General features: G+C 35.2%; 1 protein-coding gene and 1 long non-coding RNA gene across 2 annotated transcripts; both read right to left on the bottom strand.

Annotated features, from left to right (window-relative positions):
• Positions 1 to 22743: 22743 nt before the first annotated feature.
• Positions 22744 to 25421, bottom strand: LOC136232577 (expansin-A4). Its single transcript, XM_066021802.1, has 3 exons — positions 25214 to 25421; positions 24818 to 25136; positions 22744 to 23513 (listed from the first exon to the last, which is right to left on the bottom strand). Exons 1-3 carry the CDS (start codon positions 25362 to 25364, stop codon positions 23204 to 23206), a joined length of 780 nt encoding a protein of 259 aa, XP_065877874.1. The 5' UTR covers positions 25365 to 25421; the 3' UTR covers positions 22744 to 23203.
• A 22394-nt stretch (positions 25422 to 47815) lies between these two features.
• LOC136232164 (uncharacterized) lies at positions 47816 to 49559 on the bottom strand. The gene is made up of 2 exons (XR_010690355.1): positions 49177 to 49559; positions 47816 to 48897 (listed from the first exon to the last, which is right to left on the bottom strand). It is a non-coding gene; the product is annotated as an uncharacterized lncRNA (long non-coding RNA).
• Positions 49560 to 72089: the final 22530 nt, after the last annotated feature.

Below are 72089 nucleotides of genomic sequence, written 5' to 3' on the forward strand. Positions count from 1 at the left end.
TGGAAAAAAAATGTAAAATGATCCTTAAAACTGACCAGTAGACATGCTCTTATATTAGAAATAAGGTGTTTAAGTACAACAAGAATTTATAATGGTGTTCAATACACTATATATGACTGAGTCAATTACTACGAATTGAGCTACTAAATCGTAAATTATGTCTCTAAGAAATAATAATCACAATAAGCTCAATTTTAAAGCTCAGATGTCAATAATTAGCACAACATAGCAATAGAAAACAATAAATTAACAACAATTTTTCAAAACCGTAAAAAGGATAGTTGAAACTCGAATTACAACAATTTTTTTACATCATCTACCATATAAAGAAGGCCAAACATTTGTTTTGTAATAAGTTCCATTATTTATTTAATGCATTCTTGAACGAAAAATGGATAAGAAATGTGAAAACGCTAATGAAGAAACGTACAACATAAACTAATTCATAAAATATAAATTTGAAAAATGATTCTTATAATTTCCCAAAATAGCAACCATTTCTATTATATCAGCTTCACTACATCTCATCCACTGCCATCAGACTTTCAAGACAATGAATTGGATTTTCCCAATCACGATCTGTGTCTATTTCAACCTTCCTAAGAATTTTATTTTTAATATCATACCAAAAAATCTTATCTTTAATATCATACCAAAACACAAGTCCTTTCTCTGAATATCCCGAAAGATGAAACAAAATCTTATCTTCTTCCTTTGAATATCCCAAAAGCTTTACATCTCCAACCCAGTGCATGGGGTCTGTGACAAAACATAATTTTGTCTAAGTAAATTCATCAATTTCATCCTTCTTCCTCATGTAAAAATAAGCTTGAAGCTGCTCATATTGGATGAAGAAGCTAATGCAAAAAGAGCCTTCTAAAACATGCAATTCCATTAAAACTCTACTCATTGAGCTGATTGGGAAAACAGGTCCACGCACTAAGTAGAACCTTTCTTCTCTCACATCAAATGACACAATCTCATTTAATCCTTCAAAAGGTGACCAATGCAAACTAACATTTGCAAAGTAACCCATATTATAAACGGGATAACCACCACAATAACCAAAATCTATTTTGTAATTGAGGTAAGGGGAATCCGGACCCACTTCCATTTTGTAATTGAGGTAAGGGTAATCCCGACCTTTTCTCCAAATATTTGATTTCATACTGTAACTCCAAACTTGAACTTCTTTTTTAGGTTAAATTTTTCGCTCAACATGTATGATAAACAAAGCCTTGTAGTCATCAACAGAGTCATCATAACCCAAACCCAACCACTATTTTTAAATATTTTATGTCATTTTTAGATTAGTATGTTGACACCATGATTGTCAAAATCGGACTGGTCAAAAAATTGGAAAAGACAAAGTGTCAAGGATTGGAGGTTTAACCGGGGTCCAACAGGGGTTCAACCGGTATTCAAAAATCATGTGAAAATTATATTTTTATTCATATTTAATCTTATAAATAGTGTAATATTAACTATATTCATAAAATTATACTAATATAATATTTAATATCAAAACATAATATCAAATTAATAAATTTAATACGATAAATAAATATAAAATTTTTAAAAAAGATATACTTTAAAAGTGATTATTTTTATGGAAAAAGTAAAAAAATAAACCTTGTGGTTATATCTATTTTCCATCGGCACCCATGTGGTTTAAAAGTTTGCAAAATGGTACATTGAAGTTCATTCCGTTAGCAAACACAGACCAAATTGACTAACGGTGTTAAAAGTCAAAGGAAAAAGAGTTAGTTTTGTTCCTATATTTATATATTTTATAAATTAACCCCTTTATTATCTAATTATCATAAACAAACCTCAAAATAAAAAATAAAAATAAATTGCACCATCTTCTCCACCACTCTTTAATTTCTTATTTTTCTCATTCTTTCTCCTCTCTCTAACCTCTCTCTAAACACAAGAAAAACTCGACATGGTCAATAAATACTCCAACAAAGACTCAGTCTCCATCACTTTCACCGCCTGTACATCTCACAAAATCCACCTCACCGTAGAACCAGCATGTGGCTCATCGTGAGTAACCGAGTTCCTCCACGGCGGTGTACTGTTTTTCCGGTAATGTTTGGATAACTCTTTTCCCTGTCATACCTAACAGAAACGGTAAATCGGAGGCGGTAAGGTATTTTCCATCAAAGAATTTGAGGCATATACCGTCTGTTCTTCCATCTACAAGCTCCATAAACCATTTAGTTTTACGGGTAGAACCGTTTCGAGACTGACAAACGGGTTCTCTATCGTCTTGAGCGATCGAGTATTTATCGAGATCACTTCAGAGCTTAACTGCTTTGTTTTAGTGAATAAAACCATAACTAAATAAGATCAATGGAACGAGAGATGGATACAGTTTTTCATATGGAAGGAGATGAGAAAATAAGTGGAAAGAAGAAGAAATTAACAAACCCATTTTGTTGGGTTTAATTCAATTGGCTTTGTGGGTTTTGTTAATTCAATTGATTTTAGTTGTATAATTTAATTGTGATTAGAAAAGGGGATTTTTTTGGGTTTGTTAATTCAATTGATTTTAGAGAAAATTTAATAAAGAGGAGAGAGAGAAGAGAGAGAAAGAATAAAAAAAATAAGAAACTAAAGAGAGGTGGAAAAAATGGTGCAATTGATTTTTATTTTTTATTGTGCGGTTTGTTTTTTATAATTAGATAATAGGAGGGTTAATTTATAAAATATATAAATATAGGGACAAAACTAACTCTTTTCCCTTTGACTTTTAATATTGTTAGTCAATTTGGCCTGTGTTTGCTAACGGAATGAACCTCAAGGTACCATTTTGCAAACTTTTAAACCACATGGGTGCCGATCGAAAATAGGTGTAACCACAATGTTTATTTTTGTACTTTTTCCTATTTTTATTAATAGCTAACCTCTAAATATGCTAATAGGATATGTATTTTATAATTCAACTTAAATTTTAATTTATTAGATTTTTAAAATTTATTTATATATATTTAAAATTTAAATGCTAATTAAACTTTATTAATTTTAAGAGAATAAAGTAATTTTTAATGATATTTATCTAAACAGAAAAAATAATACTAAATCATATTTTAATTATTCAACTTATAAAATTATTACTTATTCTTAAATAGTTAATAATAATCATATGCGAAATGATAGTGTAATGGCGGTCATTAGAATTTGCAGACCAAAGGTCCAAGTTTTGAATCCTAGCTTTATTAAAATTTACATCTATTTTTTAAAGTAAATTCGGACCACCTCAGGGTCGAAATTGTGACCGGTTCCGATCGAACCGGGTTGAACTAGCCTGTCTGGTTTGGGTTTGATAACCTTGGTTAACACTAACCATGGAAAAGTCCTCTAATATCATTTTAGGCGGTCATGTAATATGTTTATACAATTTAGGAGGTTCGGATCATATTTGCAGGTTATAATTTTATTATCTTTATTAGTAAAGTGACATATAAAAACACGATTATAATATAACAATAATTTTAAATATTCGTGTCATTTTTAGATTAACATATTAACCCTAACACAATCCAAAAATTGTAAAAATATAGTTTACTTACTTTTTTTTATCTTCTTTGTACATGTTTGGATATTTGAGGTTTGGAAGGCAACAAAAACATGTTATGCGAAGAAACCAAATTGTCTCCCGCCACGCGTGGTTAGATGGAAAACGGCTAAAGTTCCGACATTTTCTTAAGTGCGCGATATGATTAAGGTGAGCAAATATGTATTTAAATTGTCATAATCGATTTGAAATCATATTTATTATTATAACCATTTGTGATTCGTAGAATGCTGCTCCTCCACAACCTAAACTTGTTGGAAGATGTCGAGACGAAAACTGTTTGGTATAAGTTGCTCCTTGACCACGTCAAGGGTCGTGAGTTTGATTATGACAAGTTATATGTGGGATTTGTTGTTGTTCGGGATGATTAGGCGAAGGAGTAAGATAGTAGGGATGATGAGAAAAAGGACCAAGCTGGCGAGAATGACAAGGCTAAGAAGCAAGATAGTGGGGATGATGAGAGAAAGAAGCAATATATCGGTGATAATGTCCTTGATGATCGTGATAATTCTCCTTAGGAATCCCCTAATGTGATTTATGAGATAGGGAGGTTGTTACTCGAGCACCAAGAGTGGTGCAAAAGGCAATTTGTGGTTATGGATACCAAATTGTCGGAGATGGATACCAAGTTGTCTACTCGATTTGACGAATTAAGTGCTCGAATTTTCGAATTAGAGGGAGACATGCGCACCTTAAAATTATGATTTAGGGCTTCATGTTTGGATATTAGATGATAAGATACACATCTTACATGAGGATATTAAGTTGCGAGCATAATAACGAACTCTTAACCAAAAACCATAATGCCTTAAATTGTGAGAAGAAGATTGTTTAGAGGTATAAAGTGTTTAAGGACACAAATAAAAGATTAGGATTTTCTATTCATTTTTTTCGCCACCATCTTGGTGAGAAGAGGGAAGAAGTTGTTTGTAAATTTGGATTTTGTGAGGGAAGAAGTGGGAAAAGAATTTTTTTTTTTTGTGTAAAATGGATCTTGATGTTTCGTTGAAAAGAATAAGGGTTTTAAATTTATGTAATAAAGAAAGAAAAAATAGATTATGTAAATGTATCTTTATTTTCGAGTTGGGAATGAGGGTTTAAAATAGCATTTTGAGACTTTAAGTCCCAAAATGTACCATTCGTACAACATGTAGAGATTCTCTGCATGTTGTTTAATTAGTTGTCTGTGATTTAAAGTCACGGACAGACAGACCGTTCCATGACTTTAAGTCACGGACAGGGCCATAGTCTGGGCCTCAAAGTCTCAGACTTCTCTTTTCTGTTGAGAGTATCGGCCGAAAAAACAGTCTAAGACTTAAGAGTCCAAACACTTTATCTAAATTATAATGTCTGGGACTCAAAGTCCCCGACTATTTTTGTCCAGGATTTTAACTCTTGGATTGTGTTTTGACTACCCAAATCTAGAAATTGTATTTTCTGTAACCATTTGTTAGAAATTATTTAAACAATTCCATTAAACCATTCTTTAACCGGTATTACTGGCCCAATGGAATTTGACGGCCATACAGAGGTTGGAGATAGTTCATTTGGAGTCAGGAAAGAAGCTATTTCTTTGGACACACTTCGGGCTATGACCTTTGAGTGAATTGGAGCATATTTTGTGGATGTGAATCGTCAAGTGCAGTGGCTAAATGTTGCAACATTTCCACCTTCATTTCTTACCAATGGCAAGGTTGTCTTTCATCCATCTGAAGCTTCTCGTAAATGTTGCATCCAATCTTGAAAATGAACTCAGGATCAAAAAGAAGATTGAGAAGGACCGACTATTTATTTTGGTCCAACACATGTCCTAAATATTAAAAGAATTGATATCCCAAATTGTCTGTCATCTTCCATGTTCTCTTACAAAAAATATCTCCATTTAATTAAAATAATATATTGTGTGGATTAGGATGATCCACACAAAAAAAGAAGTTTTTTTTAGAGATACATGGAAAGCCCTAAACTTTTGTATTTCCTTCGCCCTTTAGGCCTCCATCCCGGCGTATTTTTGGAATAGAAAATTTAGGGAAACTGATTTTATTCAGTATATATAAACCGTTACAATTACATGTGATTATAAGAAAATTTAGTTTTTAAAATAAATAAGATATATACAATCAATTAAATATTTGGCATTCAAATTCTCTAATTTCAAAACAATAAACAAGTAACCAATACTACCCTAGTGTTTATAATAATTTGACAGAAAACAATTTCACACTATGAAATTAAAACCGATTACAATGTCCAACCAATACCATGAAAACGTTTATAGCTCTTTCGAAACAAATAATTGTTCCACAACATATCATGTATATTAACTTCTGCAAATTAAAGAAAAACCAAATATAAAACAGTAAGTTTTTTTTTATGTATTACCTAGCAACTAATTTCCAAACTTAGTCTCGGGAAAAGACCGAAATACCCTTTACTCAAATTTTAAAATTCTCAAATCCTCTCAAACAACCTAAACTCTCTTTAATCTAATCCGGACTAATTTATTAATGAAAACATGGATCAGGGGAGGGGTGACAAAGGAAATGGACTTATGGTACGTAATTTCATTTGATTTGTCTGTTTTTTGAATTCGGAATCGCAGCACGGGACGCACGGCCATCACGTCGTCACCTCTGGTGCGACGTATGAACATCACACCGCACCACATGTGACGGCATGATGGTCGTGCGCCTCACCACAGGCGACAACATGATGTCCATACGCCGTCACCTGTGGTGAGGCGTGATAGCTTCACGCCCTCAAATAGGTGAGGACGTGATGCCCATACTCCCGTGTGGCGAAATCCTAATTATTATTTTTTTAGTTAATTTAATTTAGTTAAATTTGTGTTATTTTTATTTTATTAATCTGAGTATAATTTTTATTTTGTTAATTTTAGTTTGTTTTAATTTAGTTTATTTCTGTTGTAAAATTCATTTTGTTAATTATAGTTAAATTTAGTTGTTTTAAATTTTATTTTGTTTAATTTAGTTTAGTTAAATTTTTATGTTGTAAATTTTTATTTTGTTAATTTTAGTTAAATTTAGTTGTTGTAAATTTTATTTTGTTTAACTAAATTTTTATATTATTAATTTATTTTATTTTTTTGAACAGAAGGAAGGGCCTAGGCCCCGAAAACAAGCGAAACAAAACTACTCTAAATTCTGAGCTCTCCTGAGGATGCCTGAACCAGATCTGTCCGTATCAATGATGTCCACTAAGCCTGCAGGGGGATTCTCACACTCGTGATAACCTAAACTTCTATCTCCTGCGAAATTTGCCATAAAATCCGCTGCTCTATTCCCTTCGCGAAGGACATGAACAACTTTGACATCCTGATTCAAACCAATCTGTTTCTGACACTCTTCAAGCAGCCAATCATACCGATGAACCCGATTTCCTTTCCTCCTGAGAAGGTCCACCGTTAACTGAGAATCAATCTCAAAAATTACCTTCTTCCATCCCTTTCTCCCAGCAAGCTCCAAGCCGTAATAGATACCCCATATCTCCGACGGGTCCACAGAGCAGATTCCCAAACTACAGAAGAAACCCCCTAACCAGTCTCCGTTTCTGTCCCGAGCAATCCCTCCACAAGTCGCACGACCTGTGCTGTTGTTGCGCGCCCCATCACAATTGAACTTAATCCAGCCCTCCTCCGGTGGCAGCCACTGAACCAAACGATCCGTCGTATGAGGTGGAGCAATACTCGTATTCGGACCAGTCCTCACCGCCTCAACTTGCTCCGACGCCAAGCGGATAACTCCATCAATCTTTTCCATCAGCCCCCGACCAGTTCCTTCAAAAACTATTTCATTCCTCCATTTCCATAATAACCAGCAGCAGGTACTAAAGACAGTCGCCCAAGAGATTCCATTCCACTTCCCTTTATCCTGCAGGTTACACAGCATCCACGGTTTAACATCCCCGAAGAAGAATTCTTCATGTCGATTCATAGGGATAAAGAAAGTCCATACTCTTCTAGCTTCCCCACAATCCCGAAGAAGGTGAATTAAATCTTCCCTGGCTCCGCAATTTCCACATTTATCTTCGCTGCTGATATGTCTCCGAACCCGTTCAGCATTAGTCAGTACAGCTTCATGCCCCATGGTCCAGAGAAACATTCTAATTCTCGCAGTTACCTTAGTTTCCCAGATACACTTCCATTCCGCAGCAGACCAATTCGTTGCCGTATTGCCAGTTTGATTCAATTAAAGCGCATAAGCCATTCTCGTCGAGAAATTGCCAGATTTACTTAGTTCCCAACTCCAGCCATCCCTGATGTCGCCATTACTGAATAGGACCGTCGAAGCAAGTTTATAGAGATCATCTTGAGGCAGCACAGCATATAGACTGCCCCAATCCCACCCGTGACCTTCAATCCAGTACTCCGCAACTTTCTTACCCTGTTCTTCCTCAGTCAAAGGGATAAGGACTCTATCAATTAGCTGACCAGCTTGAAGCCAACTATCCAGCCAGAAGCAAGTATCCCTCCCATTTCTTACTATACGACTGATTCCTTTTTTCAGGATATCTGTCCCGAGAATAATTCCTTTCCAAACTGCACTCTGTGGGTTCCGCCTTCTGAACATATCAAACCCATCCTTCTTACCCCTGTATATACCTTTGAGCACTTGGGTCCACACACAGTCCTGTTCAGTAAGCATCCTCCAGCCTAACTTTGCTATATTCGCAAGGTTGGCTTCTCTAATCGGACGAATACCGAGACCCCCTTGGTCCTTGGCTTTGCACACCACCTCCCACTCTGCGGGTTCCGCCTTCTGAACATATCAAACCCATCCTTCTTACCCCCGTATATACCTTTGAGCACTTGGGTCCACACACAGTCCTGTTCAGTAAGCATCCTCTAGCGTAACTTTGCTATATTCGCAAGGTTGGCTTCTCTAATCCGACGAATACCGAGACCCCCTTGGTCCTTGGCTTTGCACACCACCTCCCACCTAACCAGATGAGTCTTTTTCCTACTAGTCTCATTTCCCCAGATAAAGCTTCTGTTGATACTATCCAGACGTTTACTCACACTTACTGGAAAAACCGAGGTTTGCATTGAATAAATAGGTAGCGCGGATAGCACAGCCTTGACCAACGTCGTTCTCCCTGCTAGTGACAGACTCTTCTCTTTCCAACCACTGAGACGATTCTGGACTCTATCAATCACATAATCAAAAGAATGCTTATTTATCCTCTCATGAGCCAGATAAATGCCTAAGTACTTCCCAAGATTCCTAGTGCTTCTGATCCCCAGAGCCGCTGTTACCTGCTTCTCAAGCTGGTCTTGAACGCCATTAGAGAAGAAGCAACACGATTTTTCAAGGCTTACCCTTTGACCCGATCCATCACAGAATAATCCCAGGATGTTTTTAATGACCTCCGCTTGCTTCTCGGAGGCTTCAGACATTAAGACAATGTCATCGGCGAAAAAGCAATGCGAAAGTTTGGGCCCATTCTTAGAGAGAGTGACAGGAACCCACTCCCCTGCATCAACCGCATCCTGAATAAGATGGTTCAGACGTTCAAGACACAGAACAAAAAGATAGGGGGACAGCGGGTCCCCTTGTCTAAGTCCCCTGGACGGTTTAAATCCCTCTCCTTTCTCTCCGTTCCAAAGGACATGCATAGTCGGCGTAGTGACACAGCTCATGATCACAGAGATAAGCCCTGGGGGAAGACCCAGCCTGTTCAGGGTATCCTGTAAGAAATTCCAGTTAATACGATCATATGCCTTTTCAAGGTCCAGCTTCAAAAGCATTTGCTTCTTCTTCTTATTTGTACGTTGGAATGAGAAGATAGTTTCCTGCATAAGCACCACATTATCTGAAATCTCACGCCCCGGGACAAAACTGCTCTGCATAGGGCCAACAACCTCAGGTAATATAGTTTTGAGCCTGTTGGTGATGCACTTTGTAATAAGCTTATAGCTTACATTGCATAGGCTGATCGGTCTGAACTGAGCGAGGCTCTCCGGATCCTTAACTTTTGGGATAAGAGAGATAAGAGTGTTATTCATCCCCTCCTCGAGAACCCCGTAGTTAAGGCCACAGAGAACACAATCCCTAGTGCTCGCTCCCACAGTCTCCCAAAACCATTGGAAGAACCCTGCTTGGAACCCATCCGGTCCAGGAGCTTTCCAGGGAGCCATACTCCGGAGAGCTTCCTTCACATCCTCCGACGTAAACGGTTGGTTCAGCTCAGTGTAATTCAAACTATTGATCTCAGGAAAACTGTGAGCAGTATGTATTGGGATCCTGTTTGGCATCTCATCGGAATACAACTGGATGAAGAAGTTGTCAGCCATATTGCGCTGAACCCATGCATCCCAAATCTAATTTCCTTCATTGCTACGCAACCTCATCTTCCAGTTTCTACGGTTTCTAATTACAGTTGATAAGTGGAAGAACTTGGTATTTCTGTCACCCTCCTTGAGCCACTTCACTCGAGAACGCTATGCCCAGAAAAGTTCTTCTTGATTAAGAATGGTATTAAGCTCCTGCCTAACTTTATTCTCAAGACGGAGCATCCCATTAGTACACTAACTGGCCAACTTCTTCTGAATCCCTCCCAGACGTGCATAAGCTCTCCTTTTCCGGCTAAACAGGTTAACAAAGTCCATCTTGTGCCGGTCGGTAAGCCTATCCGCCAAGTTGCTAAGAGCATTCCCGAGAGGAGCCGTGTCACTCCAGTTTTGACTAATCAAGTCCTTCAGCGCAGTGCCTTCTAGCCAGGCATTCATAAAACGAAAAGGGCTTTTAGGACGGTGAGCATTCCTACAAACATCAATCAAAATCGGGGTATGATCTGACTGAGATCTCGGCAGATTTCTCACAGTCGCACAAGGAAACCGGGTCCTCCATTCAGAATTACACATTCCCCTATCGAGTCTGCAGGCTACACGGGTTCTCGGTGTGGAGCCCCTGTACCACGTAAACTTGGGTCCCTCATACCCCAAATCCACCAGTTCAAGCTCGTTTATCCAAGAGATAAAGGGTTTGCACCTATTCAGCTTTCTGATCGACCCTCCCTGCTTCTAACTGCCATCCTTAATACAGTTGAAGTCCCCGCAAAGGAGCCAGGGACCCGTAGTGTGCCTGCTAAGCTGGCTTGTATCCTTAAAAAATTTCCTTTTATGCATAAGCTGCGGTCTCACGTAAACTACAGTAAGGTCGAAAAACTGATCCTTCCATTCTCCGACTCTCATAGCAACAGCACAGTGAATGAATTGGTAGTTCTTTTCCTTTACATTAATTTGAACCTGGGCTTCATCCCAGAAAATCCAGACTCCTCCACTAAATCCCTCCGCTTCCACAATTTCGCACCTATTGAAACCCATCTGCTTTCCTATACCAAGCGCCCGAGAACCCGGGATCCGAGTCTCAAGAAGGCCAACAATGTCAGGTTTGTGAACTTTCACCATGTGCCTCAAAGTTCTCTGAAAATTAGTGCCACCGGCACCAAAACAGTTCCAGATGATAATCTTCATAATCAGATAGACAACTGGTAACGGGAGCCCAAGGCAGATCAATTAAGATTCCAGCCTGGAGGCTGTTCCTCCAATCTTGCCGTTTTACCCGAACTATGCACTGTATACCTTTCTTTTAACTTCTGAATCAGCCTCTCATTTCCTTTGAAAACAGGCTCTTCTGACATCACATTAATGCTGAGGTCACTGAGGGGTTCTCTATGATCCAGCTCAAGCCTGGTTCTTTTTCCTCTCCCAACCACAGTATCAGGTAACACACTATCTCGTGTCCCTTCACAGAACATGCTGCCTCCCTTTTCAATTTCCATCGAATCATTGCACAGTTTAGCAAATTTGTTTGAATGGATTACCACACCTTGGCCTCTATTCTCCTTCTGTTTATTAGCAAACTTGCCCATCCCCTTGTGTTTTTGCTTTTGGGTTATCTTACCTCCTGTTACCTCCTTTTCTCTCCTTTCTATTTCCACCGCACTGAAGCCAGTAAATTTTCCTTTACTTGTACTTCCCTGTTCTCGAACATCCTTCCCTGCAAATGGATTCAGGGTTGCTTCATTCCCACTATCAGGTTTCCCTTTATTCGCACTTTCCTAAAACGAGTTTCTGGCTTGATATTTCCTCCTCGGTACAAGCATCCAGGGCCCATAGACCGCCGAGTCATCACCCGGGTTGCCAGTTACAGAATCTGGCTTCACGGGAGACTCCGTCGCTCGAGTTGCATTTCCAGTTCCTTGCTCAGCCTCTCCAACTACCATATCATTAGCCTCTAGGGGTCTGTTAGCAGGAACAGCACTCTGCCAGCTGCAATCAGTTCTAAGATGACCGTATCTACCATAGTGAGTACAAGCCGTATGAAGACCTTCGTATTCCACACGCTGTATCTCCCCATCTAGCTCAAACTGTGCAATCAAAGGTTTCAGAAGGTCTATTTCCACACATACTCTAGCAAACCTCCCCCTAGTTTTCTTAGCTGTATTCTCATCAACACGCACTGGTTTTCCAATGGTAGCAGCAATTCCCAGTAGCACATCCTCATCATAAAATAAAAGAGGAAGTTGAGGAAAACGTACCCATACCATGGACTTCTCCACGCTTGCTTCAGTTGGGCTGAACGTAGCAGACCAAGTGCGAACAGTCAGATAATGCCCCTGGACTATCCAAGGTCCATCATTAATCACGTGGCTTCTATCCAGCTCGTTGTCAAATTGAACCAAGTGGAAGCCCTCTCCCAGCTCACTCCTGCAATAGGTTTCCATAATTCCATTGTTCTGCATTGGAGAGCTACATATCCCATACTCCGACCCATAATTTTGATGATTAGGGCATTAGCCCAGGGCTTTGCTAGCTTCTTCTTCAGCTCAGGATCAATGGTAACAATCGGAATCAGGGGGTCTTCCGAATTGGGGATGATTCGAATTAACCCCTCAGCGCAGAGATCTTTGCGAGTCCGAGGGGGAGGGGAACCAGTACTAGCAGCGGCAATGTCCTTCCAGGACAACTTTGGAGGCGGCGGATCATTCGATATCGGTGGAGGGAGGCCGTCGGGTGGGACGAAGACGGTGTGGCAGAAGGAATCCGGCGAGGACGGCCCTAGGGCTATCTCAGGCTCGTTCATCGCGTTTTTATCAGTTTCTAGATTTTGTTAATTTATTTTGTTAATTTTAGTTAAATTTTTATTTTGTTTAATTTAGTTTAGTTAAATTTTTATTTTGTTAAATTTATTTAAATTTAGTTAAATAATGTGGTCAACATGTGTAGATGGAGAGGGAGACTGTAGTCGGAAAATCTATCCCGTTAGCAGCTAGGCAGCTAGATATGGATGAGGAGGATACACCACGTCATACGAGAAGGCGTGGTGTTGATATATCAGCTCGTAGACGGACAACGGCTGAGACGCAGCAGTTGCAGGCGGCTCAGATAGATCAGCATGTGTTGGATCAGCCCAAGTTGGAGGGAGAGGAGGCAGATAATTCGGGAGACCGAGATCCTGATCTTGACCTTATCGATGATTATTTTCAGGAGTTAGCCAAGGTGCAGCGATGACATGTATCTGATGGCGATGTTGATGATGATGATGATGATGATGATATGCAGGCGATCCAGGGCTCGAGCAGACAGCGCAGGGGTGGTCGATTTGCTAGTATATGTATTATTTATAGTTTAGTATTATTTAAAATTTAGTATTATTTATAGTTTAGTATTATTTAAAGTTTAGTATTATTTATAGTTTAGTTTAGTATTATTTCAAATTGAGTATTATTTATAGTTTAGTATTATTTATAGTAGTATTATTTATAATTTAGTATTATTTATAGTTTAGTATTATTTATAATTGTAGTATTATTTATAGTATATTATTATTTAAAATTGAGTATTATTTTTTAGTTTAGTTTAGTATTATTTTAAATTTAGTATTATTTATAATTTCATGTTATTTTTAGTTTAGTTTAGTATTATTTTAAATTTAGTATTATTCATAGTATAATATTGATTTAACGTTTAGTATTATTCATAGTATAATATTATTTTAAATTTAATATTATTTATTTCAGAGACCAGAAAACGGTCCAAAGCTACTGAGGACCGTAGCTGGATTGTTTCGGGGCCGGTGGAGGGTGGCCCCATTGATGGTTCCGTGATTCCTAGCTTTCTAGGACACGTTGTCTCACAGATGTTGGGAGGAGAACATCGATTGTATCTTACGTGCTACAATAGATCATTAGCATGTGGTACATTGGAGCGATGGTATCAAGGTACGACACCCGAGGTAAGCATAATTTGCTCAATAAATTATTTTACTTATTATTTTTAATCCTAACCCTAAAAAACATTCAGTAATTCTATATGTGTCATGTTTACAGCTGAGGGATATGGTAGAGAGGATTGGGTTGTCTCACCTCCCATCCACCATGTTCAAGAATCTGGATGTGCCTTTGATATCTGCGTTCATGGAGCGGTGGCAGCCCGATACGAACTCCTTTCACATGTCGTTCAGGGAGATGACTATTCTTCTACATGATTTATGGCAGATTCTACGTATTCCAGTGCACGGTCAGATGATCTCCAATGGATGCAGTGCTGAGCGGTTGTAGGCCATGTGTATGATGATGTTTGGGGTCACTCAACAGGAGTTGCTATCACCATCCCTGCATTACTTGAGTGGTGGAGGTGTTTATGTTGATACTGTGGAGAGACTTACCCACCCGGAGGGTCGGGAGGACGGGACTCGAGCCACAACGTGGATATGGTTTCTGTTAGGATCCACCTTGTTTATCAACAATAGTGGCGATAGGATCAGACTGTCCCTTCTCCAAGAGGTTCACGGCGGTGTCAGAGGGGAAGTTGGACGTTCTTGGGGGTCTGCTACACTTGCCACCTTATATCGGCAGTTGGGGATAACGAGAAGAGGAGAGTGCTCGGGTATTTGTGGATGTTTGACCCTCCTCCAGACTTGGATGTATGAGTATTTTTCGGTGTTCCAGCCCCATCGACTACCAATCCAGATCCCAGATGATTCTCCCGAATGTGCAGATGGGAGGTCGGGACTCTAGGTAGGAAGGCCGCTCGACTCGAGACCATTCGTACATAGTTAGACCGCATGATGACAGCTGAGGTAAAATAATATTTTATAACTTGCAATAATTTACTTAAATAAATGTAATTTGTTACTTTTATGTTATTATATATTTTTTGAAGGTGACGTTGTTGCCTTATGGTCCAGTCGCCGATGACGATCAGCTACGAGTGTCCTACGCCAGTTGGATACAGTGTAGAGACATTGTTGAGCCATATATGCCTGATCGAGTCCTGCGTCAGGTCGGTTATGTTCAGCATATCCCGGCTGAGCATATTAGACCTGATACTGCATTCCGGCCATGGAAGTCTCTATCATACAGACTCGCGCATTCATCTGTTACAGTTGATGATACTTGGTGGAGATTTCCATCGACTTGTGGCATTGATCGGAGGAGATGCCAGTCAGTTGGAGCTGATCCCGCTGTTTGTGATGCTGGGTACATGGAGTGGTACAGACGATATTTACATCCTCGTCTGCTTCGTGCCTCTTGGGATGCGCCAGTCCACCATTCTCGCTCCAACAGCGAATATGTAGGTTTATTATTATTATTTTTATTATTGGTTTACATATGTTTGTTTTCTAATATTGAATTTTCTGCAGTGGGATAGCCGTTTGGCACGCATCACTGAGCGAGCAATCTCACACCTGCCTGATGAGGATGAGGAGGCTCCACCTATTAGGACTGATATGGAGCAATTTATGGCAAGTGGCACCGGGCGAACTGATATCTGTTGAACTTATTGTTTTTAACATATTTGAAAACATATGTAATACTGCATGTATATTAATTGTAATGTTAATTATTTATATTTAAAACTAAAAGGTTAATAATTATAATCCGTAATAAACCACTAATCTGCAATAATTCACAAGGTTGAAAACATATTTTTTTTCCTCTCCCGACATGTGGGCGTGAGGAAATCACGCCTGGTGAGGCGTGATTCCCTCACGCCCGCGTGTCGGGAGAGGAAAAAATTATGTTTTTCCATCCCAACATCTAAAAGGGCATTTTCGTCTTTTCAGATGGTTAAAGGTAGGAAAATGAGACTATGTTTAATAACATTTTATTTTATTTTATTTAGAAACCAAGAAAAGTGGACTTGTATATATATGGGTTACGACAAACCGGCCTGGAAAATAAGATTTATTATAATAATTAATATTAGTAAAATACTTTAATATTGTAAAGAATTTATTTTTATAACTAGATTTAAGAACCCACATAATTAATATAAAACTGAATTCTATATGGTCGGCTGTCTTGCTTGACTCACGTTGTTAAAAGGCTAGGCCCATATCAATATAACAATAGCCCAGTTCTTATTATAGTGTGATTTGACCTAATAATTAGGGAAAATTACACAGAAATTCATATTTTAAAAACTATTTACATTTATGAAAATCGCTTTTATGTATTTTATCATTATATGATTTTAAATTTTAAAATATCAGAATATCATAATTTTATTTCTATTTTTATCAAATTTTCAGTTATTCAGTTGCAGGAAATAAAAACAGTTTTCACCAAATATGACATTTAAATAAATTTGTTTGACATTTAAATAAATTTGTTTAAGAGTCTGACACAATTATAAATAATTTGTTAATTATGATCATTGTGTAATTTACCCTAATTATTATCGTTCCTTGCCATGCCACTGTCTCTTCCGATTTATCAAATATTATTTGACATAATTATAAAAAAAAAAAAATTAAAACTGATTTTATACGTAGCTTTCCTATTTATCTTTTCTCTATACCGTATTATGGTAATATATATTTATTTCTCACGATACATCCTTTAACCCATTTTTAATTTTACAGTTATGTTCATTTGGATCTTGAATGATCATTCACCATTAGATCTAAACTTATTACGATACTTTGAATTTTTATTTTAAAATTCTAATAAAACTAGATCTATAGATAAATAACTAAATTTATTTAGTAATTCGGGTTCTATTGACAAAATGAAAAGAGATAAGAAAAGAAGAGAAAAACAAGTGAGGAATATCTAGTCCTTTATTTTTATTTTTCTCTCTATTACAAGTGAGGAATTAAAGTGAACTGTGGTTTGAATCCTACTCTCTTTCCTATTGTCGATCTTGGGCTCCATTAAATCTGTTAACAAACAAATTAGTTAAATGATAATAATGGAGTTGAAGTCTAGATACCAAAAGCTCTAGTAATTCTAATCCTAGTGCTTCTCTTTCTATTGATTTTGCTCCTAACCAATCACTTTCTTCTCCCTTTACCTTTCAAGATTCTCTCAATGAAAATACTATATAAGTCGGGCTATAAGCGGTGTCTTGACGTGAGAAATGATTAGCCTTAGTTGAAACTATTGTATGCTTGGGAACCCACAAAGAGTGATAGATCTTAAAGCTATTGTTAGGGTCACATGCCGAGAAGGGATACAAATAGATGGACTTATGCATTTTTCACATGGCTACAAAACAAGAGCTTAAAATGAACACATGTGTGTTGAATGGACAAATGGATCCTATTCTACATGAATGCATCTCGTAAAAGAGAAAAAATCAAGACAAATGCATATTCATAATAGTCATACCATAATACGCATAAGATGTATGCGCTTCCTTCCCACTTTATTCCTCTTCGTGGTCAAAAGACTCATTTCCTATGCAGTTGCTTCGTTTGTCATCAACTAGGGATGATAAAGACATCTCTCATGTTACTTAAAAATGCAAAAGTTTTTGCATCTTTGTGGAAATTACTACCACTGCCTCATGAGCTAAAGATCGACTGGTTTTGGGCTAATATCAAGACTCCTATAACAGAATATACCTATATCTCCCCCCACTCAAAGGCCAAGCGACAAATAAGTGGTATTGGGCAATGAGTGATGTACATGCACCTACTCACATGTCTCGAGGAGATCATGGAAAGAAACTACTTGCACATCGGGGTTTAAATGGGATGGACGTGTTGCGTGTAAATTGTGATGAATGCAAATAGATAAAACTACTTAGAAAACTTTAAAGTTTTGACGATTAGTTATTTTTAGAGTTGTCCAAGTATTAAACACAAGCTTTAGCTAATTAGATAATTAGAGAAACGATATATTCAAATTCTCAAAGTTTTCTTAGGTTGCTCAGTACTCGACATGATGAGATCACCTTTTCTTGAGACCACTAAGCTCGTCAAAAATATGCCTCTAGGTAATTAACTCTACTTTAGAAACTTACTTCATGAAGTCGAATACTCAGTGCAAGACATTTTTTCCCTCGAAGCAACTCTGGGTGTTTAAAAAGTATTAGTTAATTTGTTTCTTTAATTAACTAGCTTGGTCAAAGTTTATGTTTTCAAATCCCTACAATGAGTTGTCGAACACTTGCGACCCCGAAATTGGTCCGTCTTTCGGAATATTTATATTCTGATGTTACTTCCAAAGGACAGTAAGTTAGACATTATGTAAATATTTTTTACTTTTCAAATGAGTCTGTGGAGAATGATATCACGTAGTTCGATATTTATTGAACACTTTGAAATACTTAGTTTCTAAAAGATAGAGTTGCAATGTCAGCCGACCGAAAACGATTCGGTAAAATTGGCTCCGAAAGACTACTGTACCTTTCAAAAACTAGGTTCGTAAACAATCACCTGCTTTTTAATTATTAAAAGCATTTAAACTTTAGTACATGGCTTTCTATATATTTCTAAATTCATTTTCAATTGAATATATATATATGCTATGTATTTGCGAAACTTATATAAGATATAAAAAGAGGTATTGGAGTCGATAAAAAAAATGTTTCATTAAAACCAGTGGCGAATCCAGGATTTGAGAGAGCGGGGGGCAAAATTCTACGTAAAAAAATTTTAGACAAAAAATATAAAATTGTTCAATTTTTTATGATAAAAAATGCAAAATTATTCAATTTTTGGTGACGAAAAATGCAAAATCGTTCAATTGTCATGCATTATTTTCATGATTTTTTTTATAAAAAAACGTAAATTATAATGTTTCCGACTCGTAATCATCCATTTCCGGGATTCTCGGTTTGTTACGCATCAAATATCCCTAACGTTTTGGGTCAGGTGCAATTTTACCCCTAACATCTAAAATGGTGCAATTTTACCCCTAATGTTTGTAGCCAAGAGTTATTTTATCCCTAACGTTGATAAATTGGATCAATTTCAGACACTATTATAAAATGCAGTCATTTTTTTTCTTTATTTTGCACCAATTGCATATCGATTTTGTAATTTTGCACCAATTTTACCCCTAACGTTGATAAATTGGATCAATTTCATACACTATTATTCATGACCGAGAAGATAGTTTGATGAATTATTTTTCAAATTAACCCAATTTATCAACGTTAGAGGTAAAATTGCTCTTGGCTTCCAACATTAGGGATAAAATTGTATCATTTTAGACGTTAGGCATAAAATTGCTCTTGGGCCAAAACATTAGAGGTATTTTTGCACTTTAATCCTTATTTTAGACTATTTTTTTTTTTTAATGGGATGTAGGGGGGCAAATGCCCCCTTTGACCCCTCTACATCCCCCTGATTAAAACAAGACTTTAAAACTTGATTTTATTAGGAAAATAGACTTTGACAACTGAAATCGTAATTTTATGTTAGGTAAGATGAAGAATTAAAACTCTTTTTGGATTTTAAATGGAAATATAAAATTTTATAAAAAGAATAAAATAATTAGGTTAAAAATAATAATTAGATCTTAGAACCAATAAAAATCAAATGGTTTTAGTTTATGAAATAGAAATTATATATTTATATATGAAATAAATAAACTAATATTTTGAAAGATATTTCAAATAAATTTCTCAAGTATGGAAATTAAATAAATAAATAAGGAGATAAATTGAGGAATTTTATATCATTCTGTGCGTTACCTTAGGAACGTGCCTCCAGTATTCTGTATAGATTCAGCGCTGAGAGTCCTCTTGAATGTTTATGATCTCTGGTAGAATTTTATAGAACTCTAACGTCTGGTACATTAGGTCAGAATGAAATGCTTTTTACGTACTTACTCTAAAGTTCCCTTCAATTCAAAATGTCATCTCCCTCAAAATGAGATTTCAGCCCTTATTTTTAGGAGTCAGCCCCCAAAAAAGGGAGGTCTCGAAGGGTGGCCCCCAAAAAGGGGCCTATATCCTCCAATTCGAAGGTCGAGACCTCGTGGACTTCCTGAAAGTGATATCGAACTCTTCCGAGGAGGTTGGATCGCTGCGGTGGGGTAAACTAACTTAAAAACTCCGGATGTTAGATGATCTTACAGACTTCAAAGTCTCACAATATTAAATGGATGAGGTTTTCTAAACATTTCAAACTTTCCGAAGCTCTGAATTTCAATGATCCTTGTATTTACATCGATACGAGCTCTTTAAAACTTGAAACTTGATTGTTGCTTTATTCTCACAAGATACGCAATTTACATTATATGACCGAGCACAAATTCATATTCACACCAGACAATGCTTTGTTTTTGCTGCTTTTTTTTTTTGTGTGTGTGTTTTACTATAGGCATCACTAATGCATTTTGGGAATTTAGGTCATCAATTTGGTTTTTCATCTGAAAATTCTAGAAAGAATGAAAAACACATATAGTTAGATGAAATAATTGTTAGAAATTATAAGTAAAAAAAATAACAAAACATCAATATAATAAGTAAAAGAATAGAAAAATAAATCAAATGAAATTACAAAAATTTCCTTAAATTTTTTGACGGACTGAAAGTAGAACGGAGTAATTTGAGGCTTGATTGTATCGGTTTCCTTAAAAAAAACAGATTAGATATAATTGGCTATCGTCTCTCGTGATATAACAAAAATGTAGATAAACTTGAACTGTGTGTGGATATCACCGAAATAGTAACACATATTGAACAAAAAGTATAACTGACTTTATTCTATTTTTAATCTAACAATAATATCCGTAAGAAATAAATTGATGAGAACATTATGATTTTTTTCTTGTTGCTTTTCCGCTGAGTTTACGAGTTTGGAGACAACCCGATTGATTCACTATTAATTTAGCCCTAGATAAAAATTAGAGCCACTGAGAAAAATAAATAAAAATGTTAATAGGAAAACCAATATTAACTGGTTTCGGTTTTAATTAGAATAAAAACATTTGATTAATAAAATAGTATAATAAACCGATTAATTGAACCGTGTTGAACCCAATTAATAAGGGAATTATACCGTAAATTCATCAAGAGAATATTGTAATTTAATAATAATAATAAAATAATGAAGTAATAGTTTTTTTTTTTTTTTTTTTGAATAAGGCAAGTAAATTTGTAATGTGTTTTCATCTAATTAAGTAGTTGAAGGGAAAAGAGAAACAGACAAGTAAAGGAGAATCCAAGAAAGAATTTTATGAAAAAAGAAAGAAAGAAAGAAAGAAGTCACAATCAGAGGATTGGTTGAAGCAAAGAAGCACATGGGTGTGGGGTTGGTTTGTTAAATGGTAAGTGTGTGGATGGATGTTTTTTTGAGACATATATCTCTAATCTTAGGATTCCAATCCTAACTATCATTGGATGCCTGCCTGCCTTAACATTCTTTTCTTTTTACCTATTACTATTAGGGATAATTACTAATCTGACCCAATCAAGGACCCCAATTTACATATCTAGCCCATCTTGCCTCAAAGTTACCAAATTAGACACTTTCACCTATTTTGGACAAAACTAACCTTAGTTCTATTCGATCAATCGATCGATCTTCTTCTTCTTCTTCTTCGGTTCATTTTCTTCAATTTTTGATACCAATCGTTAGCGATTTTTGAGATTTTTGACATATGTTCAATTTCCCGTACAAATGGTATATTTTTAGCTTATACGCTTGCTTTTCTCGTTGGTTTTGCCTCTTTCTTCATCTGTAATGGTATCGTTTCAATTTCCTCAATTTTCCATAATTGTTTTCCATTTTTCTCCATTATTGTCACATTTGTGACGAAATTGTCGCATTTCGTCACAAATGCGACAAGAGTTGTCGCATTTCGTAGCAAATGCGACAACTCTTATCGCATTCGTCGCGAATGCGACAAGAGTTGTCACATTTGCGACGAAATGCGACAATTCTTGTTGCATTTGTGACGAAATGCGACAATTTCGTCACAAATGCGACAACAATGGAGGAAAATGGAAAAAAATTATGGAAAATTGAGGAAATTGAAACGATACCATTACAGATGAAGAAAGAGACAAAACCAACGAGAAAAGCAAGCGTATAAGCTAAAAATATACCATTTATACGGGAAATTGAACATAATATGTCAAAAATCTCAAAAATCGCTATCGATTGGTATCAGAAAATGAAGAAGATGAACCGAAGAAGAAGTTGAAACGGAGAAGAAGAAGAAGAAGAAGAAGAAGCGTATGAAGCGGAAGAAGAAGAAGAAGAAGAAGAAAAGAAGGAGTAGATCGATCGATTGATCGAATAGAACTAAGGTTAGTTTTGTCCAAAATGGATGAAAGTGTCTAATTTGGTAACTTTGAGGCAAGGTGGGTTAGATATGTAAATTGGGGTCCTTGATTGGGTCAGATTAGTAATTATCCCTTACTATTATCTATGTTACCTCAAGTTTTTTTTATTAGTTGTTAACTAATTAATAATTAGTGGTGTGGTTGAATTTTGAAAGTTGAGTTGAAAACCTACCAGTGAACAGAAATAATGTCAAATGGTATCGTTGTCTGGTTCACCCTCTCTAATGTCTAAGTCAGTTTGAGGTATGATTTGAAAATGAACACAACAGTAAATTAAAACTGTAATATAAGCTCAATGAATGAATCTTGTAATATAAGCTCAATGAATGAATCCAATGTGTGTAACACCTTCGTAAAATTTTACAATATTGTTGAAAAGTATTTTGGTTTGCCTATAAAATCGTTTCAATCTGATTGGAATGGTAATCTCGTAAACAAAGAACAATATCTCATTCTTCTACTGAAACCGAGTAGAAGAATGAGATATTGTTCTTTGTTTACGAGATTACCATTCCAATCAGATTGAAACGATTTTATTACAATAAAAGAAATAAAAAATTTGAATTAAAGTTGACAAATAAAAATAAGGCAAAAGAGGAAAATAGAAGACAATAAAAATATATATAGCAAATTGGACTATAATTAGTACAAAATACACATCTCAATTGTATACCCATAAATCATACACTACTAATTACTTCTGCTACTGATACTAATACTAATAGTACTATATATTTTATAGCTGCGGGCTGTCAATTTTGTGCAGCCGCTTCAGCTTCAGCCTCAGCTTCAATTCTCCAACCTCTTTTAACTTTCTCACACACCAATCAGAAATGTCAAAATATAACACTAGTTTTCCATCCACTCCTTTTTTTTTTCTTCAAACCCCAAAAAAGAAAAAAGTCTTTCGTCCACTTTCACATCCCCTACCAAAAAAAAACCATGGTAAACAAAAAGAAAAAGAAAAAGGATCAAAAAAAAAAAAAAAAAAAAGGGTAAAAATGTAAATATATAACGTCGGGAAACTTGAATTTTAGCTTTGGGGATTTGGTTAATTTTGAAAATCAGACTCTAAAATTCTTCCCAGTGAATGTTTGACCAAATTGCCAGTTGGAAGGTGCTATATTCCATGAAGTGGAAGTGCGTCTGTCACTGCCTGTCACCCTAAAAGAGAGTGATTGACCAACCAAAACAGCGTTTGACTGCCAGTTTTGACCCCAGTTACGGCTCAAACTCATCCATCCAGTCCTTGTTCCTTTTATGCTAGCCTTCACGATATCCCCTGCACCCGCCACATTGGAGATCAATACCAAGTTAAAGTAACGGAACCCATTTATTGTAAACCTTATTCCTCCCCTCTTCCGGCATGGCACCCTGTGTAAATAAATAGAAACTGTGAGGACACTTTCGTCATTAACCGAGAATAAATCAGGAAATGTTAGCATGGAACCCGGAGCGTGATTTTAGCATAGGACGCAACAATAAGGCACTACTGTGTGGGCGTCTTCGGGTTTAGTGTTTGACGAAGTGTGTCTTTTTTACTTTCTAGTCAATAATAACGGTTTCACAATTAAAGAGAATGTAATGAGAGGTTAGGTTACCATAATTAATTATGCATGGTCAAACGCGGTTAATTGTCTTGTCTTTAGAGTGGAAATCAAATATCAGCCATATATTTTGCATCAAAACAGATATTTACCATATTATTAAATAATTTTTATTATGTAAAAGAATTAAATAGTATTTGTAGGTTATTGATATATGCCTAATGTATCTTAGTGACGTATGATGGATAACAATTTGTATAGGGGAAGTTTGATTTGGGTCCAATTAAATTAATTCATAGATACCATAGGACAAAAAGGCTGACTGTGTAATTTAACATTTTAAAACAAACCGAAAGTGACTATCAACGGTAAACAATAACGGCTCCTCATAAATATTTGAGTATACCTATAAATATTATGTGGTATTTTGGTCATTTGCTACTAATAAAGATATCAACTTTACCTGCCATATCACCAAAACAATAACAACCAGAATCCGACCCATATACACCAGTATGGGACCCACTCAGACGTTTATACAAACTACATAGCCTAACCCACGGTTTTGATACAATATAAATATTAACCAGATATTATCACCAATTTTCAATATTTATCTATTTTTAAATTCTTCCTTGAAAAAAAAAAAAAATCAATCAATTTTAATATCTAAATATATAAAATTTGATTAGTTTTCAAATTTTTAAACTCCTAAACTTTAATTTTTACTAAATTGATTATGGTTAAATACTTTAAAGTTATTATTTAAGTAAGTTTCTATATTAAACATCTCAATTCACATATATTAAACATCTCAGTTGATATTACACGTTATAAACCGAAGGTCCTCCATAATAATTTATCTATCTTCATCTTGAATGGGTTAGACTATGCTTATTTTGTTTTTTTACAAAATAAGATTTACTTTGTTTTTACTATCATTGGATGAACTTACTTTGTTAAAGTTCACCATCATCCAATGGTGAAAAAAACAAATTAGATTTTATTTTATTTAAAAACAAAGTAACCATACAAGGTACCCACACTGAATTCGAAAATAATATAGAAACGGAGTTATTTCATTTTTTATTTTAAAATTGAAGAATAAAAAGAGGAAGAGAGAGAGGTTACCGGCGGTAGGCAACAGGGACAATTCCGGCACGGTACTCAGCGATCTTGAGGAACATAGGCATGGCGAGGTCAAAATGAGGGCGAGGAGGATTACACCAACCGCCATTGTCACTAGGTTGAGCAAAATTAGGTGGACAAAAATTGGTAGCAGTAATTAAAATTGAAGGACTGCCTGAATGGCACCATTTTGGGTCATTAGCACACTTCAGTTCAAAGCAAGCACCGCAACTCAGCCCATTGTTGAACAGAGCTGTGCTCAGTGCTGCTGTGCTCACTCCATATCCTTGGCTATACAGATTCCCATATCCACAAGCTCCACCTGTCCAAATCAACTAATAAATACATATTTTCACCAAAATATCGCACATTATATTATAGATTAGAAGCAATTATTACCCATGGTGCCAGAAGCATCAGAACCACCGTAGAAGGTAGCATGAGCACTTTGCCAAGCACCGCCGGAGTAAACACCGGGGATTCTCGCTTCCGATATACACATTAGCGACGAAATTAGGATTGCAATTGAAATTGCAGTAGCAGCTGCCATATTTCTTCTCTGATTTTTAGGAGAAGAGAGTGTTAATGGGGGATGTGAGGAAGTGGAGGGGAAGAGAGCAGAGTACTTAAAGAGAAGGCAAACAGGGGTAGTATTTGGAATTTTCAAATTTGGGCCATCATTATTAATTTCTTCATGTTTCTCTAACTAAATATGGGGGTTTTTTCTTTTTAAATCTCCCCCATTCTCATCTGCTACCACGCGCTTCTGTTTTGTGGGGTCTACTTGTTTATTTGTCCTCACTTTCGAATTTCATTGGATGTGTAATATACGTGCTTTCTTAATGGGAGTGTCTAACTTCTTTTACCCAATTTTCCCTCCTCGGCAACCAATTACTTTTTCGTCTGCCATATTCATGTGTCGTTTCATAATAATAATAATACTAAAAAAGTCCATCAAGAAAAGATAATACTAAAAAATTAAAAATTAGGGTTATAATTATTAATCTCTTTTTCTCTTTCACATTTCACAGCATTTGCATGTGTGTGGAGTTAAAATTTACATGACCAAACATTTTAATAAAAATATAACTAGTAGCTGCTGAGTCAATTTATTTCTTTATAAAAAATTGTACTTCTCTTTCGTACCAATAATATTGTTCAATTATATATTATAACAGTTCATTAATTTATTACTTTTTCCTGTTACAATATATATATATATATATATATATATATATATATAATTAACAATGTTTTTTATAAATGTTACATTTCTTTGTAATTTATCATGTGTTTTTTTAGAGGTACCGTATAATTGATCATGTTAAAACTTAATATTTAAATCAAGTACTTTTTTTTTTATGGGAAGCTAAATTCATTTAAGAAAAGTTCAAACCATGGCAGACAATCTTCGAACCAAAAATGATTTTGAGAAAAAAGATGCTTAGTCCAACAAACTACTATGAGTATGAGCTATTCTATTGCACTCAATTTTAATAAACGAAAAAGAACAAGTAGCAAAATTTCAATTTTCCCGAGCAGTCTGGCTATTTTCCTGAGCGGCCTAGCTATAATCTTGTCTATACAAAGGCTCAAAGTATTGTGAATCATTTCAATTTTTATGCATTAACCTGTGGATTTTTATTTCAACACATTAAGGTTTTCCTCTTTGACATTAAACTTTTGCTTATCAAATTAGCTAGATGTAAACCAGGATATGGACCGGTTCTATCGGGTTTTTTTAATAAAACCTGACGAGTCCAAGCCTAACCCAACCCGGAATAAATTGAGTCGGGCTCAGGCTTGGACCTAAAATATAAATCTCAAGTCCGTCCGTCCAAGCCCATTTGTATATTAAAAAAATACAATTAAAATGTCACACCAACTTTTCTTTAATAAAAAAAATAGTACACACAACACAATACACTGGTAAGGTAAGTATATATATCATCTTATAAAAAATATACTTAATTTATATTTATAAATTAATATATATATTGGGTCGGGTCGGGTCAGCCGGCCAGGACCGATGGAAAATTCATATAGCCTAAGCCCGCCCAGTTTCTGGTGAGCTTATACGGGCTTAGGCCGAACTGGGCCTAACACCAATTTCATGTGTCTAAGCCCGGCTAAATGGGCCTAGATCTGGATGGGTCAGTCCGGTTCGCCGATCCATGCACAGGTCTAGCTAGATGTGAACGTAAAGTAGGTTTTTTTTAAAACATAAAATAGGTTAATTAAGCATTACTCATTGTCATGTGTTTGAAATTATATGTTTTACATTTCAAAATAATTTTTTTTTATGTTTTCTTTATAGCCACATCACATGTGTAAAAAGAAATTACTTGAAGAGTTACTTAACACTAGAGATGCCAAAGAACTTTCCAACATTCCAATTTGATAACTACCATTTTTTCTCTTATCGTGGTTCTACTAGTAGCTCCGCTGTGATGTGTCATTGGGTTCGGACGTAGACACTCCGATGATAACGTCAGTAATATCATAGGAGAATAATCAGTATTAAAAAGGGGAAACTTACTTGTAGCATATCCTAATTGGGGTATATATACTCTTTTTTGCAACTCTTTTGCTTTAATTGAGCTTAATTGTCATCAATTATCCATTTATTGTCTTTAACTGAGCTTAGTTGTCATCAATCATCCAACTCTGCATTAATCTTGCATTAATTGTCACTAACTCTGTATTAATTATCATTAATCTTGCATTAATCATATATTAATTGTCATTAATCATTCTTCTAGAAGCAATAACAGTTTGTCATTATTTTTACTAATTGTTATTATTCTTTATTCTAGAAAGAATAACGGTTGATGACATCATTTATAAATAAGGATGTTATAAGTAAAAAAAAAAGAAACTCTTTAGGGCTGTCCAACTTCTAGGCGTACCTTGCATTTGAATGTGTTTTTATTGAACATATTTCCTCAGGTCAATAGGAATGAGATACGTCATTAAGATTTTCTATTTTTCTAAGCATTCTGCTCAAGATGAAACTCCTTCTTACGTTCCATATTCTAATAAAAATGTTCGGGAGTCTAACTCAAAGAACTCTCACTTTTTGAGTCATCAAAATATACCAACATGTTGGGCTTGGACTTTGATAATTTTTTATTATCAAACTTCTTACGTACATCATCAACTCTTTTGCGAATCAAAGTCACGTAGTTCTACCGCCATTCTAGGCATTCGCCACTCTAGCCTTTATTCACCATTTTTAAGCTTTATTCGTCCTTCTAGGGTCTTGGCACTTTAGGCCCTTGTCTTTCTAGCCTTTATTCATTTTTCAAAGTGTCTTTACTTTATTTTTGTGAAAAATTCATTTTTCATTTGCCATTCCCGGCATTCGTCATATCAGACTCTTTCTTCATTTGTCATTCTTGGCATTCGCCACATCAAACTTTTTCTTCATTCTCCACAGCGGGCTTTTTCTTCATTCGCCGCACTTGGCATTCGCCACATCAGGCTTTTCCTTCATTTGTCGCATCATGCTTTTTCTTCATTCGTCATGTCGAGCTTTATTGTTACCATTTAGACATTCACCATGTAAGGCTTCATATTATATTGTTGGAGGACTTGTAGGATCTCATTGACATCTTCAACATCATGAAGATGATCTTAGTGATCATGTCATCAACATATATTAAAAATTTGCTATCATCCTTTCTTTTAAAGATTTTTTTCATCTTTTGGTACGTTGCTCCAACATTTTTCAATCTGAAAGACATAACTTTAAAACATTACGTGACCTGATGAGTAACAAATGAGGTCTTAATTTGATCATTTGGTTCCATCTGTATATGATGGTAATTAGACTTAACATCTGTGAAGAAATATACTTTGTAACCGGCGGTTCCATCTACCAAGATGTTAATGGAGGGCAATGGATAATTATTTTTAGGACAAGCTTTATTGATATCAGTAAAGTCGATGCACATTCGGTACGATCCGCCAAGTTCCTTCACGAGGACGACATTGGCTAACCACTTGGTATATACCACCTCTTCACTGGTATTTGCCTTTTTTAGCTTTGTTATCTCTTCTTCAATGGCCTTTTGTCTTTTGGGTCTATGGTTTCATTTCTTCTCTGCGACTGGTGTTGCATCTTCCACCATGTTTAACTTGTGAGTTATAACATCTAGGCTTACTCCAATCAGAACTTCATCCTCTCATGCAAAGACATTTTCTCATTCGACTAGAACCCTAGTAATGGCTTCTTTTATCTCAGGTTTTAACCCTTTAGCGATTTTTACTTTCTTTCTAGTGGTTATTACCAGCAGTATTGTTTCGCCAAGTGTCGTTCTTTTCCTTATGGAGTATTGACAGTGACACTAAGTAAATCTCTTGTGCCACTTTTTGGTTTCCTTCATCATGACTCCACCTTTGTTAGTGGGAATATAGATTGTCAAATGTCTGATGGAGACTAGAGCTTCAGTTTCTGAAAGAAATGGTCTCCCTAAGACGACGTTATACGCTAATTGTCCATCCATGATGGAGAACTCTAGATCACCTTTCCATGCCCGGTCGTCATCCTCTATCTCGCATTCCAACATCACTTAACCCTTGGTTTGTATCATATGTCTAGTCACTCCCAAAATTTCTACAAATGTTGGTTCAATTCATATCAGATATACCTTCAATTTGGCGAATGCTCCTTTGGTGATAGCAAATGTTGGTTCTTTTAATTGGGGGCTGATACTCTGATCCGCCACTTATAACGTTTATAACGCCTTTTGACTTCTTTTTTTGTTCAGACATTTGCTTAACTTCTTCAGAATCCTCGGTGTTATGGATGAATCTGTCTAGCTTGCCTCTTTCTATCAGTATCTCTATTTCTTTTGATAACTCCCAGCAAACTTCTGTATCGTGACCATTGATTATGTGAAATCAACATTAAGCTTTGGAGTTTCACCCCACATTTCCCCACCATTTTGGGGTTCATTTTGGGACGTTAGTTAAAGTTTAGTAATTATAATGTTAAAAAATGTGAAGTTAAGTGATTTTTAAGTTACGTTTTGAAATTTAGTAGCCATATAGTGAAAAATGAGTAAAGTTTAGTGACAATAGGTGTAATTTACCCCTATAAAAATATATTAATTTCAATTTTTGTTCCATTAAAAATATTGTGATGGATTTATAATAAATTATATGGTGATAAATGAAGACAGTCTTGATCACATGCACCTTAATGAGCATGTAGAATTTGCTTATTCACCGTTAGATCTAGGCTTATTAGAATCCTAAGGTGGAGATTTAAAGCATCATGAGGCTTAGATTTAATAAGCCTATATCCAACGGTGAATGAGCAAATTCACTTGCTCATTAAAGTGCACGTGAAAGTTCCTGGAAATGAAGATATGTTAGATTATGGTTTATCATAAACAAAAGATATGTTATTTTCAGCTCTATTAAAATCAGAAAATGAAGACAAGAATATCAGTTGTAAGAATATTCATCAGGGAAGGCCCACATACATACCCAGTCTTTTTAGTTCATGGAGACATAAATACCCTTGGACTCTACTGTATCTCATGCTTAGATAACGTGACATCACTAAGGACAATACGTGGAAAAACAGGAAAAAGAGTAAATATCCAGTACGGCGATTTCTTTAAACACAGCAGATCGAAATGATGAATCATGCATTGCGTTGCGTTGAGCACAAGTCTGGGCGTGATGTGCGGCTCTGATATAAGAAAGTAAAGAGCGGGTGGGTCCATACCTAAGATTTAATGGGGTCTGATGAGGATACAATATTATACTAGTAGAAGACACTAAAGTCGGAAAGCATTCAACGTGGGGCCAATAGGACCCTTTTTATTTTATTATTTTATTTTTAATTTTAAATAAATAAAATAAATTTCCGTAATCATCGGTCCATAGAGTCCGGTGGGCTTTAACTGTAAATGGGGGCATATACAAAGGGCACAATCTCGAGCCGCACGCGCGCGCACAGACAATCACTACTCTCCATGCCTGTTTGCCTTAATTTTTAGCTTTTGGAGTTACTATTATTTTCTGTTTTTAAGATTTTATTCTACGCACAGACATCTCCCAGCTTTCTATTTACTTTTGCCACATTAAATCTTAGCATTTATCAATTTATTTTTTATTTTTATTTGAAATTATACTTTTCACTCTCGAAATTAAATTTTCCAGTTATTTTAATAACCATCGCACATAAAAATTATTTAAAAAATATAAATTTCGAACTTAGTTATATTGAACTCTCCTTTCAAAAAAAAGTTATATTGAACTCTATTTTATCTAATTCATTACGGGACGTTTGATATTCTATTGGGATAGAGATAGAGATAAAGGTTGTGATAGGGATAAAGATAAATGGTTGGGATAAAGATAAAAATAGTGGCTTACTAAACCCAGCCCCATTTTCATACTTCCAGTCCCGGAAAAAGACGTAACCGTCCTTTAACCAAAAACTGAAAATTTGATGGATGGCAATCCGTTATCACCGGGAGGAGACGGGAGTGATGTTGTGTCTGAATTCGAGGTATTTTTCCGATTGAACTTCCTTGCATTTCTGTAATTTGAATTAAAAAAAAAATCTGGTTCGGCACTCGGGCATGTGAGCATCACGCCTCACCATGTGGTGGGGCGTATGAGTATCACGCCCCACCACATGATGAGGCGTGATAGCCACACGCCCCACTATGAGGTGGGACGTGATACTCATACGCCCCACCACAAGGTGAGGCGTGATGCTCACACGCCCGAGCTTATTTTTGACCGTTTTTCGGATTTAGACACCGAAACGCTGTAGAAATGTCACGTTTTGGACTGTAATGTTCGTTATTTATCATTTACAAGAGGTTTCGTGGGAACAATTTGACGGAAACGACATAAATTACAGTTCGCAGTTTTTCCCAAACAAACGTTTCAAACATATCATGAAGCTGTTAACTGGGCAAAACAGACGGCAATTGGGATCGGGTTCGAGTTAACCACATCGTCGCACAAGACGGGGCGCAAGTTAAAGTGGATATTGGTTAAATGTGCTCGTGGTGTTAAGAATTATAAAAGGAAAAAGGATATGAATATGAATGTTATACTACGGAAGAATACACAAACAAAGTACTGTGGTTGCGAATTCCAGATAAAGGTTATGGAAATCGCTGAATTGGGCGGTTGGGTGGTGAATGGGATTCCTGGAGATAGAGGACATCACTGTCATCAATTTGCTGTATATCGTCAGGGCTACAGACAGATGAGCGGACTAAGCCCGGCTTCCAAAAAACTTGTTTGTGAAATGAGTTCGGCTCAAGCTAAGCCTTGTGCTATTTTTGCTGCAATCAAAGAAAAACATCCGGAGGATTGCCCGACACAAAGACATATCTATAATTACAGGGAGAAAATCAAGACTGAGAGCTTTGAGGGTCGGGATGTAATCGGTCAGTTTTATCGGCTTGCTATAGATAAGGACTACATACATTGGACGCAAGCGATGCCGTGCAGCAATGTCGTGACTCACTTATTTATGGCACATCCAACATCGATCACACTGTTCCGATCTTATTACTTGTTTGTTGGTATGGATTCAACATATAAAACAAACAAGTATAAAATGCCATTTTTTGAAATCATTGGAATGACGCCTTCAAACAAAAACTTCTTGATCGCCTATGCAATCATGAAGGATGAAACTGAGGGTAGTTATATGTGGGTGTTACAAAAATTGAAGCTTTTGCTCCAACCTGATGTGCATCCGACAGCCATTGCTACAGACCGGGAGTTAGGACTGATGCGGCCGGTTCGTGAGGTATTTCCTCATACTCATCATTTATTGTGCACATGGCATATTAATAAAGATGTGGAGGATAGAGTAGGCAAGTTGAGTGGAATGAAGAGGTTTGGTGAAATTTTTAAGAATTCCAAATGGAAACGTATAATTGAAGCCCCGACAGTAGCCGAATATGAGGCGGCAGTGGTAGCCATGAAGAATACTACTATCAACTGGCCTCATGTGATTCAGTACGTGGAGACCACATGGCTAGTGCATATTTGTCGAGCATAGACGAACGATGTGTTGCACTTAGGAAACACCACAACCTGTCGAGTGGAGAGTTCACATGCACAGTTGAAACAGTGGCTGAATTCATCCACTGGTGCACTCGATACAGTGTGGGCGAAGGTGCACAAGGACATTGAGGCTCAGATCGAGGCGATCAAGTAAAACATTTATTCTGTTATTTGCTTTAATCTTTTAAAATTTAATACATTAGTTTTGTAATCCTTCACTGTATATAATCAGATACTCACTCGAGGACTCGAGAAGAAGATCTGCGGTGAATCACTGTGGAGCACCTTTCACATATCTCGACTTACACGTTTCACATTACTGCTTGGCTGTACTAAATGATGAGCTCAAGCGTATGCACGTATTGAGTATGGATGTGGTAAGTGAATGCGGATGCGTGTTGCCCAAGACTCATGGCATTCCGTGTGCATGTGAGCTTAAAACATATATTGACACAGATGAATCGGTTCGTGTTGATCGCATCCATCCTTTTTGGAGATCTCTTGCGTTTGAAGGGTTGAGTGACATACCAGTTACTGCTCCAGTATATGCTGACGAGTCTGAGGATCACTGATTTTTTCAATCTCTTGTGGAAAAGGTTGAAAAATTAGATCCTTCAATGGTGCGTAGCATATCGATGATGATTCATGATCAGATAAACCCGGAACAAAGTGGCTTCAAAGAACCTGAGGTCAAAGACACTGTTAGGGGTAGACCAAAGGGAAATTCATCAACAAAACGAAATCCGAGTGCATGGGAGTACAGTCAGGTACCACGAGGTCGAGCACGGTCCTCAAGTTCGAGGAGTAGTCGTAGTCGAGGCCGTTCCTCATCCTCATCTGTGCATAACAGCCAGATACCGGATATATTTTATTTCATTTATATATATGTTGAAGTTAAAGTAAATATATTTTTATTGATGAATTTCATATATTAATATTTTCAGTCGGATTTGATGCGGATATCACCGGTTACCACCATTTACATCGGGTTCAAGGTCTCATCGTACCATTTATTACTGGATTCCATGATGTTGTAGCAGATGGTAACTGTGGATTTCGTGTTTTAGCCGATGCCATCATTTATAACCAGGAGGAGTGGAAGCTGATGAGAGTGCTCATAGAGAATGAGATGTGGGCAAACCGTGATCTGTATGCGCCAGTGTACGGGAACGGATTTGATGCTGCCCTCACACGTATTAAATGGGCAGGAGCGGGTTGTGGTGAGTCCCACTAGATGGTGAGTCCGGATGACTTATATGCTGCTGCATCTGTATTGAACGCAATAATTTTCCTTTTTACTGCACAACAGTTAGGATGTTGCACTATACTGCCGATGCGTTCGGACGATGGAAGACCACCAGAGCGAGAGATTGTAATTTGTCATTTGGGGAGTTATCATCACTACATACATCTTTATTTACATCCTACGTTTCTAGTGCCTCCCATTGCCACCCAATGGCGTTTATATTGTCATCCGAGTGTTCGTCACTTCGAGAATCTATACGCTGAAAGGAGAGAGGCTTGGACTAAATTATATTAGTTTTATATTTTGTGATTAATAATATTTATTAATTAACTTATATTATTTTTACTGATTTTAGGACTAAATTGTATGGTATTTTTAGGTTTTAAGTACAATTCTGTATTTACGGGTTTAACGGCCTATTTACGGGTTTAATGGCCTATTTACGGGTTTAACGAACTATTTACGGGGTTAAAAAGCTATTTTTTTGCCAATCCGACACGCGGGCGTGTGGCTATCACGCCTCACCGCGTGGTCGGACGTTATAGACACACGCCTCACCGCGTGGTCGGGCGTGACAGCCAACTGCCCGACCTTGCGGTGAGGCGTGGGGCTATCACGCCCGACCACACGGTGAGGCGTGATACTCATACGCCCGACCACGCGGTGAGGCGTGATATCCACACGCCCGCGTGTCGGATTGGCAAAAAAAAATTGAAATTCCCCTCCCAAAACCCATGAAAGGGCATTTTCGTCTTTTCACGGGGCTAGTGGTGGGAATTTGGGGCTGGGTTTAACAACACTCTAAAAATATGATAGTTGATAATTATTATTCAATGTTTGGTATGTGGGATGAGGATGGAGATAAAATAATACATTTTACTATTTTAACCCTATTTAAACTACATAACATTAATTTGAGGGATAAGATGTACTTTTCCATCCTATTAAAATCGCAGGAGCTTATCCCACCTCCTTATACCCCTCCTCTCCTGGGTATAGGATTTGAGGGATAAGAGGCTTATCCCTCATCCGTCTCACTCTTCTATCTCCCAAACAAACACGAGGTAACTTATCTCGTGTTTTTTTTATCCCTATCCCACTTTCTATATCCATTCTAACAAACACCCCGTTAGTTCATAACAGATTTTTATAATTATTATAGGTTTAATGTGAAAAAAATAAAAAAATATTTAATGTATTAAAATAAAACATCAATTATTCAATCCACAATAAAGAATCCAAGGTGGTTTTTTTTTTTTTTTTTTTTTTTGTGTGGTAACAGATGTTATTTATTTTGCCTAAATACATATATGTTTGGAGATATATGTTTGGAGAGTAAGTTGTCATTTCATGATAAGTAAGCGTAGACTTACTTTAATAAACATCTTTTAAAATTTCAAATATGGAAGAATGGCGAGAAAATTAGGTACAATTCAATTAAGATGTAATACGATCAGTTTAGTTGAATTAAGGACAGTATGTAAGGGTAGATTAATATTTTTCATATTTCTAGCTGTTGTATATAATTGACCTTAATGGTCAGTTGTAGATGAACGATTCTTCCGCTCTCTAAGCTACGATTTTCCCTTTCTCACTCATCGAGTTACTCTCTAATCTTCTCATAGATTCAACAATGTTCTTGATTCTTCAATGCTAAATGACTCATATTCATCACAATCTTAATTCTGTTATGTTATCAGAGCGAATTTGCTGCGTTTGATTTCGAATTCCCTCGTCAATTTCTGTTTCATCAAGACCAGATCTAGGTTTTGATTTTCATCGCAATTTCTTCCAAATCTTTCAATTGCGAAATTCATCTCTGTGTTTGAAGAATGGCAAATCAAACCAATCCTTCCCTCATCACTTCATCGAGTGGTCCAACTTTGATCTGTCAATCAGTAGGATCAATTGATCCTTCACAAAATCCTTCAAGCTGTTTTTATCTTCACTCAGGAGAGAATCCGAGTCTTGTTCTTGTTGCTCAACTACTTACTGGCAACAATTATCACTCATGGAGTCGCGAATTCAAGCGAGCGTTGCGAGCCAAAAACAAATTGTCATTCATCGATGGAAGTATGGAGATTCCTGCAATTGGACATGATTCTCGATCCGCCTGGGAAAGATGCAACACAATGATTTTTTCTTGGATTAGTAGATCTGTAAGTCCTTCGATTGCTCTTAGCATTCAATATTTTGACAATGCTTGCGATGCTTGGCTGAATCTTGAAAAAAGGTATTCTCAAGCTGATTCTATTAAGATTTCTGAACTTCAGGAACAATTGTATTCTTTTAGTCAAGGATCTTTGTCTATCACATATTACTATACACAACAAATGATAGTTTGGGAAGAGTTGATTAACTTTAGGTCATTATCTTTGTGTATTTGCACACCTACTTGTAAATGTGCACCTCTGTTGACAAAAGCTAAGAAGTTTCATGAAGAGGATCTTGTTATTAGGTTTCTCAAAGGTTTGAATGCTGCATATAGTGCTGTTAGGTCTCAAATTTTCCTTATCAAGCCTATGCCAGATCTTACAACCATTTTGTCAATGGTCTTGCAACAAGAAAGGCAAAATTTGTCTAGTTCTGTTCAGATTGAGTCTTCAATCAATCTTCCTAAGTCTCACTATCAAGATAAGAAGAAAACTGGAGCCAAATGCAGTTTTTGTGATAAACCTGGTCACACTGATGACCAGTGTTATAAGAAGCATGATTTTCCACCGAATTTCAAATTTACCAAGGGCAAGAAGGGGAATGTGACTGGAAATGTTGTTAGTGAAGATGGTGGCTCTTCAGGAGATCATACTCAGATAGTACATTCTGCATAGCCAGGGCATTCTACTTTCTATCCAGGGCAAGCTGTCGAGGCTGGACAAACAGGCATCACTTTATCTAAGGATCAATATGCCAAACTGATTGGCATGCTTGATGATCATAACAGCAACAATGTTGTTCATTCTTCCCATATTGTTGGCAATGTGGTGTCAAGTACATTTTCTCTACCTCATAAACAGCAAGATAGTCTATAGTCTCTTAGTATAGAGTGGATTTTGGGTAGTGGTGCTACAGACCATATAAGTAATACTAAATCTTGCTTTCAGGACTTACATACGGTTTCTAATGTTACTGTTAGGCTACCTAACAATCAACAAATTGATGTCCAACACGTTGGCACTGTTAAATTGAACGGTCATATTGTCTTGTATAATGTGTTTTACATTCCAAGTTTTAAATTTAACATAGTTTCAGTTAGTAGATTAATTGCAGATGGCAAAATTGCTTGCATTTTTACTGACAGAAATTGTTCTATACAGGACACACATCTTCAGCTGATGATTGGTTCAGCTATGTTGTGCAATGGGTTGTATGTTCTGTCACAGGAATGCAACTCTCCTCATAGTTTAATTTCTATCGTTACTGCTGTTACTGCAAATAAATCACAGCCTTTTTCTGCCAAGGAATTATGGCATCATAGGCTGGCACATTTTCCTTTTTCAAAGTTAGATATGATAGGAGGATTACCTATCTCTTTTACTTGTAATAAAACCACACTTGTTGAACATGTTGATTGCAATGTATGTCCTTTAGCTAAAATGAAAAGACTTTCATTTCCTTTAAGTGAGACTGTAACTACTTCTGTTTTTGAGCTAATACATGTTGATGTATGGGGTCCTTTTAATACTGAGTCTTTTGCTGGATATAAGTACTTTCTTACTATTATAGATGACTATACTAGGTTTACTTGGATATATTTGCTAAAATCTAAATCTCAGGCTCCTAAGTGCATTAAGGGTTTCTATGCTTATGTTCATATTCATTTTGACAAACCTATTAAGACCATCAGAAGTGATAGCGCTCCTGAACTCAAACTAGTGGATTTTTGTATAGAAAAAGGTATTGTACACCAGTTTAGTTGTCCATATACTCCTCAACAGAATAGTATAGTGGAAAGGAAACATCAACATTTGTTGAGTGTAGCTAGAGCCTTAAGATTTCAATCTGCTTTACCTTTAGAATTTTGGATAGATTGCATATGGCATTCTGCTTACTTGATTAATATGTATCCTACACCAGTCTTACAGAACAAAACACCTTTTGAAGTTTTACATGGTAAAGAACCTGTCTATACTGATTTGAAAGTGTTTGGTAGTTTAGTTTACATAATTAATTTTGGTCCAGGAAAAACAAAATTTGATACTAGATCCATTCCTTGCATTTTTGTAGGTTATAAACCTAATGTAAAAGGTTACAAGGTTTATAATTTACTTACTCATTTATACACAGTGTCAAGGGATGTGAAATTTGTTGAGCATAACCATTTAAACAAGAACATACTTCTTTATTTCCTGAAACTATTAATCCATCTTTAAATATTGATTTTTTACAAAGCTTGGCACCTACGTTTGATGATACTGTTGTACCCCAAAGAGCAGAACATGTTCATTCTATACCTTTATCACATATGCATGTTGAACAGAATAATGAAGTTCATATAAATGAACCTACGTTATCTACTGATGTTTTTGATCATGATATTGTTCATAATGCTCCATCTGTTTCACAACCTAGTTCTATTCACGAACAAGAACAACTTGTTTTACAACCTGAGCCTGTGGCAACTAATGAGATGGTAGATGTGATTTTGCCCATTATAAAGTCTAGTAGGATTAAAAATAAACCTACTTATCTCACTGAATATCATTGTAATCAGTTTAGTTCCATTTCTTTTAATCCTAGTTCCAATGTCAAATATCCTTTGTCTGATGTCATTGGTAATGAGCATTTAAATGATGAGCATAAGCACTATGTTCTCAATCTTACTATTTTACCTGATCCCAAAACTTACAAAGAGGCTGTAAAGCATGAGTGTTGGAGGAAAGCAATGGATGCAGAGTTAGCTGCATTGGCACAAACCAAAACTTGGACTTTAGATGAATTACCTCTAGGAAAGAAAACAGTAGGTAGATTATGGGTGTTCAAGACCAAATTAAATAGTGATGGCACTATAGAAAGACATAAGGCACGTTTAGTTGCAAATGGCTATACACAAATAGAAGGCATTGACTATAGAGAAACTTTTTCTCCTGTGGTCAAATTAAGCACAGTTAGGCTCTTATTGGCATTGGCTGCTATTCAAAATTGGCCATTATACTAATGTGATGTGAACAATGCGTTTTTGCATGGAGACTTAGATGAAGAAGTTTATATGGAACCTCCTGAAGGCTTATTTTTACCTAAACCTGGTTTGGTGTGTAAATTGCAAAAATCCTTATATGGATTAAAGCGAACTAGTAAGCAATGGAATTCTAAATTGACTACTTTTCTAGAATCTCATGGTTATAAGCAATGTGAATCTGAACATTCCATGTTTTTCAAAGAAAATTCACATTTAATTACTGTGTTACTAGTTTATGTAGATGATATTATACTCACAGGTAATGATTGTGCTGAGATTGATCATATTAAAAGGCTTCTAAATGATAAGTTTAGAATAAAGGATCTTGGACAACTAAAATTTTTCCTTGGTTTAGAAATTGCCAGAAATTCTACGGGTATACATATCTCACAAAGAAAATACACTTTGGAGCTTCTACAAGATGTTGGACTACTGGCAGCCAAACCAGCGAATACGCCTATGGATCCAACACTGAGATTGTCAAAGGATCAAGGAGAGCCTTTGGAGGATGCCACAGTGTACATGAGATTGATAGGAAGGTTGATTTACTTGACAAATACCAGACCAGACATCACCTTTGCAGTCAACTGTCTTAGTCAGTATTTGTCTAAACCAATGGATGAACATATGAAAGCTGCCAAAAGAGTTCTTCTTTATTTGAAGAAATCTCCAGGACAAGGGTTATTTTACTCAAACAAGTCTGAGTTAGCCTTGAAAGCTTTTTCAGATGCAGATTAGGCAACATGTATAGATACAAGAAGACCAGTTACAGGTTTCTGTATTTTTCTGGGTAGTTCTTTAGTAAGTTGGAAAAGTAAGAAACAAGTAACCATTTCCAGATCTTCAACGGAGGCAGAGTACAGGGTCATGGCATCTGTTGCTGCAGAGGTTCAATGGTTGACATATCTATTGCAATTCCTTGGAGTGAAGCACAAAATTCCCATTCCAATTTTTCGTGACAACAAATTAGCCATTTACCTCACCAGCAACTCTACTTTTCATGAGCGTACAAAGCACATCGAGTTGGATTGTCACTTTATGAGAGAGAAAAGCAGGACTCATTCATCCTCTTGTTGTTACAACAACAAATCAACTGGCAGATATACTGACCAAGGCTTTGCCATCAAGACAGTTTACTTTTTTCTTAAACAAGCTTAGATTGCTCAATATATGCATTCCAGCTTGAGGGGGGGGGGGGGGGGGTGTAATAGGATCAGTTTAGTTGAATTAAGGACGGATTAGGAATTAGTTTAATATGTAAGGGTAGATTAGTATTTTTCATATTTCTAGCTGTTGTATATAACTGACCTTAATGGTCAGTTGTAGATGAACGATTCTTCCGCTCTCTAAGCTACGATTTTCCATTTCTCACTCATCAAGTTACTCTGTAATCTTCTCATAGATTCAACAATGTTCTTGATTCTTCAATGCTAATTGACTCATATTCATCACAATCTTAATTCTGTTAAGATGCAAGTGAATTTGGTTTCAAAAGTATTTTATTTTTTTAAAAATACATTATGATTTAATTTTTTATTGTTTAATCTCTCCATCTTTTAAATGGAGACATTACATTTTTTATTATTTATTTTTAAACATATTAAATTCTTAATCTTTTTAAATGAAGATATTAAGTATTTTATCATTTATTTTTTGAACACATTAAACCTCTTTTAGACGATATACTTAATTATGTGTGTTATTCAAACTTCATGGTCTGTTTGTTTCAGCTTTTCGAAGGAACGTTTAACGTTTCAATCTAAACTGCATGAAATATAATGTTTGGTTAGATTTATATAACCGTATCGCTTAACGTTTTCTCTAAAAACTGCAGCATTTTCGATCTTTTCATGAACAAATGTTTATAGTTATTTGTTATTGACAAAATTATCCTTTTTATTTCCACAAAATATGTTTTTTCTTTAACATTATTTTTTATTTCTATAACATAATTACCAAAAGAACAAAATTTTGTTGCTTTCAATAAATTTTTTATTTTTATTTTTATTATTTAGATTTTTTTATTAATTTATGTAATACATTGGCCTTGTTTATAGATTTTAGTTGTTATATGTTAGCTGATTACATTAGTTGTTAGCTGATTTGACTAGATGTTGTGTAAACTTGTTTGGTAAAATTTAGCTGATTGATGTTTTTGTAAAATGACAAATAAAGACATGTTAAAACTTTTATTTGGGGTTAAAGAGTAGTAATTATGGGTAAAAATGTCATTCAAAAAAGATGAATCAATAAACTAATAGAAAAAGCTCCTAAGTCTGATAATTTGGAAGCAATCAAAATGATTTCTAAGAATCATTCTATGGGTCTTAACAGTCGCAACCTCATCAAAGCTATTATAAGGCTTTGCTCCTCCTTTGAGTTCGTAGAGTTCAGACACATTTTTAGAGAGCAGAATCGTGTTGCTGATCGCTTGGCGGCGGCGGGCCATGAAGGGACGTTAGGCGTTACTACCCTTCCTGTTTCCCCTAGTTTCATCTCTCATCTTCTCTTAGAAGATAGGATTGGGGTTAGCTTCCCTAGGCTAATTCCTGGGTAGTTTGTTGTTATTCGTTTTTCTTTTCCTTTTCTACCAAATAAAAAAAAGAAAAAGCTCCTAAACCCAGTTTTCTAAAATTAGCTTTGTGGAGCCAATAAGATTTTTTTAATATATAATAAATTTATACAACGTATTCTCTTTTTATAGGACCTTTTCGCTACTACCGCATTGTGCCATCCATATGCAAACTTAGGAAATCACTATTATAAGTAGCAAACTGCTTTGAACGAGCAAATTTCTCTAACTCAAGAGGATTTGAACCAAGTTGATTGGGAAAGCGAAGGCTGAAGCTTCTTTAAAGGGGGTTAATCGCGAGCAAGATAATCGCCTCCATACTCATATAGCTACCCTAAAAGCTCTGGAAAATGATCTGTAGAAGAGAAGAAATAAAGCTGCTAACTACCTGAAGGCGCGAGATAAAGTTGAAGGGGAAATGTACAAGCTTAAAGATCGGGTTGCCGAGCTTGAAAATGAGCTTGCAAATGAGAAAAAAGTGCTTCTGAGAAGGTGAAAGTTTCTTTCTTGACTCAAGATCTGCAAATAGTGAGAGATCCCTCTTTAACTCTTCAGGATAAAGTGGACTTACTGAGGATTAGTTAAAAATAACCAACATTTCTATGAGCTCAATTGATTCAAATTTCAAGAAGAAATTGTCTTGACAATAAACGATGTTGCTCATCTTAGCCTTAAATGATCTCTTAGGTACAAAGTTTTCTTTTTACGCTCTTTAAAGACTCATTTTCCTGAAGTTTGTTTTGAATACTGGGCTAATCTCCTCCCTCTTAAAGATGATGAGCCCGTAGATGAAATGACCAATGAAGGAGAATTTTCGGATCCTTCTTAGTACATTTTAAATTCATTTTCCTTATGTAAATGGATGTTTATTTACAACCAATTTTAATCCATGTAAGTTTTGACATAAATTTATGTTGAATGAATGGTATAAAGGCTCAATGTCTTTTTAGGATGCATCGACTTATTATTGTGATTAGAATCCTTATAGCATATATAGGATTGATTGTTAATACATTCAAAAGAATTCAAAGTAAGAACTTGAAAAAGAATAAGGAACTTATCATTACTCGAATGTCAAAGGACAAGATTATAATAATTTTTTCTTTACTGCCGAAGGGCAACATTACATGTTGAAACATCTACTAATAGGATTTTCTTAAGGCTACAACTTTCTATGTTCGGGGAATGGGCTTTCCTGAAAGTTCCCGGAGCTTAGAAGTGTGCGTGTGTTAACATATTCAGCAATTTGAAATGACCTTTCCCAGTTGCGCCATAACTTTCCTTTGTCTCTTCTGGATTATGGAGCTTCAGTACTTCGGAGAACATAGTCTCCTTGAAAGTACTACATTGGCCGCATGCTCTTATCATATGCTGCCTTTGTCTTTTGTTTGTAAGCATCCACTTTTATTGCTGCATGATCTCTTTTCTCTTCAAGAAGGCTCAACTTCTAGTGCATATGGCCTTCGTTATCGACATCAGAATAGAAAGTTGTTCTTGGGTGATATGCCCACAAAACATTTTGTAGCTTATTTACCCATGGACCCTTCAACTTTTCCAGCATCTTCTTTAGTCATTGCACCATCGTTATGTTGGTCACTTGTGTCATACCATTGGTTTGTGGGTGAGCCACAGAAGTAAACCTAAATTTTATGTGCAAGTTTTCATAGTGTGTCCGGAAGGCTTTATAATCAAATTGCTTGTCATTATCAGTGATGATGGTATGCGGAATTCTGAACCGGCAGAAAACCATTTTTTCAACAAATGAAATAATTTAAGAGGAGGTGATAGCAGAGATAGCTTCAGATTCGGCCCATTTTTAAAAATGGTCTACTGCCACTATCAAGAATTTCTTTTGGCCTTCGGCTTTTGGGAAAGCTCTAATTATATCAATTCCCCATGTTGGAAAGCTCTCATGACCAAAGCTGGAGATCAGATTATTGATGCATAATTTTGACCGATAGAACATTTCTGTACAAAATCAGTCGCATCCTTAGCCAACTTAGGCCAATAAAAGCCTCGCAGTTGTGCCTTCTTTGCCAAAGCATCCTTTCCTTCGTGAGCTCTACATATCCCCTCGTGATTTTTTTTGCATGATGTACTTGGCTTCATTGAAACCAACACACTTTAACCAAGGCCATTCAAAAGACCTTCAGTGAAGTATATTTTTGATGACTGAATATCTGTCTGATTTCCTGACCACTTTAATATGTTCATTCTTATCTTCGGGTAAGATTCATGTAGTAAGATAAAGATACATATGATAATACCATTCTTTTGTGATATCAATTACTAGGACCTCCTTTTGCTAGATACTAGCATAAGAAATTCTTTCAATTCAGCATGAGCACACACGAGACCCGTTGGGAGTCAATGCAGTTTTAACCAAGTGGTCAGCTTCATAGTTTTCTTCTCTCGGTATTCTTTGAACATCCAGTCCTTAGCCCTCTTTTTCCCCCTCTTCTAAGAGTTGCCTTATGAGTGTAAGATATTACTTCATTATGACATGTTAGGCTTCGTAGTTGTTAGTGAGTTGACACACTACCAACTTTGAATCACTCTTCAAGATAGCCTTATCGTGACGGCCCTATCATGTTTAAAATTCGATGTCCTTGAAGAAAGTCTTCGTATTTTGTCATATTTTTAGATGCCTCGAAGCTTAGCGCTTCTGCTTATCTAAATTTAATACCATTGGGACCTTTGATGAAGACCTCTATGCCTGCTCCCTCCTTATTTGAATTTCCGTTTACATAAAGCTCCCATAATTTCGTGAGTTCTAAAGGAATAGTGGAGTCTTTGGGTATTTCCATTAGGAAATCTGCTAATGCTTGCACTTTAAAAACTTTTCGAGGCTCAAATCGAACATCAAACTTTGTTAGATTTAGCGCCCATTAGGTGATTTTGCTAGAAGTTCAAGTCTTTACAAATTTTTCTTAATGGTGGACCCTTACTATTGAGTGACTTTGAAAGTAGTGTATTAACTTCTGCACCGCTACCACTACTCTAAATGCTAGATTTTCAAGCTTCAGGTATCTGATTTATGCAACTCTTAAGACCATGCTAACATAATAAACTTGAAACTGCTCCATACCTTCTTCCTTTATCAAGACCATGCATATGGAATCTATTGTCATAGCGACATATAAGTATAAAGTCTCACTAGGTAGAGATATCCTTAATAGTGGTGGAGATGTCAAGAAGATTTTTAGCTTCTCAAAGGATGTCTGACATTCCATCGTCTAATTGAAGTCCTTTGCCCCTTCAAAGCTTTTGTAAAAGGGCATACATCTTTTTGTTGAGCAAAAGATAAAACGTTCCAAAACATGGGTAAATTACATACGTGGTGTACAACCTTTACCTGTTTTCATACTTAGGTGTACAACCTTTAATTTTGCACACTAAAGTATACAAAGTTCATGTGACCTCCCACTAAAGTGTACAGCCGGTAATTATGACCGGTCAACCCAAAGTCAACGTGCCACGTCATCATTTTTATCCTACCCATTATAAAAAGTGGGGCCCACTCCTTATGAAATTATAAAAATACCCTTTACTCTTATATAATTACTAAAATGTCATTGTCTTCTTCCTTTCTCCAATTTGTCTCCATCTTTCTCTTTCTCTTTCTCTCTCTAAATCTTCTCTCTCTAACTCCTCTCTCTAAGTCTCTCTCCTCTCACCATTTTCTGCAAAGAATCAAACACCCAAATCAGTACAATAATGATTATAACATTACCCAATAATTGCGATTAACAAATAACAGCCAAACTATATGATGTGATAATAAATTTGAACTAACATAACATAATATAGAATTAATCAAAGTAATTTTTAATTAAGCTTCAATAGTAAGCAAAATTAGGTAATAATAAGTTGGAATATCAAATTAAGGAAATGTTTAGCATAACACGGTAGTTTTGAATCAAAGGCCATTAAATACCCATACAGAGCAGCCATGAAAGCAACCAACTAACCTTTTCAATAATTCCCTTTTTCCGTTTCTCATTTCTCAAATTGTCCATTTAAATTCAAATTCGTTAAAGTTTTCTATTACCAGAGATCGGCAGAGAATGAGAAAACACCTCCAATTCCGTTTTCTCCCTTTCTCTGATCGCTCTTTTTCCTTCCACTTCCATTTTTCCCACAGCTGCATCAGGTAAGAGGATCAATCAATTTCTTTGGCTGTTACTTGTTAATTGTAATTATTGGGTAATGTTATTATCATTATTTTACTGATTTGGGTGTTTCATTCTTTGCAGAAAATGGTGCGAGTAGAGAGAGAGGGAGGAGAGAGACTTAGAGAGAGAAGATTTAGAGAGAGAAAGGAAAAGAGAAAGATGGAGAAAAATTGGAGGAAGGAAGAAGATAATGGCATTTTAGTAATTATATAAGGGTAAAGGGTATTTTTATAATTTCATAAAGAGTGGACCCCACTTTTTATAATGGGTAGGATGAAAATGATGATGTGGCACGTTGATTTTGGGTTGACCGGTCATAATTACCGGCTGTACACTTTAGTGGGAGGTCACATGAAGTTTATACACTTTAGTGTGCAAAATTAAAGGTTGTACACCAAAGTGTGAAAACAGGTAAAAATTGTTCAACCACATATGTAATTTACCCTCCAAAACATTGATTTTTCCATTTAATTTCTGCACATCATTAAGCCTTTTTAGTGGTTCTATGTTGATGATGACCTGAATTTTATTTGGATTAACTTCAATGCATCTTCGAGGAATCATGAATTACAAAAAAATTTACAAAAGAGACATTGAAGGTCAACTTCTGTAGGTTCAGTTCGTACTCTTATGTTTAAATTGTTACGTATATGATATACATAATTACTAAGAGTTTCATATAATAAAATCCACGATTAGTGATATAAATTATTCGTGATAATTTATTTAATTTTGTAATCTGCTGGATGAGGATATGTTTAGATGAATTAATTTGAGCATTATGAAAGAGTAAATAGACATAGGATCCATTAAGTTCAGCTAAAGTGAAAAGGTGAGATGGGAGGGAGTAGTGAAGGTTGTCACATCTATAACCTTTCTGCATGTGCTCTCCACTCAACAATTATAAAATGAAAGCTGGAAGTGTACAAAATAATTTGGAGTTGGGGTATTGATATGATATTGCTTTATAATTTGAAACCATGTGCCTTCCAATCATTTTTACTTCATTCTCCCTAAGTCAACTTCTCTAATTATAGCCGTATCAAAAAAAGAGATAATAAACTCTTAATAAAAGAATTTACCCTGGAGTCTACTCTGTTTTTCGTTATAAAATCAAAATCGAAAACTAGACTGAGTTTGATATTAAAATTGTATGAGAATGTTTCGCTTTTAATGAGTTGATAGTTATCAGAATTAATGTGTACTTTAAGTTAGAACTGTTGGAGAATGGGTAGTTTTTAGACGTCGAAAAATTTGATTGCCAAATTTAACCATTTGTTTAATTTTTATTATGGAAATTAAATGTAATTATAGTAAGATTGAAATAATAAAAAGAAAAATTGGTTATATAAGTTTGTTTATTGTTCATCCTATTGATGGCAGTGGAGGCCTTGCTTTGTTGCGGCACTCCAATAGTATTGCTCGTCTATTTGGTTACTCTTAAAATTTTATCGATGTCTTTGTTACTATTGATAATATGCAATCTTGGCGTTTAACCGATTTTTATAGCTTCCCATAATCAAATCGTCGGCATGCCTCTGGGAAATTCATTCGTCATTTTAGCTCTACTTATACTCTTTCTTGGGTTGTATTTGGCGATTTCAATAACCTCTTCTTTCAATGAAACATAAAATGTAGTAATCTTCATCCCGCCTCTTTGCTTCGTGGATTTGGGAATATAGTTTGATGTAGATAAAATCGAAATGAAGGTTTTAATCTTAAACCAACAAAGGATGCTATATTTTCTAGCTAAACTAGAAGGATGAGTAATCTCAAGTTTGGATAAGCTAAAGCTCTCAAGGAGGCTAATTGTTTGAATATGATAAAGTTGTGTTTCCTTACAAATTAAGGAGTATATATACCCCTCCCTAATTTAAGTTAAAAGACTAAAATGCCTCATTAGAGCTACAACATATGTATGGATAATAGGGATAAGATAGGAAGAATAAAAGATGAGGGTAGTGGTGTAAATATAAGGAATGTCACAATAGTAATAAGCAAAGAGCAAAAAAGTAAATAGTGGATGGGAGGTCTTGTCTCCCCCTCGAAGAACTTGGTGGAGAAGACAACTAAAATGGATTCACACACCGTGCCATATGACTCACACGACATGCGAGTCAAGTTCTGGATCTTCCTCATTTCCTTGCTATTTCACCCGCATGCCAAGCTCCCTAGCACGTTCGATGGCACGTCGAGCGAGATGTGGCACGATGTGCCAGGCTGCTCTTGAACTTTACTCATCTTGGCTCCTAATGTGGCACGTCGTATAGCATATGGCTCGGCGCGCCACATGATTTATGCCCCCTTCTCTCCTTCAGCTCTCTTGGTGACCATGGTGGTGGAGATGTCCTCATCATAGTTTCTTCTTGTGGTGTCTCACAGGTCAAGATGGTTGAATACAAATACACGTGGGAAAGGGGAAGAGGTACGCCAAATTACACAAAGAGGAGAAACTAGATAAAGCATTCACAACTACTGATTAGTTTTCTATGTTCGGGTCTGCAAAAATAATCAATGAAGATGCCCTGATTTCAGATCATACAACCTTATTTTTTTTTTTATGGGGTTAATACACATATTTTCCCCTGTATAATCATGGATAAACAGATATGACTTTACATCAAATAAACCCACAAAAGTACCCATGAGTTTAAAAAAAAAAAAGCAATTATACCCTAATCTAACATACATTCGATGTGGCATAAACGACCGAACGTGGAGTCATTTCTCTCCATGTTTCTTCTTATCCACTTCTCTTCCTAACCCAATATCAGATATATGCAATTGAAGAACTGAAAATGGCAAAAATCATCTGGATGCTTCAGATTTTCTTCCAAACTCCCTATTATTCTCAAATTCCTCGAAATACCAAATGGATCAGCAAAAGAAAAAAATTAGGTTCCATGAAATACTAAATGGATCAGCGAAAGAACAAAATTAAGAGAAATGATGAATTGATTTTTGAAGGAGATGGAAACGAAAACCACGGATTTAGTCCGTGAGACAGATTATGAATTAAATAAAGATTGAACAATCTCTCTCTCTCTCTCTCTCTCAGTACGCCACAAGCTACAATGCTGAGTGGCTGGCATTTAAGAGAGAATCAAGAAAACACTGAGAGCAGGTAGAACGTTATACCTGACTAGGGATAGCATAGTTGCGCTAGTGAAGGAGGAGAAATGGTGATTGAACCACTGGGGAGTAGATCGTTGCAGTTAAAGGAGGCGCAACAACAACGACAGTAGATCGACGACGGTTAAAGTGAGAGAGAGCGACATGCTTAATCCTCCAGGCACAGATTGAATTTCTCACCGCCTAGCGTAAGTCTTAATTGAATTTCTCATTTTTCTGGTGTCACACAATATTATCCCATTTAAATAGATTTCATAGCTCGATTTCTCAGAATAGGAAAGCTTTTTCTGATAGCTCTGTAATTTGATGTCTAAAGTTCATATGGTACTTTTTCATTTGAATGGTTACTGTTGTAATTTAGGCTATTTGAGATTGTGATAATTCATAACTGCATATATATTGTGTGAGGAAGAGAATATGATACAAATAAACAACAATAACCCCACACTTCACAGCCGTTTATGCCACATCAAAAGTCTTGCGGGTTTATTTGATGTAAGGGTATATCTATTTAGCCGTGATAATACAGAGGCAAACATGTGTATTAACCCTTCTTTATATCAACATTACTCGATATAAGTGAAGAAGTTCAGTTTTGGAAACTCTTAGGGGAAAGAAAAAGATTGTTGAGAGGTGATTAAGCGAGGTTGGGAGAGTACTGTTGTTACGGGTATTCAGGTAAGACTAAAAAGTTACGACGAGCTTTTCCATCCGTGGGGTGAACAACTTTGAGCCCAACTACGGTAATTTTTTTTACAGATTGTAGAAATACCATTTATAAGCTAAAAAGTCGTATAGATAATGCCTTCATTTTAGATTTTTTTGCAACTTGTTCACAGTTAGACCTTCTTTTAGCGCAATAAGGGTCTTATTAGAGTCAGAGAGTGAAATAGACATGACTCGAATTAGAGGATCTCAATTTGAAGTATTTTCATAAGCTTCCAATCACCGGAAGAAGAACTAAATTAAACAACTCTGAGATACAGATGGTGTCTAGCGAGATTAGTCGACGAGCCTTGACTCTGTAATTGGTAACTATTTCTCTTCTCTTTTTTTTTATTGCTGGTACTTGTGATGTTGAAAATATTGTCTATAATGTGAAAATTAAGATTACTAGAGATTGAGTGGTGAAGCTCTTAGCCTAGTGGTTGAGAGCTTACCCATGCCTTGAGTGGTCATGGGTTCGAATCACATCCGGGTTTGGTGGGAATTTTTCTTTCTTCTTTAATGTAAGTGCATTATGTGTAATTTTTTTTAAAAAAAAGATTACTAGAGATTAGAATGATGATTTACTCCGCCTTTTATTGGCAAGGAAATTCAAAATTCCACCTTAGCGATGTACCCTAATAAAAGCCCTGGTCCATATGGTTTTAGTCCCTATTTCTACTAGAAATCTTTGGGACTTTGATGGTCCCCTTATTACAAAATCTTGCCTTACTTGGCTTAATTCTGGTATAATCCCTAATGACATCAATGATACTACTTGTCCTTATCCCCCCCACCCCAAAAAAATCAAAGCAAGAAATTGTGGGTGATCTCAGACCTATAGCCTTGTGTAAAATCATTTATAAAATTGTCTCAAATAACCCTTGCCAATAGATTGAAACATATCCTCCATTCTATTATCTTAAATTACTAGAGTGCCTTTATGCCTCACCGACTTATATTTGATAATGTTATGCTTGCTTTCGAGCTTAACCATTTTCTATAACAAAAAATTTAGGGGAAAGTAGGAGTTGTTTCTTAAGAATCGACATGGATAAGGCTTATGGTAGATTCGAATGGAATTTTTTTGAGGCTATGTTGGATAGATTGGGGTTTGACAGGTTTTGAACTTCTCCAATTCTGCAATGTGTTCGAAGGGCTCGTTATCATGTGATTAACAAAGAGCATATCGTGGGTCCTATTGTACCTCAGCGAGATCTTTGCAAAGGAGACCATATCTCTCCGTATTTGTTTCTTATTTATATGGAAGTTCTCTTTACTACTTTGTCCAATTTAAACGACTAGGGTTTGATTCATGGATGCAGAACATCTCATAATGCTCCCCTAGTCTCTAATATTTTCTTTGCTGATGATAGCTATTTATTCTTTAATGCTACATAAAATGAAGGAGAAGTTGTCAAATAGTGCCTCAAGAGCTACGAGTTAGCTTCTAGGCAGCAAATCAATTTCGAGAAATCTTCAATTAAAAGTGAGCTCTCTTCTCTTTTTGGAGTTCCATCTCTCTCAACCCCTGGGAAATACTTGGATCTCCCTTCTTTCATTGGGAGGAAGAAAGTGGATGTATTTAGATATGTTGAGAAGAAATTTAAAGCTAAGCTTAATAATTGGAAGTCTACATTCCTTCCGAGATGTGGTAAGGAAGTGTTGATTAAATCACTGGTTCAGCCAGTTCCCTCTTATGCTATGAGCTTGTTTTTAATTATGGAGTTATTTTGCGCAAAGCTTTAGCATCTAATGAACTCATTTGGATGGGGCTCAATGGCAGAGCTGGCAAAGGCATCTAATGGACTTCCTATGATAAATTATGCCTTCCAAAATCTATTGGTGGAATTGGCTTCAAGAAAATGAAAGATTTTAATTTGGCTCTACTTGTGAAACAAGGGCGGAGGCTTTTGAATCATCCTACTTCACTAGTGGCCCAGGTATATAAAGCAAGGTATTATCCTAATTCCCATTTCCTTGAAGTACAACTTAAGAACAATCCTAGTTATATATGGCAGCTCAAGATCTAATTCAAGGGGGAGCTAGATTTTTTAGTTAGTTCTGATGCAACTATTTCCATTTACATAGATCTGTGGCTTCCAGGCGGTTAGTGTTTGATGCTTACTCATCCAATAAGTGTTGGGATGGAGGACCTGAAAGTGGCAGATTTATTGGAGGATTCTAGACACAAATGGAATGATGTTTCTATGAATGTTCTTTTTAATGTGAGTGATAGACAATCGATCAAACGAATTCCTTTGGGTCAGCGAAATATTCTTGATGGATGGTATCCGTTTTAGAATAGAAAAGGGCGTTTCTCTGTTCGAGAGGCTTATAACTATATCTAGAGATCAGTCATGGAAGGTAACTCAGAATCAGACTCTAGCTCTTAGAATTTACTGTGGAATTTAAAGATTCCACCTAAAGTGTGTAATTTTACATGGTGTACTGTGTCCAATTCGTTTCCCACCCTGTATGCTCTTCATCAGTGTCGTGTTCCTGTTGTCAACAAATTGTCCACTTTGTTCTTGTGCTGAAGAAGGCTCGTTCCATGCTCTTGTTGATTTATTAAAGCTCATCAAGTTTGGAGTTTTTCAGAGATTTTGGCTCTGTCACCTCCTTGCATGGTTTCTAGGCTTATATTGTTAGTTCCAAAAAATCTAACTTAATTTGCTTAGCAACTATGATTTCATAGAGCACCTGGTTTTATTGAAACAATATGGTTTGGAACAATAAGAATGCCCTAGATGGTCTGATTTTCAATCAAGCTACTGCTCTTTTTTCGAGCAAGCTCAGTTATGTTCGACACCTGCTAGTCCATCTTCTTTGATTGTCCGTCCAGCTGCTAAGTTCTGCCCACCTTCGTCTGGTATGTTGAAGTGTAATATCTAGTTTTCGTTTTGTTATAAGAGATAATTATAGTTTTGGTTACGTATATAACATTACATTATTTTACTTCCAAACCAAATACAATTACATTATTAAACCACCACTTACATTACTTTCTATCCAAACACAACAAGTTATTTTATACACCTCATTTATTTTATTTTATTTTAATTACACTATATTCAAACAAGGCTTAAGTAAAATATTATTTAGTAAAATTAGGTTACATTTCAATAAACCCATTGACATCTTATTTTCAAGATGCCTTTAACCTTTATGTTTGTGGTATGCGTTAATTGATATTTGTATATTATATGTTAAAATCACATGGAATTAAAAAATATTTGATTAATTAATAAAAGAGTGGTCTGTTTCGTCTTAACTAATAGATAATATTAAAAAGTTAATTAAAGATTAGAATATGACTATTATTTTTGCCGATTCTCTTGGAATTTTTATAATTTGACTTTTATCTGAATAACTATAATTTGTACAATTGCTTTTCAACCAATTTGTTATTTGTCGTTTCGTTACGGGTATTAAAAAACTAACCTAATGTTTCAAAAAAAAAAAAATAAAAAAAAAACCAACCTAATAGTTTGTCAGGTTTTACAATGTCAGAGAATCTTAATTTTCTTTCTTTCATACTTTGATCCTTATTTACTTGATGTTATTTGAAGCTTTCGTCACTCATTCACTCACATTCATTCTTGTTGGTTGCAAAGAGTAATAATGTTTGTATTTTTCTTTTTACACACGATGCAGTGGCGGATCCAGGATTTGAGGGAGGGGCAGAACTCTATCTAATTTTTTTAGACAAAATAGCATTAATTGGAAAAAATATACTTTAGTACATAATTGCTATTCGATACAAAATGTCTTAAAAAATCTAATGTTAAGTAGATCGACGATTACAAGGTGGCAATTGACATCTACGATCTATTATAGCTTGAAAACGATCTGCTGCATCTACCTATACTGTTTCTTTTTAGGGTTAAGGTTCAAAAATACCCCTAACGTTTTAGGTCATGAGCAATTTTACCCATAACATCTAAAATGATGGAATTTTATCCTTAATGTTTGTAGCCAAGAGCAATTTTACCCCTAACGTTGATAAATTTGATCAATTTCAGACACTATTATAAAATACAATCATTTTTTTCTTTATTTTGTACCAATTACATATCAATTTGTTCAAAAAAAAGATATAATATTTTTTGTAATTTAATAATAAAATTAAAGATTAATATTTATAAATTCGGTGAATTTTTTTGACTTTTTTTATCTAATTCGTACAAAAGACAGTATATTTTTAATATTTTTTTCCCATCTCAACATATGTTTGTGATTTGTTACTGATAAAATAACGCATGTGTGAAGTGTAGATGACAAGATTCATGACCGAGAAGACAATTTGATGAATTATTTCTCAAATTGATCCAATTTATCAACGTTAGGGGTAAAATTGCTCTTGGCTTCCAACATTAGGGATAAAATTGCACCATTTTAGACGTCAGGGGGTAAAATTGCTCCTGACCCAAAACGTTAGGGGTATTTTTGCACCTTAACCTTTCTTTTTATATAAAAAACCCACAAGGCAAAACAACGTCGTTTTGATGGGAACCAAAACGGAGTCGTTTCAGACTAATTTTTTATTATTATTATTTGGGATGAAGGGGGACAAATGCCCCTTTTGACCCCTCCTACATCCGTCCCTGACACGAGGGTTAGGACCTCAAAGAAAAAACAAACAAATAGACGCTAGTCCCGAGTCATTCGGGAAAGACAAGAACCATTAAAAAAATATATTGATTTCTTATAGGAGACACATCACACTCATGGTGATTCAAGGACAAAATCAAAGATACGTAAATAACTTAGTAAGTGGCCCACCAAAGGATTCAGACCACTCCAAGCTTCAAATTGTTAGATTCAACGATGGATGTCCACAAATATAAGTGCTATATATTGTTACTGTTGGCCCACAAAATAATAATTTTATTTTTAATTTTACGTAAATAAAAGTATAGGATAACCTTAAAATAAAGTTTGAAAAATATTAGGTCACACTTTATGTGAGTCGCAAGACGTGCCAACGAGACCATAAACGCTCCACATAACGTGTCGAGCTGTCACATGCCGTGTGGAGATAAATAAGGGTATCTGCCTATATTTTTTTTAATTCACACGACATACCACTAATCCCACACGCCGTTTGAGACGTAAAATGACACATTAAAGGTGCATAAAAATAAGCCACCCGGTGTGTGACTTATCTCACTCGTCATGTGAGACAGGAATCGACAACACCACTTAGGAATGGTTCGGAGAATCGAAGCCATATGACGCCTCAACGAGCTAACAACCGAACCAATGGCTCACTCATTGAGTTTGCCATTATTCACATAAAGGGAGAGTGGGGTGAAGTAGAAAGTAGTGGAAGTGAAGTTAGGAGAAGTAAGATGATTTCAAGTAGTGGACAAAAGATGAGAGAAAAGTTAGGAAAGTAGGCAACATGTACAGCCAACGAACCATCCGAAAATACTATAAATAAGACCGCAAGCCTCCATTCCAAACCTCAACCAATCAACCTAACAACACAAATAAAAACACAATCTAGACTTTTTCATTGTTATGTTTAGTTTCCAGCTCTAATTTCACTTCACAAACTCTTTCTTTAGCCTCAATTTACTCATTAGCAACTCAAATTTAAAGTTTTTATCATTCGATTATCAATCCCAAGTCCAAAAAGTAACCATTGTCATAGCTTCAATTTCATCAAAATGATCATCTGCCCAGCTTTTATACATTCCGTCCACCTATTTTGTTTTCATATTTCAAACCACTTACGTCTCGTTTTCATCCTTAATTCTTATATAAACTCGTCCTTAACGTATTAAGTTTGATTTTAGGCTTTCTTTTTGGCCTCATTTCGTATCTGAAAACTCGGTTTACAAGCCATTATTCTGACCCCAAATCTTTTTACACAATCTGTCCAGATTTTTATACATTCTTCTGCCCACAATTTTATTTTTACGTTTCAGACCTCTTATGTCCTATTTCTCTCATCAATTTTTACACCAGGTTGTTCCTAACACTCTCACCTTGATTTTAGGCTTTCCTTTCACCTTATTTCATGTCGAGAAACTTGTTTTGCAAGCTACATATTTCATTTTTACTTTTCCGAGACTTTAAAGTATATTTATGTTCCTGACATCCTAAACTTGACTGTATCCTTTCATTTTGCCTCATTTCGTGCTTGAAAACTCGTGTATGAGCCATCCAAAGTCAGACTAAATTATGACCCGAATCTGTCTAAACTAAGTTAGACCTGCTCTTTTTTGTCCGCTCGTTGTGCTCATGGATCCAAAGCCCATGTCAATTCAGTGCATTGCGGAGATAGCGAACTGTGGCTCCGAGTTTTTCGTTTGAATTTTTTTATTTTATTTCCTTTATTGTGAATATTGCAATTCAATTCTATCACGCGTTATTGATTTGTTTACATTTTATTCTTGCAATTATTTAGCTTTATTGATATAAGTTCATTTCAATTGTAATTATTTATCATCAAATATTTGTATTCAGACTCGTCCATTATCAATAAAATAACTATTTTTTCATCAAATCATGTGTCAATTTTGCACTTTCATTTCCTTACTTAATCGTAATAGTTTAAATAAGATTATTTCTAGCAAAGTTTTCTATAACGGCGCTAGGAACGTAAGAGAGATTTTTTCAATCATTGTGTTCATCGTCAATAGTTTCGATTAGATTTAAAGTTTTGGTGCGCAAAATCCATAAACTTAACCTATATTAATTGAGAATTAGATTCTCTAGCATGCCCGCCCCCAAACCATACATGACAATGTTGAAATTAGCATTATTCGCAAAATATATCGCTAACAACAGTTACTATAACTTTGAATAGATCCTAAAAACCCAATAAAACTTGGTTGTGTAAGAGTTTAAAGGCCTCCCCCTCTCCTCAGCATAGCCAATCATCTCCCAAGTTATAAGATAATGTATATTCAGTCCTTATAGACATAATTTTCCTGTTTTGATGAACTTACTTGAGTATATTAGATTATATTAAAAATATGGTATGCATAACATATCTTTTAGGATGAGATATTGGTTGAGAACAACTGTTCCAATATGTGAAAATTTCAGTGAATCTCTATTAGGTAATCTGACATTGTAATGTGAAATGAGAAAAGTACAACTATATATATATACACACATACAATTAACCTAACTATATGCATGCTATTTACACCAATGTTGTTGAAATGAGTGTGAATAAATATGATTGGTTTCCTTGAGGATTTACAGCATCTCCAATAGACTTTTAGTACACTCTCTAAAAATAATATAAATAATTGACTTTTAGTGATTTAAGAGTGACTAAGATATATCATCTCCAACAATACTCATTATATTCACTCATTGTCTATTATTTTATTATTAAGATTATTATTTATTGTTATATTACCAATAGTGTGAGGAGAGAGACTCATCAATAATAAATTATTAATAAAAAATGAAGTTAGGAGGCACTAAGAGGTGGAGAGATGCTCTTTATTAATAGAGAGGATGGTGAGGCTCTTAGTGATTTGAGGAGCCACTAAGAGGCTGTTGGAGCTTATTTTTTATTCTCCATTCTCAAATTTTAACTTAATAGCCAATTTAAGAGGCTGTTGGAGATGCTTTTATAAGTTAACTTGGCACTACTGAGCTAACGAGAGTGTTCATAACCAGCCATTGTACTCTTCATTCCTAGGCACCTGCTCTGCTCTGCTCCTAAGCTTCTTACACTTGCTTTTCTGTTGGAAGAGATACATTCACTAAGTGCTAAAAATGAAAATATTCTATTCTGGGTCAAATTGAACCAATTTAGAGTATGTTAAATTGGATAGATAAAAGATGATGTTTTATTTTAGAAGATATGGATCAGAAATTAAGCCATATAGATGACTTGTTAAGCCATTTAAAAATGAAATAGCTCCATCTAGTAAACTCAGACTTTATTTGTCATTTTTCTTAAAATTAATTTGTTGTATTTATTTTGGTAGCTACTTCTTTTATATTATTATAGATTGAAGGATTATCCTTTAATTCTTCTCTTTCACACAAAAAAGAAAAAATCACATGGGATGTAGCTTAGTTCAAAGGGTCAGAATGATATTGATATTGATGTAGTGCCACAAAACTACTCCCTCCATTCCATTATATAAGTCATTCTAGGATATTTCACACAAATTAAGAAATATATTGGTTAACTAAAAAAAATTCTCTCTCATGTCACTATTGGGCAATAAGCATTGGAATATTAAAAAACACATGTATCAATACAAAAAATAATTCTCTCTCATGTCACTATTGGGCAATAAGCATTGGAATCCTAGAATGACTTATATTTAGGGAAAAAACCAATTTGCTAGAATGACCTATATAATAGAATGGAGGGAGTATAAAAGAAAACTGAAAAAGGAGAGTTTTAGCTAGGGATAACCTAACCATATGCATGTGGTGTTAAGAAAGAGGACAAGTTCAAATCTTTTAAGTTATATTATATGGTCCTTCCTCCCATGTGCTTCCTTTTTTTATCTTATATTTCTATATCAATAAATCCTCTTCTATATTTGTCAATTTTTGAGGCGCCCATTACATTACATATGTCACCTCCAACCAACATTTATATATATATTTTTTAAAAAATAAAATAATAATCCATACTAGTCCATGTTCCCATTGGATACCCAAAATCTTTCAAATATCTAAACCCAATTTGACCATTTATCATCCACAACAAAAATAACCCTCTACTCCAATGCCATAAAACCTTTCCAATTCCTAAAGTTATTAAGACATCAAAAGATAAGATATGCTAATTTCATGGTCAAATATATGACTTTATTTAATCTTTTTTCTTTAACATTATCTAGTGTCACAACATCTTAAACGAAGTAGTCAAACGTTCAAACTAAATTTATTAAACATATTGTTGAAATAGTAAGATCAACATGTATTTTACGTAAGCCGAAAGGTATTCATGTGTATATCGACATGATTCATTGACATGAATGTTTATGGTGACCTCTCGTGATTTATGGGCGCTAAATCGATATTTTTAAATGTTTTTACATAAAAAAATTAAAGCTCCACACACAATTTTCATAAAAAAATTTGGCGTCTAGTGGGTGTCCCTACGCCCCTAATCTATCATTGCACATGCGAGGGTGTACCTTTTGAATCAATTGGTTCTTTAACTTGGTACCAAAGCTTCTAAAACCAAATAATTGAGGGTCCAAATCCTAATTACCCTATTTGTTGAAAGAAATTCAATACGTAATAAGATAGGTATGTGTTGTGCACACATTTTAAACCTATGTGGAATTCATGTACGAGAATGTGTCAATAATAATAATAATAAGTTATTGTTGGACCTTACCTATTAGTTTACTCTTTGCGAAATAATTATTAATATATATTAAGAGATACAATGGTGTTTTCACACTAAATTATAAGGCTGATGCTCGGGTGTCTCACTCTCTTTAAGGAGATTTGAGACTTATATAGTTAGATGGGCTTTAAACCGGTATAATCGAGATATCTTGACTCATCCTCTCTAAGATACAACAACCTAATAATTTCGTTGTTAGCTTGTAGCAATTTTGCATAATTTCTCAACTCAAGCTTCTCTCACTAAAAGCACCTTTCTCTAGCAAGTATAGTTCCCTCAAGATGGGATGAAAAATTGAAAATTTAATGGGTATATATAGGTGTATAAATGGGTTAAATGCATCATTATTCACTAAACTTATATGGTTATTTTAAAATGATCACTCAACTTTAATGGGTATATATAGGTGTATAAATGGTTAAATGCATCATTATTCACTTCCCAATTTCAATGGTGAAAAGGGATCGAAATAATTATGTCAATATGAATCAACTCTGATCTCTAACTGAAACTAAGCGTGATAGCCACATGTCGGTTATTTTTATGAAAAAAAAACTAAATTTTGTTTTTTCTTCATAAAAACAATCGACACGTGATAGCTAGGTGGTGCATACGTGGATGTCATGTGTCATTTCGATTAGCGATCCGAGTTGACTCATACTGACGTGTTAGCTATGTCGCCATTTCAATGTTTTTTAATCACTGAGATCGCCAGAGTGACCTAATTGAGACAAAACTCAAAGTTGAATGATTTATTGAGACAAATTGAAGTTGAGTGACCATTTTAAAACAATCATGTAAGTTCAGTGAACAATGATACATTTAACCCGTGTAACTTTTTTTTTTGAAATAAAACATTTCTTAATTATTAGAATCAGAAGAAAGAACAACATTGAGATAGGGTGGTGGACATTCCCACACACCACGAACGACCTGAGAATCGACCGCCTTAGCTAAAAGACGAGCGGCCAAATTCGCTGAACGTTTTACATAAGAGACTGAGCAATTGCCTAGCTCTTTTAAGATACTAACACAAGACAAAATGACCTCAAAACCGAACTGTTTACATATTTCTGAGATGTGTTCTGAGTTAACCATTGTCTCCATAATAAACACTAACATGGGCTTATGGATCTGCACCAGATCCTTTAGAACACTAATTGTTCGTGGGTTGTCCAGCTCATGACAGTTCCAGCTTATGAGACTCATAACCCCAAGCGGGCCTGAACTCTAGAACCCGTCCCATATCCATTTTTTGATAGGATATCAGATTCTACTTCCATACTGACATTCTCCATGCGTGGTCGTTTTGGATCGTGAATAAGTCTGTCTTCAATAGAGGGATTCTGACTCTCCTTATTGTTTGAACTATTAATTCGGGAGGGGCCACCACTTGTTGGTATATTGTTGCTCCTAAATGCCCTGCATTTATACTTATCATATGCAGGAACTTTATCAACATTTGAACTGTCTAAATTATCCTCATTAACTCTCCAATGGATTCCTCAACCACCCTCTTCCAATTTGGGTCGTCATTCTTCTTGGCTGGGCATATAGATGGCTGTCAAAATGTCTCTCAATAGGATCATCAGGATTGTCAAATAGCAATTGGCAGAATTTTTTTGAGTGTACGATAATTCCATAATAATAACAGAAGGATGGTAATCTTTCATAGTGAAAATTGATCCACAACCACTCTCCACCACTATGTTTTAACTTCTAACCCTTTTTTTATTGGGTTTCGGACATCAATAGTAACTTTTATTCGCTGATAATTTCTTTATGCACTAGTAAAGTTATTCAGATCTGATTCTAAAAAAAATTACATAAATTATAAGAGCTCAAGTTAAGAAATATTAAAAGTTTAAGTTATCTTTCACCGAAAAAAAAGTTTAAATTACGAATACTTAAAAATGCTTATCTTAGTTCAGCCACATTTTCCGGGAGCAGAACCGTGTTGCAGATCACTTGGCGGCGGCAGGCCATGAGGGGGTGTTAGGTGTTTCTACCCTTACCGTTCCCCCTATCGCTCTTTCTCCTCTTCTTTTAGAGAATAGAATTGGGGTTATCTTTCCTAGGCTAATCCCGGTGTAGTTGCTTGTTTTGCTTTGCTTTCCTTTCCTTTTCTACCAAAAAAAAAATGCTTATCTTACTTCTACCAAAAAAAAAAAATGCTTATCTTACTACTTTGCCGCCTAATTTTTTTAAATTGATACTCCCTACATTCTCAAATAAGTGTCGTTTTAGAATTTTCACATAAATTAAGAAACATAATTAATATACACTTAAATTAATAAATTTACATGGATTAACTAAATAAAAATTCTCCCTCCTATAATGATTGGAGAAGAAACTTTGAAAGCTTAAAAAACACATAAATCAAGACAAAATTTAAATGCTTAGCCCAAAAAACTAGACTAAATTTTATTGAAAAACGAAAACGACACTTAAAAAAGAACAAAAATAATTATCTAAAACGACACTTATTTGAGAATGGAGGGAGTACATGATAGCGCACGTAAGAAATATAAATACCTACTAGAGATAGATTACTATGCTTAATGAAGGTATAATCTGCATTGAACCTTCACTTAGTAGGAGTGACAATTTCACTTAATCAATTAAGTTTTTCATGCTCAGAATATTGAATTTCACTATCACTTTACTTGAGAATATTTTTTCAAAAGATTCAATATTTGTTCGATTTATTCCTACAAAAGATCAAGTGGTTGACATTCTAACTAAGCCAATGTCGAGTTCACGATTTCAGGTTCTTCATAACCATCTCACGATGTGTTATCGACATCAGTTTGTGGGGGTGTTAGAGATAATCACTCTCAATTGATTCAATATGATCATTTCTCTTTCATTTTCTCTAATCTTATCCCTTATATTGTATAGTTTTATTAGAATTCTCGTTTGTAATTATGTAACCCTAATAAATGAGAATTCATTAATATAAGGGAAAATTATAAAACTGGGTCAAATGGGAGACCCATTTACATATTTAACCCATTTACTCATCCTACTACATATCTAGACTGATTTTGTGTGACTTTTCCATAATACCCCTAACCTTCTTACTTCCACCACTCGCGAACCGCCGCTCCCCCTATCTCCTTGGTTATGCAAAAAGTTGCTCCTGCATTAATGATTTCAAGACTTTTGATCTTCCTTTCTTCCTTTAAATTGTACGAAATCTGCACCATTTAGTCAAAATCACAATGAATTTCTCTTTTTCCTCTCTTCATCTCTTGATTCTGCAACTTCCCAACCCTAGAAAACGAAGCCATGGTTTTTCATCTTCCTGTTCGTTGCTTGGTTTCTTTCTTCTTGTTACCATCAAAGAAATGGTTTTTTTACGTTATTTCTTTCGTTCTTCCCATGTTATCATATTGTTATTGTCGCTTTTGGAGGTGAAAGGGGCGAAAAATGTAAGTATCTATTTTTTCTGCGTTTTTTCATGAATTCACTTCGCAATCGATGGTTTCGCAAAGCTTTGCGAAGAGAACGAGCATGGGAAAGTGATGATCTACTTCGTGAATCGATGATTTCGCGAAGATCTGCGAAGAAAAAGAGTCTGAAACGTATGGATCTACCTCGCGAATCGATTAGTTCGCGAAGTCTGCAAATAGATCCTCACGTTTCAGACCTCGCAGACTTCGCGAAAGCATCGATATGCGACGTAGATATCACGTTTCAGACCTCGCAGACTTCGCAAAAGCATCGATATGCGAAGTAAAATCACCTCTTTCCCTGCACATTTACATTCGCATGCTTCACTAATCTTCATTTCGCGAAGCCAAAATCGTCTTTTTCCCTGCCTAACATGATTAATTTTTTCTGTAGATGGTTGAATACGTAACATCCCTTTCTGGAAGGCGGCGTACTGGGCTGCAGGGGAGATGATTTTCCTTCCTGTATAGGGATGAACTTCCCCAAAATTGACACATTCACTCCTAAAGTGGTTGGTTAGGAGAGGTTGTGTCAATCTCGGGGTGCACTATGGGACACGTCCATCCCATGGTGCCAATCTTCAAAGTGAACCTAACTAATTCGGTACCAATTTTAAATCGGATGAGTAATCTTGGTGTGCACCGTGGGACACGTCCATCCCAAAAGGTCTAGAAGTCCAGACCTTCTGGGATGAGAAATGGAAGTCTAGACCTTTTGGGATGGATGTGTCACATGGTGCACACCAAGATTACTCATCCGTTCAAGATTGGTACCGGATAGTTAGGTTCACTTTGAAATGATTAGTTAGTAGAGTTCATTGTGGCAATCTTGTTGTAAATTTTGATAATGTTATGATTTGAATGTTGTTATTGTGGCAAACTTGTTGTAAATTTTGATGATGTTATCATTTTAATGTTAGAATCTGTTGTTGTTGCCATTTTTTGTTATACACCACTTCGTGAATTAACTTCAAAACATATCCAGCATTCGCATATGCGAACTAAATTCATCAAGCAAAATAAACTTCAGCTTCGCAGGCTTCGCATATGCGAACTAAATTCATTAAGTAAATCCAAACATTAGCTTCGCAGGCTTCGCATATGGTCGAATATGTGAAGTCAGACGGGATGGAGACAGACGCGCGTAAATATTGAGGGTATTATGGGAAAGTCACACAAAATCAGTCTAGATATGTAGTAGGATGAGTAAATGGGTTAAATATATAAATGAGCCTCCTATTTGACCCAGTTTTATAATTTTCCCTTAATATAATGGATAAGGTATAAATTTAGTCATATTGTTAGAGATAGCAGATTTAACACAAAAGAGTGCAATCTTAAATCTAGCATTTATCATATAGTACAATTTCAAGTGTCATTAACAAAAAAAATTAAGTTCTATGTTCTGATCACCCTCCAACATTGAGCATTCTGATCATACAATAAGATTTGAAAATTGCATAGTTTTTGTTAATGAAAAAAACACATCTGTGTTAATAAGGTTTTCAAATTGCATTATTTAATAGACATTAAATTTAATATTGCAGTGTTTTGTAGGCAGAGGTTAAATCCACCCTCTTCCAATGATTATAAGAGGTAAATTTATACTTTATCCCTTAGTAAAATATACAATATTTCTGAAGTCATCGTGATTATTCTAGAATCATTGTGACAGTCGCATAGTAACACCTAACAATTTTTAAAATGAATATTCTGAATATTCTAACTGGTATCTCAAATTGTTCCAATTCCTTTTAAAAAACAATTCCCATAGATGACTTGCATCCTACATTTCATAATTAAGGTGATATATTGTGAGGTGTTATTAACTTGTCAATTACGATTTTTTTTTTAATCAAAGACTATATAACTTTTTATTGATACAAATTTACTATTTTAATATCTTTATTAAAGAAAATACTATTTCAATAACCATGGTGTAAAAAGTCACTACTTTAACGATGATACAAGCTTTTTAAAGGTAGTATTAAGTATAATAGTTACACAAATTGTGTCAACTAAAGAAGGCAAATCATACTTCAAATGTTGTGAGATGTTACATCAAAAATCTTTATAAAGCTCAGTCATTGGAAAGGCAAACTCCTTAATGTGGCGGGGAAAAAGGTCATGATCAAACTTGTGGCAGCTTCCATCTCAACATATGCCATGGATGTTTTTCGTTTCCCTAACCAAGTTTGTCATAATATCAACAAGCTTACTACTAGATTTTGGTGGGGGAATCTGACAACCAGAGGAAGATTCATTGGGTGTCTTGGAATAACCTTAGCTCAGTTAAAGATTTGGGTGGTTTAGGCTTCATAGATGCAAAAGCATTCAATTTGGCCTTACTAGCGAAGCAAGGTTGGAAGATTTTAACTAAGCCCCTTTGTCTCTTGTCTCAAATCCTCAAGGGTAAATACTTCCCTTATACTGACTTTTTCAATGCAAAACCTGGCCACAACCCTTCATGGGCTTGGCGAAGTATTCTTCAGGGTCATCGTATTCTTCATCAGGGGTTAGATGGCAAATGGAAAATGGGGGATCTATTTGGTGCCTTGAAGACCTTTGGCTTCCAACAAATCATCCCTTTATTCCAAAGTTGTTGCCAAACTTATTGCCATCTTTATTTCGTGTAGCAGATTTACTGCGTGCCAATAACAGAACCTAGAATTTCAATAAGATAGACAATCTTTTCATTTCGAGGGATGCAACCTGCATAAAAAACGTATCCCCCTTAGTATCACCGGGTCTAATGATAAAATTATTTGGCACTATTTGAAATCTGGCATCTATCTGGTTAAATCTTGCTACAAAATTACAAAAAAGATGGGTGATAATCTGTTGGCAGCTAGGCAATTTCTTCCTCCTCCTGGCCATTCTCTAATCTGGAAGCAAGTTTGGAGCCTTAACGTTCAAAATAAGATCAAGTTCTTCATCTGGCGCTTTCTTCACGATGCCTTACCAGTTAGGAAAAACATTGCTAGAAAATGCCCAATTGTCAGCGTTTCATGTTGCTGGTGTTCTGATGAGGAATCAGCAAACCACCTGTTTTTTTCAATGCCATATGGTTATGCTATTTGGCTTGCCTCACCTCTTTCAGTTCGATCTCTCTCATTCTCTGTTTCCTCTCCTTTGGATGCTTGGACCTTTTTTGCGAATGGGGTGAGCCTTTCAAATACCAATGATGATCCATATTAGTGTGGTTTTGTATTATCTTATGGCGTATTTGGAAAGCTATAAATGATATGATCTTTAACCAAAAGGCGTGGACCACGATGGAAATTGTCAATCAAGCACTCTCACAATTTGAGGAATAGAATGTGCTTGCATTTGATTCTCATGAAGATTCTCTTGTAGATGGACTTGTTCCTTTTTGGTCCTTTCCACCAAAAGGTTGGATTAAGATCAATATTGATGGAGGGTTCATTGCTTCCTCTGCTACTGGCAGTCGTGGCCTGTTGGCTAGGAACAGTATTGGTGAGATTATGGGCATTACAACCTTTTCTTACTCGTTTGCTTCCTCTCCCCTTGTCGTGGAAGCCTATGCAATGCGAGATGCTATTCTCTTTGCTTCAAGACAGGGGTTGGAACTTATTGAAATTGAAAGTGACTGTCTGGAGCTGATCAACTATCTCACTAGTGTGAATTGTCATATTCATGATTCCTGCTCAGTGATTGTGCAAGACATTCTTCATCTCTGCCATTATTTTTCTAAATGTGTTTTTTTTTTTTTTTGTTGTCAGAGATTGTAATTGGTCGGCTCATAGTTTAGTTTCAAAAGCGCTTAGATTGGAACTTGTTGTATTGCTAGTTCATGATGAATTTCTGGTTTGGTACTTTATATATTTCTATTGTTGGTGTTAAAAAAAATAAAGAAGGCAAGTGATTGCTTAAAACTCATACACCAATTTTATATACAAATTTCATCTGTTCATTTATTACTACGCATTTTCTTGTCAATTGCATAAAAAAGCAGGTTTAATTCCAATGTTTTGGCGGAATCAAGAGATGGTTGTTTCAAGGGTAAATAACTTAACTATTTGACTCATAATCTATGAAAATATTTGCATTTGGATCTTAATCTAAACATTTACGCTTCACACAGATATAAATCAATAAAATACATTAGATCATTGATAATGGATGGACATATTAATCTATTTACTTTTAAAATTGATTTTTGCTTCAACAATTTTTTAATTGCAGTTCTAATTTTTTTACCCTCCGTTATTTAATACTTTTTGAGTGAAACCTTTTTTTTTTTCTTTTCCCCATTCAATGTGAAAACCTAGCACAGATATATATCTTTTCTGAAGAGCTAATACGTGAATTTAAAACTTCAATGGAAAGCAGTCCATCATAATCAAATAGAAATATCTTTAATTTAAGTGATTTGGATTTTTTTTTTTTCCCTTTCCTTCCTTCTAAATGAAAGAGCAACTGTATATAGCAGTGGAATGCAAGTTGTAGGTGAAAAATACTGGTTTATCCTCTTTTACTACTAACTACGGGTAAATGTTACTCCCTCCATTCTCAAATAAGTGTCGTTTTAGATAATTGTTTTTGTTCTTTTTTAAGTGTCGTTTTCGTTTTTCAATAAAATTTAGTATAGTTTTTTGGTCTAAGCATTTAAATTTTGTCTTGATTTATGTGTTTTTTAAGCTTTCAAAGTTTTTTCTCCAACCATTATAGGAGAGAGAATTTTTATTTAGTTAATCCATGTAAATTTATTAATTTAAATGCATATTAATTGTGTTTCTTAATTTGTGTGAAAAACTCTAAAACGACACTTATTTGAGAATGGATGGAGTATTGATTGCTATGTTACAGGTAAGTGTAAACAAATCATAAGTCACCGTGCAAAGTCACATGTAAACGCCAATATTTTTTTTTTTTTTTTATAGGCGATAGGTCAAATGGTGTTTTAAGTTGTATACAATGTTATTATTTCACGTGTGATTTAATGCGACTGCTTATACACGTGTTAGCTTCCATCTAAATTTAAATGTTATTGATTTTTATATTTCAAAGGATAAATTAGAGGTGAAAATTATCATATTTATCTCATGTTTGTGTCGTGTCAATTATCAGATTAGTATCAAATGAATCAACTTTAATTCAATCTTAAAACTTTTATGTTATAATTATATTAACCTAATCAGGTTAGTGTTGATTTTGTATTGTATTTTCGGATCATATGTAATTTTACTATGTACCTATATTGACTGTTACAAATATAGGAGAATATGATAATATTTTTAAATATTTTATGTCATTTTATTAGCATGTTAACACTAATCATCCAAAAATTTGTTGATATCATGTTGAGCTCGTCTAATGTGTTTATATGTCACATGTAATTTTACTATCCCTATTGAAGATGACTTTATAAAAATATGGGAGGTTCAAATCGTATTTACAGATAATGATTGTAATTTTATTACATTAATTAAATAAAATTACATGTAATTAACATTAGAGAATATGTTAGTAAATGATAGTTTAGGATACAAAATCAAACATTTTTTATAAATAAGGAGTAAAATATTGTTTTAAACCCAGAAGGAAAATATGATGGTCCATTTGCAAAATAAAAACATGTTATAGTTTTTAGACAATGGAATTTGATTTGGTGTGGGACTTTTTACTTTTTTCTGTTAAGAAGTTATGGATATGGTCCACATGTGTGACTTATAGCAAGCAAAACTATTGATTTCTTTTCTATATTCTAGACAAAGTTCTTACACTTATTTCATGACTTTTTAAGAAGTGTCATCCATAATTCATCCACAAAATAAATGTTACTTATCAACTTTCTAAGCCTTAATAATTAATAAACACATAGAAAATATGATACAATTTAATAGTATTCACATTTTCACAAATTTTCACATGATTCTTTTTTTTTTTTAAGTAAAAGATGAAACTGAATAATTAGAAAATACATTTTACCTAAGGATTAAAGTTTTAACTATGTTAAGATTGATAATAATAAGAAGAAATGTTATGTAGAATAGGGGTATTCAAAATTGGGGTTTTATTATGACCCACCTTATTACAACACATCTAACATATGAAAACTAGTTTTTATCGGTATAATAGATTAAATGGGTTTAATGGTTTATGAATTCCATATTTATGGTTTATTATAAACCATCTAAGAATCCATGTAACTCATTCAACCCATCTAAATTTCAACTCCTTCGTTCTATTCTATTATGTTGAAAAATGATTTATATATAAAAAAGAATGTGGACACTTAGTACTCCATAATTATATATAGGGAGAATTACAAAACTAACACTTTTCAAGGAGGTAGTTTACATTTCTAGCTCCTTTTAAAAAACTAACCAAAACTAACACATTTCAACAAGTAACTTCCAAGTTTACCATTGTCTTCTTCCTTAACATAACTGTGTGTCTTTGTCTTTCCCATTCCCTCTCTTTCTCGTGCTATCTCTCTCTCTCTAAAGAACAGAACAATCTACAGAACGACTACGAATACTACAACAATTAATCTAATCCACAGTTCATACAACAAAATTTCTACAATCATATAAGTTTTTCATTGGTTTTTAGTTTCATTGAAAAGATTTAAAGCTTAGTCCATTCATCGTTAAGATTTAGCAGGTTGTTTCTCTACAACCCAATGTATATTGTTTCTCTTCATTTTTCATATTTTTACTGATCGTGCGAATCCCAAAAAACAATGGCATTGTTGTCTGAAAATACATTTTGGTTGGAATATCAGTTTCAGACATTTTTCCCCGACAATGTCGATATCTGTCGATTTTTATCGATATCTGACAGATATCGACACTGTAGATATCTGTAGATATTTGTAGATATCTGTAGATATCTACAATATTTGTCGATATCGACAAATATCTACAGATATCGACACTGCCGGGGAAAAAATCTGAAACTGATATTCCAACCAAAATGCATTTTCAGATAACAATGCCACTGTTTTTTGGGTTCGCACAACCAGAAAAAACATGAAAAAGGAAGAGAAACTATATATATTGGGACGAGATTGCCGGAAAAATGGTCGCCTTCTTCCTCCTCTTCCGTTCGCCGTTCGTCTTCTTCTCCTCCTCTTCCTATCGCCGCCATTCGCTTCTCCTTCTTTCTCCTCGTCGTTCGCTTCTCCTCCTCTTCCTATCGCCGCCTTTCGCTTCTCCACCTCTTTGAGTGTGCCGCCGTCGCTTCTCGTTCTACATCCTCTTCCTATCGCAGTGTTTGATACGTTAGAGAGATGAAGTTCTGTTTAGGAATAATGAGGGCAAACTTGAAAGTTACTTGTTGAAATGTGTTAGTTTTGGTTAGTTTTTTAAAAGGAGCTAGAAATGTAAACTACCCCCTTGAAAAGTGTTAGTTTTGTAATTCTCCCTTATATATATAATCTGGAATTCTATAAATTTAAAATTTTAAAATTCTGGGATTCCAAAAAATTCTAGAATATAAAGTTGAATTATTATGTATTAAAATTCATATTAAATATATAATAAATCATCCAACCCATAATAATCTAACCCATCCAACCCATTAAAAAAATCCATACAGCTCATCATAACTCAATCCATCTATAAAAGAAATCCTTACATGGGACCAAGTTTAAGCATCCCTAATGTAGAAAGTGAAATAATTTTTTATGTCTAAGGTGTTAAGTACCTCACAATGATTAATTAGTAAAATTACATGTGACTCATAAACAGATTGTGAAAAAGAATGGCATTGGAGGAGAAATGGCAAGAAATACTTGGATTCTTTGAAAAAGAAGAAGTTTGACGAAGCTTCTACTTCAGGTATGTACTATATTGAAGTAAATGTGGTTCATTCTTCTAATTCTTGAGTATTAGATACCGGATGTGGATCTAATATTTGTACAAATATGCACGAACTAAGAATAACTAGAAACTTAAAGAAAAGAGAACTCATCCTTTGGGTTGGAAATGGAGCAAAAGTTGTTGCTTTAGCCATATGGGTTTGTTTTCTTTCTTTATCGCCAGGATTGATTTTGGAATTAAAAAATTGTCTTTTTGTTCTTGAAATGTCAAGTAACAATATTTCAATGAATCGTTTAGATATTGATGGCTATTTTATTTTAATAAAGAACAAAATAATAGGAATTTTATTATTTTTCTGTAAACTCAAATAATGGTATTTATGTTTTGGATAAGCTTAATGATTTCATTTATAATGTGAATGTCAAGAAACCAAAGGTTGGCTAATAAAGATAATCAAACCTATTTATAGAATTATCGTTTAGGCCATGTAAATGAGAAATCCATTTCCAAACTCTATACAAAACGAGTACTTGGATTCTGTTATTATGAATCAGTTGATCAATACAAATCTTGTTTACTTGGAAAGGTGATAAAAGATATCTTTGGTGGTAAAGGGGAGCGCACCACAAACCTAGTTGCTATAGTAGATCGTAATGTGAGTGGCCCAATATCAATATTTGCGAGAGGAGGTTATAAATACCTCATTACGTTTATAGATGATCATTCCAGATATGGTTAAATATATCTAATGAAATTCAAAAAGTTAAAGAATTTAGAAATGAAGTAAAGAAACAAAACTAGGAAAAGTATTAAAACACTTTGATTCGATCATGGTGGAGAATACTTTTAAAGTGAGTTTCAAGATTATCTCAAAGAGAATGAGATTATCTCACAATGGAGTCCTTCTTATACACCTCAGATAAATGAAGTGTCCGAAAAGAGGAATAACACCTTATCCATGATGAGCTTTACAACCTTGCCAAAATCATTTTGGGGATATGCCTTATAAACCGCAATTTATACCCTAAATCCCATTATGTTATTTTTACTCCATACAAATTATTCTATGGAAAGAAACCAAAATTTTCATACATGAAAGTTTGGGGTTGTACTGCCTATGTCAAACGCGTGGCATTGGACAAACTAGATTCTAAATCTGAGGACTGTGTTTTTATGGGATATCCAAAAGAAACTCATGGATATTACTTTATCATCTAAAAGAACAAACAATTTTTGTTTCAAGACACGTTGCTTTATTAGAGAACGAGTTTCTCGATCAGAGTAGCAACAGAAGCGTGATTGAACTGGTTGAAGTTCAAAAACAAAACAGAACACACCGAACAACTAACAAAAGTAGAGGAATCTCAAGTAGAGGAACATAAAATAATTGTACCACGTAGGTCTGCTAGGATACCTCAATTCCCGAAGAGATACAAATTTCTAATGGAAGAAGAAAATGCAACATAGTTCATTGAAGATGAGCCTACTACCTATAATGAAGCTCTTAAAAGTCATGATTTCAATCAATGGCTAAAAGCCACGAAATCAGAAATATAATTGATCATTAGAAGAAAAAAAAGTATCATTTTTCACGTTACAAATATTTTTTTTTTC

The sequence above is a fragment of the Euphorbia lathyris genome, chromosome 6, assembly GCF_963576675.1.
Source record: "Euphorbia lathyris chromosome 6, ddEupLath1.1, whole genome shotgun sequence".
Taxonomy (NCBI): domain Eukaryota; kingdom Viridiplantae; phylum Streptophyta; class Magnoliopsida; order Malpighiales; family Euphorbiaceae; genus Euphorbia; species Euphorbia lathyris.

Bases quoted from the DNA above. Each gene is read 5' to 3' on its own strand.
- LOC136232577 (XM_066021802.1), bottom strand. From the start codon at position 25,364: ATGGCAGCTGCTACTGCAATTTCAATTGCAATCCTAATTTCGTCGCTA. The intron at 25,137-25,213 runs GTAATAATTGCT...TGATTTGGACAG, and splicing joins TGATGCTTCTGGCACCATGG to GTGGAGCTTGTGGATATGGG. The intron at 23,514-24,817 runs GTAACCTCTCTC...TTATTTACACAG, and splicing joins GTCCCTGTTGCCTACCGCCG to GGTGCCATGCCGGAAGAGGG.